Below are 69465 nucleotides of genomic sequence, written 5' to 3'. Positions count from 1 at the left end.
TCGCGATGTATAAGTCACGCTGATCATTCGCCGCGATGTATAAGTCACATGCTGATTGTTCGTCGTGACGTATAAGTCACACTGATAATTTAATCGAGATGTATAAGTCACGCTGATCATTCGCCTCGATGTATAAATCACGCTGATCATTCGCCGCGATGTATAAGTCACATGCTGATCGTTCGTCGCGACGTATAAGTCACGCTGATCGTTCATTGCGATGTATAAGTCCAGTTCCTTTGCACGTCCCATCGGGCCAAGCCTTTCCAAGCTCTTATTATATACTTTTATTTTATTTTTTTTAAAATCCAGAGTGCAGAATTCTGTGTAATTAATGATTCACACCGTACACGACAATAAAACCTACGCGATGATTTCCCATCAACACACAAACAACACAAGAAGTGACTGGTTTTGGATATCTCAGCAAATTTATCTTAATTTACAAATCATCAGTCTTTTTTTTTTAATCGATTCTAGTTTTTCTGATATTTCATATGTTACTGTTATGTTCGATACACAAAAGAACCAAGTGGGGTGGTGGGGGGCTGGAGTTAAATATAGGACATTTTGGATGGAGGGGGGGGTGCAAAAATTAAGTGCAAAGAAAAACGAGACACAAAGAAAACCTGATGGTCCACCTCTCGCACTAGAAACAGTCGAGGGAATATGGCGGCGAGGGAGCGCTTGGTGTCCGGTTGCTGGACTATTAGGGTCGTGAGATGAGTTCCAGATTCTTACAGGCACCTTAAAACTGAACGGAACCCCCCCCCCCAAATAGCGTGTAAATACTTGATCGATTCATCCCAATAAGCTTTTGTTTTGTCCGCTGCAGGCACGCAGGACTTGTCGATACGGTTAATTCTGTTCTCCAGCCAATATAAAAACTGCTCATCGTTGTCCTTCCTTCCGGTGGCGGTTTGGATGGCTCAGAGTAATGACACCACGTATGCCGTGCCATCCTTCGTGTTCCTCTGAGGAGGGGTGGAGAAGATGTTTCCTCTGTAACATAAACGCGCTATTATGTATCCTTTCACTCGCAAGGCAGAAGAATGGGTGGCAAGAGTTGCAAATTGTCCTTATTTCTTGGAAAAACAGCCAAAGGCTTAGTGGGCTTCTCATCATTGCTCACATGGGACAAGAACGAAGAAGGTCTATTCTTATTATTTTCGAGCAAAGCAAGGATTGGCTGTTGGAGCTCTTCATTCCTCGGATGTTAGATGACATCTGGGAGTGAGGCAGCGCACGGCGGCTGCTCCGATCTCCGACACATTTTACAGGTTGCGGGAAAGGCAGGTCTGAGGTCCTCAGAAGGTCCATCGGTCGTGCATGTGGCTGTCGCCGCTGGACGATGGCTCAGATCCGGGGGCTTGTCGCGTCGAGTCCTCTCCGTTTAAACTCTTTCGGCACACGGGGCATGTATCGTGCTGCGGGAGGGAAAGAAACGCATTAAGCACCGTGGGGTACGGACAGCAGAGGTGCCTCAATGACGCTGTGTGAGCGCTCAGATGGTCACTCGGGGGTTATATTCTGAGCATAACCCAAAGAAGGTAAGAGAAGATATAGCTGCTAATTTAGCTACGGACTATCGCTCTAAATAATTCTAAGAATAAATAAATACCCGTGTCCAGGGCTGCAAAAAAGATTGTATTGTATTCCTATTAAGGGTAAATCACGTGGCAAAAAGGTGAATGAATAAGAAATTACGGGCTGGCTTAGAAAACAAATACAACTACCGACGGGTATCAATTGGGGCCATTTTTTGGCATCATATGGATTTGTATACATTACTGGGCGGCTGAAACGTGAGTAGGCCGACCGCCGTGCCCCACAGCGCACGTATCCACGCCAAGGCCGTATAAACACCAAGGCGATCTCACCAATTCCAGCCAAGGCACGATGCAGTCTCCGTGGAAGAAATGGTTGCAGGGTAACTGTCGGACGTGTTCCGTTACCGCGTAATCTTCTTTACACACCGGGCACTCCAGACCCATATCTACGTTTGAGGGGACAGCAAAGAAAAAAAACCCCATTAGCGAAGTGAGATTCCAGCAGTGAGTCAACATTTCCTGAAGCTCCGCGGAAGGAGAAGCTCCAGGAGAGCTGGAAGCATGCAGATCTATGTAAGGCTGCAAATGGCCTTGGGATGTTTGGTATAACATCATATTAACCCTTTCACATGCAGGGTTGTTTACAATACTTATAGGAGCGCGATCGCTTGGCGGCGTCCCGCCGGCACTCACCCACTTGCGCCTGAGTGACCGTTACTGTCGGGAGGGATGAGATCTTGTCTTTGTCGGCTGGAGGGGGGCCGGTGTTTTCCAGCTGGCCCAAAAGCTGCAGGAGGAAGAGGACAGATTCATGAGCTCCAAATCTCTCAACGCTTCGTAAACATTAAAAAGAGGCAGATGAAGAAGTCCGAGCGATTAATAACACCGATAACAAAAGGGGATTGGTGAATACAGGGCCAATAATGCCATCTCCGACCTCTGGTCCTCGAGGGCCAGATATAGCAAACGATGGAAGGTATATGAATGTTACCAGCTCTTATTGTGGCTTTATTATGGGTTTATATTAACGGTCTCTCACCTGCGTGACGATGGAGTCCAGGCCGCTCTGGCCCCAAGCGTAGTCTCCGGGATTCGAGTGCAACATTCCGCTGTTTAAATAACACGAAGCGTTATCGTAGCGAGACACGGCCACCGGCGTGCCGCACGCAAACTGTGGCACCGAGCTCCCACTCCTATCACCCCTTGTTTTAACAGGGTACTCACAGTGAGAACGGGTGCGGTGCGCCTGGCAAGGGTGGGTTGGCGAAGACACCGGCGAAGATCTGTTGGATGATCCTGTAAAAGACGCCAATAAACATGAACCACAAATCCACGATAACCCCGAGAGTAGAAGGAACAGCAATGACGAGTACGCACCCTTCTATGGCCGGGCTCCGGTCGGGACGCGAGCTGGCGCGGGATCTGTACCTCGTCATGGGCTGTCGGGGAGGCCGACGAGTCACCCTCAGGTCTGGGTGGGCCTGGTGGCCCCGTTCGTGGTCTCTGCCATCTTGGTCCAAAGAGCTGCTGTTCAGGAAGTTTCGGAAGTCGGGGAAAAACATTGTGTGGTCTAAATGGTCCAAAAGCTGCCGAGGACAGACATGGTTAGCAGGCAGAAGATTGCCCTCCAGCGGGGGCAGATGCTAAAAAGACCGTGTGCCGCGTGACAAATAAAACGTAGCCGTGGAAATGGAGCTGGCGTGAGAGCCGGTAAAACGGGGCGTAACGGCATCAGGGAAAGCGAATGCTTCGTTTTAGGACTATGGCGGACGGGGAAGGTCCATCTGCTCTGTGGTTAATAATCTAAGAGTTTTATACCGCACCCCAAACGCTATCATGTTTACGCGCTCAGGTGCCGGGCGAAGGTGCGTCCGCCATACCTTTATACACCGGCAGCGCTTTCGTGCGATATACCGCATATTGACACCGACGACCGCATAAAACGCTCCAGGAGATCCCCCGCGTCTCGCTCTGCTCGTAGAACGCGTTATCTACGCCCCGGGATCTGGGAATATTACCCTGCGTGCGAGCAGCAGGTGTCTGTCACCCTATCTGTAGGTAAAACGAGACCGCCTCATCCCGGCTGCCGCTCAACCGGTTATCAGTGAACACGGGGGGTCCGAGAAACCACTGATGGGGCAGATCGGGGGTAACTGAGACATCTCCAGAACAGCCGGCGCTTATCGGGAGATCTCGTTACCCAGCATGCGTTGGGACCTGCGATGCACTCGCCATATAAAAGACAAAGCCCCCCTGTTTGTTTGCTACTTTAACCATTTCCTGTAACAATGTTACCGTTATCTAATCTCTCTTCGAAGTCTTATCAGACTGCACCGAGGATACAAACACTTTCTCGGCTGGTAAACACGCAGCACGTTGAGCTTACGATCCCGGGACAAGTAGGAAGTGGCACCTAATACCCCTGATGACCTACCCCCCGGGGGGGCTTCCCCTTTTAATATTTATAATAGAGCAAGCTGCTGTCTTTTCATAAACACCCGGAACCTGCACAACGGGTTTGACTACACGTGATTGTCAGCGGCCCCGCAGAGCAGCCCCATCCTCGTGACGCCGAGATCAGAACCTCGACACCTTAACATAAAAGTCACAAAAAATATACTGCCCCCCCGAGCCAGGACGGGGCTTCATGGTGGAGAGGGGGAAGAGAATGGGCATTACGTGCGGAGAGAGACCGTAGCCCTAGGTGTGGGGGCAAGAAGTAAACTGCCGGTGCACGGGGGGGGGGGTTTACCGGGAGCTTTAACAGCAGGGCTGGGTATCACGAGAGGTGTAGGGGTCCGCCCGGGATAAGCGCACTCACCTCTGCGAAGTGCGTCGATGCGTTGTCTTCCGTCGGACTTCCTCCAGAATCAAGGAAACTGCAGGAAAAAAAATAAGAGCGTTACGGAGAGTTTGCTCCGCCCAGGGCAAAGGTCACCAAACTTTATTATGGGAACACCTGATTTCAAGAAGTTTACCCGGAACAACGTTTATCGCCACTTGCGACGCTCAATAGCAAAAAAAAAAAAAAAAAGAGGATAATTGTAACAAAGAGATCGGTGGAAAGAAGGGAAGAAAGTCGGGTTTTGTGGTCTGGCTAAACAGACAAGCTTAGAGAGATTGTGTTATACAGCGCTAGGGCGCAGGGATGCCCTGTGCCCGGTGGGATCGTTCTCCCAGTGATTACTGTTACAGAACAGAGGGAAGTGGAGACGCGGCTCCTCTCGCCGCCGGGGAGTGAAAACACTCAATAAAGGCTAAACATAAAACATTTACTTAAACGCAGCAACAATCGGCAAAACCGCGTATAAAGATCAGGGGTCGGGGTAACTTACCTGGAGTCCGCCGTCACTTCTTCAATAAAACCGGAGTCGCATCGGGGGCAAATGTATTCCTGCAACACAAAGCGGGGCTCGTTAACAGGGGGCCGGGGCTTGTTAACAGGGGGCCGGGGCTCGTTAACAGGGGGCAGACGCGGAACCCGTCCACAGGGTGACATTATTTCTTCCGACACCCCTAACCCCGGGGTGCGGAGGGTTAACCGGCAAGGGTCAAGGTTCATGGGGGGCCAGACGCGCCCACACGCAACCCCCCCCCCCCGAACACATAGAGCTCTGCCCGACACGGGGGGGCAAACCGGGATCATTGTGTACCAGGCACTGCGCCTTTAAATGATTGTAACGTCGCCACGGAATCTGCCGGCGCTATATAAATAGATGTAACGTACCCCCTGCGGCTTGTGTGAGGGGAGCGAGGAAACCCCCCGGGGGCAGAATCTGTGTGTCAATCCATTAAGCAAGCGGCATACAGACAGACATCCTGCCTGTGTGCAGCGACGGTGCTGCCGGCAGGCAGGTAACCAGCAGCTGGCGAGCGACACAAGCAGCACCTGCCTCCGGAGCGCCTTCTGGGATACCCGACACCCGTCCTCAGCCGCCTGGCACGGGGTATTAAAGCACCGGGGGGGGGGCAAAGCCCAATCCTACAAGGGAGTCCGCCTACTGTTATCAGAGCTGGCGTTTAACGGCTCTGCCGGGTGGCTACTCCACACAGCTACAGCCAACGGAGGGCAATGACCGCCCATCTATGCCCAGAGGGAAATGTATAGTTCATTTAAATCTCTGTATTGCTCGTTCGCTTTGGTACCCGTAGGGTTAAATGCTTCAGTTTGAGGTTAATTAGGAATAAAGCTTCGGAGTTAACATCTGAAGACGGGTTAAGGCTGCTGCTGCCGAAACTCCCTTAATCTTCTCCACAGTCCCTCCTCACACGTAACGTTCGGATTAAACCCAATTCAGCCAAAAATATTCATTAAAATAAGGAAGCGAAGGCGGGCGGCGTGGGGTCTTCACACAGAGACGCTATTTATAGAGCCGGGGGGGGGCAGCGAGATTTATGAAAGTACCCCGCGTCACCGGGCAACAAAACACCCCGGGGGAGATCAATGATGGGCAGAGAGGTATAAATAAAAAAGGGCTGTTTCCAGAGCCGCATCATTAGCCCGGCTTCACGTCTGCACAGAAATAAGCCTTAAACGCGTGTGCGCATACGCATGTATCCACACTCACACACACGCCACCGTACGTATAAACACACACACGCCACCATACATATACACACACACGCCACCGTACGTATACACACACACACGCCACCGTACATATACACACACACACACACGCCACCGTACATATACACACACACACACACGCCACCGTACATATACACACACACACACACGCCACCGTACATATACACACACACACGCCACCGTACATATACACACACACACGCCACCGTACATATACACACACACACACACGCCACCGTACGTACACACACACACAACCGTACATATACACACACACACGTCACCGTACATATACACACACACACACACGCCACCGTACATATACACACACACGCCACCGTACATATACACACACACGCCACCGTACATATACACACACACGCACACGCCACCGTACGTACACACACACACGCCACCGTACGTATACACACACACACGCCACCGTACGTATACACACACGCCACCGTACGTATACACACACGCCACCGTACGTATACACACACACAAGCCACCGTACGTACACACACACACAAGCCACCGTACGTATACACACACACGCCACCGTACGTATACACACACACACACACGCCACCGTACGTACACACACACACGCCACCGTACGTACACACACACGCCACCGTACGTATACACACACACGCCACCGTACGTATACACACACACACGCCACCGTACGTATACACACACACGCCACCGTACATATACACACACACGCCACCGTACATATACACACACACACGCCACCGTACATATACACACGCCACCGTACGTACACACACACACACGCCACCGTACATATACACACACACGTCACCGTACATATACACACACACACACACCACCGTACATATACACACACACGCCACCGTACATATACACACACACGCCACCGTACATATACACACACACACGCCACCGTACATATACACACACACGCACACGCCACCGTACGTACACACACACACGCCACCGTACGTATACACACACACACACGCCACCGTACGTATACACACACACAGGCACCGTACGTATACACACACGCCACCGTACGTATACACACACGCCACCGTATGTATACACACACACAAGCCACCGTACGTACACACACACGCCACCGTACGTATACACACACACACACAAGCCACCGTACGTACACACACACACACGCCACCGTACGTATACACACACACGCCACCGTACGTACACACACACGCCACCGTACGTATACACACACACGCCACCGTACGTATACACACACACGCCACCGTACGTATACACACACACACACACACGCCACCGTACGTACACACACACGCCACCGAACGTATACACACACACACGCCACCATACGTATACACACACGCCACCATACGTATACACACACGCCACCGTACGTATACACACGCCACCGTACGTACACACACACACGCCACCGTACGTATACACACACACACACGCCACCGTACGTATACACACACACACACGCCACCGTACGTATACACACACACACGCCACCGTACGTACACACACACACGCCACCGTACGTACACACACACACGCCACCGTACGTTCACACACACGCTACCGTACGTTCACACACACGCCACCGTACGTTCACACACACGCCACCGTACGTATACACACACACACACGCCACCGTACGTATACACACACACACGCCACCGTACGTATACACACACACACGCCACCGTACGTATACACACACACACACGCCACCGTACGTACACACACACGCCACCGTACGTACACACACACACACACGCGCCACCGTACATACACACACACACCACCATATGTATACACACGCCACCGTACATATACACACACACACGCCACCGTACGTACACACACACGCCACCGTACGTACACACACACACGCCACCGTACATATACACACACACCTTTGAGTGCCTTTGGGCAGAGATGGTACAGTAGAAAAGTAAAAGAGCTAAGAAAGTGGGACTGGCAGCCACCTCTTACATTCCTTAGTGTCCTTGTCATGGGTTTGAATAATCAGCAGTCACCTAAATTTACAGTATGACATTTGTGAGGCGTCATCTCCAACGGAATTCAAATAGTCTGCAACGACCGAAACTCTCCTTAAGCCGCTGGCCAGCAGAGGAGGTACAACAACTCATTCTCTTAAGAGACTGCCAGCTCAGTGACCTCCATGATAAAGCTCTGCGGAAGCAACCCCATACAGTGACATCAGCCTCCCTTTTATAGATCAGTATAGCTGGTTCTGAGCTCCTCTTATGGAAGCTGAGATAAGTGGCAGCCCGTGGCAGAGTCAGCATTATCTGATCACGTTCACTGCTGTGCTGTGAAGAGCTGAGCCGGCCCTGTATAGTGTATAGTTAAATCATGCGAACAGAGTAACTTCCTGAACGCAGGGCCAGCCAACGCAATCCAGGAAACAGCTGATGTATAAGATTTCTGATGTCAGCATGGAACTAGACGGGAGGCTGCGACCTGCACCTTAACAACACGCATGTGCGATAAAGATACCCAACAGCCCCGATTGTTCTGCTTTTACCCTCCCTGTATCGGATAGAATGCTGCCTCTCGGCAGCGGATTCTACACCTTCACTGCCCTCGCTGTAAGCAATCCCTCCCTTTGCCGTCTATGAACTCCTCGCTCTTCCCGCTCGCTCTTTGTTAGTTAGTTGTTAGTTAAAGCTAACGTTTGGTTCATCGCTCGCCCGCCCGGGCAGCATCGTGGGAGTTAGGGAGAGAGCCGTGGAGGCATCAGCTGGACACCCCTATGCAAGGGGCAATAACCCAAAGGAGCAGTCAGGGGCTGGCAGGCAAGAACACCACTTCCTGGTATATTAAAGGGGCAACGAGGGTGTGAATCAAGGGCTGATGTTTCCCAGAACCCCCCGGGGCGTTGGAGAAGCCTGATGAGGCAGCTGGAATTCCCTTCTGGTGCTGGGAGTCTGTGACACCCCCCCCCCGGTGTAGATAACACACTGGAGAGCTTTCCTGATAAGTCACGCCGCATCCAACGGTCTCTTTTCATGAGTTATTTGAAGGGGGTCTCAATGCTGTGCCTGCGAAGCTGCGCATGCCTTAATCAACGGTCGCCGCGTTCAAACTCTCCTATCAGAAGGCGTCCGAGCTGCTCGGGCAGATCAGTTAAAAGAGTTTCTCGTGACGGCATTGACTACACGCGGGGATTTAAATACTCTATCTCTCCTTCCGATTGGCTACTCAGTGTGCGTGCTGGCGGCTGTGACTGACGTGTTCGTCACCCCAATGCAGTTCTTTTACCTGGTGTTCTTATCAATGAACGAAAAGGGTTAACACAGGGAATAAGGGAATCAGGCGTTTGTCTCGTCTTAGATTCAGGAGCCGTATGTCTATCCCATGCATGTTTACATTACCTCGCTGTATTAGCCTCTACCACTTCTACTGGGAGGCAGATCCACTCTCACCATACTACAAGACAGTGGATTGTGATGCCAGAGCTATATAAATTAACCTTTATAAGCCATTAGTTTAATTAAATCCATTAGTGACGTACCTGCGCACCATGGGGGGGTATAAAGGGTACAGAGCCCACATAGATGCCCCAGGGAAAGGACGGCAGCACCAGCGACCATCACACACGGAATATCTCCAACTGCGGCAATATTACGGCAATAACCACTAAATCGTGTTATAGAGAACCCTTAAGAGTCACCGGCCAGACCGGCCACCATAATGAAGCGGCTGCCGCGTATCACCATCAGGAAGCGTGCGACGTCCAAAGCCCGGCCGCACATCACCAACAAGAAAGGCCATGACAGCTGTCAGACTGCGGCAGCGGATGCCGTGCATCAGCAGCCACCGACAGAGATGGGGCGCCGTGTCACCAACGCCAGGTTACGATCAGCAGGAGCGGTGTCAAAACTGCCAGGCCCTCCGGGGGCCACATGCCATCAGTGCGATCGGTGACACCGGCGCCATGCTACAGCCAAGGAAGCCACATATTCTAAGCGGGAAGCGTGTGCGGCAACCGTCAACCCGCAGACGGCCCATCACCGACGGTGACATATCCCTTCAATCGCTTCACAGCCGCATTACCAGATAACGCAATCAGTCCCCCCGCCGGCCACTGGACCAATAACCCAAAATGGGGCCACAGTTCCCTTCCTGTCCCCAAACTGACATCTTGGGGCCACAGATCTCTCCATCTCTTTATCAAGATAACAGGGGCCTGGGGCCCAAAATACATCCCCCCCCCTTCACACCAGGAGCCTGGGGCCCAAAATGAACCCCCTTCACACCGAGAGCCTCCTAAACCAGGCCCATGGGGACACAGAGCTCCCCTTCAGGACCCCATATGTCCTATCTCCACACCAAGGGCCTGGGGGTGACACTTACCCTCTCCTTAAACCCTGGGGGGCCAGCAACCCCCTCAACACTGTGTTAATACGCCCACACCCCCATCTCCCAGGGAGAACCACTCCTATCATGCAGATTGACCCCTGAAGTGAACCCCTAACCGTTCACCCCACTCCCGGGATACTCACCGGCAGCTTGGGGCTCACTTCTCCCTTACAGTGATGACAGAAGAAGCGATGCTGAGACACAGCCGCCGCCTCCGCCATGTTTCCTGCCCGCTCTCCTGCTGCTGCCCAACGTCACGTCAGTCCTCCAGCACCAGTAAGACCGCAAGCCGAGTATCTCTGCCTGGGCGCCGCTCTATCCCTCCTCCACAAAGAGCGTCAACTAGCTTTATTGACAATGTACACAGTCAGTACGCGGTTTGGTTTGGGGAAACACATAGAAGCTGACGGGCTGTGAGGTGGTTTGTTACCAGAGGGTGAGTGCAGCTGTTAGAGACGGGGGACGGTGGGGAGCGGAGGTTAATTTAGGGTTAACATGTTTTTTAAGAATGTCAGGTAACAGGAATTGGGGGCCTTGTGAGTGGAGTTGACAAACTGAGAGTGAGTGCTTGGCCTGTGAGTGTGCCCTGGAAAATGAGGTGATTTTTCAAATATAAAGGCGCCATGTCCTGTAATATGGAGATATCTGTACTGTGAGGATAAATCCTGTAATATGGAGATATCTGTACTGTGAGGATATATATAGGGGTAATGACAAATGAGAAGGATTTGGGAATTGTTATAGACAACAAACTAGGCAATAATGTGCAGTGTCAGTCTGCGGTTGCTAAGGCCAGTAAGGTATTGTCGTGTATAAAAAGGGGCATCAAGTCGCGTAATAAAGATATAATTTTGCCTCTGTATAAATCAATGGTAAGGCTACACCTTGAGTATGCTGTGCAATTTTGGGCACTTTTCTAAAGAAGGATATCATAGCACTGGAAAGGGTGCAGAGGCGGGCTACAAAATTAATAAAAGGAATGGAGCACTATAATTATGAAGAAAGGTTAACTAATTTAAAAATGTTTAGTTTAGAAAAACGTCGCCTCAGAGGGGATATGATAACGTTATATAAATATATTTGGGGCCAATACAAACCATTGTGTGGAAATCTGTTCATAAACAGGACTATGCACAGGACACATGGTCATGCATTTAGACTGGAAGAAAGGAGATTTAGACTAAAGCAGAGGAAAGGGTTTTTTACAGTAAGGGCAGTAAGGATGTGGAATTCTCTGCCTGCAGAGGTAGTTTTATCAGAGTCTGTACAGACGTTTAAACTGCAACTGGATGGATACCTGGAAAAACATAATATTCGGGGATATAATCGGGGATATAATCTTATAATCTTATAATCTAATTATGGGGAAACAGCTTATTGATCCAAGGAGAAATCTGACTGCCATTTTGGGGTCAAGAAGGAATTTTTTCCCTGGTTAGTGCAAAATTGGAAAGAGCGAAGCCGGGGTTTTTTGCCTTCTTTTGGATCAAACAGCAACAAATTAACAGATATAGGAAAGGCTGAACTTGATGGACGCATGTCTTTTTTCAGCCTATGTAACTATGTAACTATGTAATATATATGCTGTAATATGGAGATGGCTGTACTTTGAGGATATATCCTGTAATATGGAGATATCTGTACTGTTAGGATATATATATATGCTGTAATATGGAGATATCTGTACTGTGAGGATATATATATATATGCTGTAATATGGAGATGGCTGTACTGTGAGGATATATCCTGTAATATGGGGATATCTGTACTGTGAGGATATATGCTGTAATATGGAGATATCTGTACTGTGAGGATATATATATGCTGTAATATGGAGATATCTGTACTGTTAGGATATATATATGCTGTAATATGGAGATATCTGTACTGTGAGGATATATATATGCTGTAATATGGAGATATCTGTACTGTGAGGATATATATATGCTGTAATATGGAGATATCTGTACTGTGAGGATATATATATGCTGTAATATGGAGATATCTGTACTGTGAGTATATATATATATATATGCTGTAATATGGAGATATCTGTACTGTGAGGATGTATATATGCTGTAATATGGAGATATCTGTACTGTGAGGATAAATCCTGTAATATGGAGATATCTGTACTGTGAGGATATATATATATGCTGTAATATGGAGATATCTGTACTGTGAGGATATATATATGCTGTAATATGGAGATATCTGTACTGTGAGGATATATATATGCTGTAATATGGAGATATCTGTACTGTTAGGATATATATATATATGCTGTAATATGGAGATATCTGTACTGTGAGGATATATATATATATGCTGTAATATGGAGATATCTGTACTGTGAGTATATATATATATATATATGCTGTACTATGGAGATATCTGTACTGTGAGGATGTATATATGCTGTAATATGGAGATATCTGTACTGTTAGGATATATATATATATGCTGTAATATGGAGATATCTGTACTGTGAGGATATATATATATATGCTGTAATATGGAGATATCTGTACTGTGAGTATATATATATATATATATGCTGTACTATGGAGATATCTGTACTGTGAGGATGTATATATGCTGTAATATGGAGATATCTGTACTGTTAGGATATATATATATATGCTGTAATATGGAGATATCTGTACTGTGAGGATATATATATATATGCTGTAATATGGAGATATCTGTACTGTGAGTATATATATATATATATATGCTGTACTATGGAGATATCTGTACTGTGAGGATGTATATATGCTGTAATATGGAGATATCTGTACTGTGAGGATAAATCCTGTAATATGGAGATATCTGTACTGTGAGGATATATATATGCTGTAATATGGAGATTTCTGTACTGTGAGGATATACCCTGTAATATGGAGATATCTGTGCTGTGAGGATATATATATATATATGCTGTAATATGGAGATTTCTGTACTGTGAGGATATACCCTGTAATATGGAGGTATCTGTGCTGTGAGGATATATATATGCTGTAATATGGAGGTATCTGTGCTGTGAGGATATATGCTGTAATATGGAGATTTCTGTACTGTGAGGATATACCCTGTAATATGGAGGTATCTGTGCTGTGAGGATATATGCTGTAATATGGAGATATCCGTACTGTGAGGATATAATATATATGTATACATGTTCCCGTACAGGCGGGTGAGGATGACTCAGGCCGAGGCTACGCTCTGCTCCTTGCTGCTGAGAGAGCATTACGGAGAGATCGTGGACAGGGTGGGAACGTATTTGATCCGGACCGGCAAGCAGCCTCTACGAGTAATCGCTAAGGACACCGGCACCTCCCTGGATCAGGTAAATCTTGTGGTTTTCATGTGAATTGGTTGCCGGATTAACCCCTGCTCCTGGAAACCTTTGTGTTTTCTTGAGGCAGATCTCAAGCATGTAATGGGTTAACAGGAAGGTCATTAACCCACGAGGTGAGGCCACGAGGTGAGGCCAGGTGTAAAGGACTGTTAAGAATAATTGCAGCGGTAACTGTTAAAAACAGATACATTGATTCATTTCGTTCTGGTAACTAACGATATATTGGATGTTTCTTTCCTTCCAGGTGAAAAAAGCTCTGTGTGTTCTAATCCAACACAACCTGGTGTCGTACCAGTTACACAAACGCGGCTTCGTGGAGTACTGTGCGCACTACGACCGCTGCCTGCGGATCCTCCGGTACCCGCGCTACATCTACACCACAAAGACCCTGTACGGTGACACCGGAGAGCTGATCGTGGAGGAATTGCTGCTCAACGGGAAGATGACCCTGAGCGCCGTGGTGAAAAAAGTGGCCGACAGACTGACGGAGTCCATGGAAGGTAAGCATTGGCTTGTATAACTTACACGGTGCAGTTAAATCTGTGTTAAAGATGTCATGTAATGCAGTGCCTCTGTCTGTACAGAAGGGAAGAGCATGGATTACGCCGAGGTGTCTGCAATGTTCACGCGTCTGGCAGACACACACTTTGTACAGAGATGTCCGGGTCTCACCGAAGCGGACATGATGCAAGGAGCGGAAGGCAAGCCTCCGGTAGCTCCGTCCCTGGTCACCAACGAGAAGGAGATGTTCACGGTCCCCAGAGTCACCCTGCTGGGTAGGTGAAAAGCAATTAAGCACGAGAAACGTTCAGAAAGTTTCCGCACCAGAGAAATGGGCGCTAAATGGGTTAACCGGTCCAGCTGTATTTGTATGGAACGGGTGCCGTTAGAGTTTGTTAAACTTTATTGGGCTATGCGTCCCTTTCTAGGGCGAGGCAAGAGGCGGAGGTCATCGGATGAAGATGAAGGCAGCAGTCAAGCGAAGCGGACGAAGAAAGATACCGGTGCAGAGGTGAATGTATCATCCATCACAACATATCCTTATCTGTCCATTCCAAAGAATACCCGACTATTAATCACGTCTTTCGCCCGCAGTCCGAGCAGGATGAAGGAATATACTGGCAGGTCAACATGGATCGCTTTCACCAGCACTTCCGTGACCAAGCGATCATCAGCGCCGTGTCCAACAAAATGGACCAGGTACGAGAATATGCCTCCCCCTTCTGCATTAGATGTGTGGATTAACCCCTTAATGACAATTGACGGTCAGGGCACGTCACCCGGAAACGAAGGGTTAACGACAATTGACGTGCCAGGACCGTCATGATTTTAAACAGGTGCATAAAGCGATCTACACTCGCTTTCTGCACCCAAACTGTGTTGCTGTAATGCCTCGACATAGAGGCATTCAGGAACACCGTGATCAGCATCAGGGGCCGTGTCTGGCCCCTCCCCGGGGCGTCAACATCCGCCAGACACTGTATGGCGGCGGACGCCCGTTTTGAAAGAGTGTCAACTTCAATGGTGTCGCTGGAATGCCTCAATCAGGAGGCAATCAGCAACACCAAACACTCACCCCAGGACGGGCTGTGACTGCCACAACCGCCACTGCAAGTGATTTCGCCAACCGCAAGATGGCGGCCGCCCTGTTAAAAAAAAAACCAATCAATTTGGAAAAGTTAGGCAGAGAGTCTCCAGACCCTCTAGAGAACTCTGGCTCCACTTGCAGGTTGAATACAGGTACTGCATTCAACCATGCAAGTCAATGGAGCCCTGCTTTCTAATCACAGTGTGATTAGTAAAAAAAAAAAAAAAAAAAATAATAATAATAAGCAAAAAAAAAGTTAAAATAAAAAAAAAAACAGTAATGTAAAAATAATTTCCCACTGATGTCACCAACAGGGGAACCTTCAAGTTCCAAAAAATGTAAAAAAAAAATAAAACAAATAAAAAATAATATATATATTAGCTTCAAACAATTCTCGCATGGAAAGAGTTAAAATACTGGCATATTAAGTGCCCATGGGGTGTCTACTTTCAAAAAATATATGGTTTGATGGGATAAAATGAAGTGATGAAGTGGCCGGGTTCAACAATGTCCCAATTAACACGGAGGGAAGGATGGCCCCACATCTAATTTACAAATGTACACGTCCCATATGGGGCCTTTTAGTTCCCAAAAAACCCGGCATACCCATGCATGTGGGGTATCACTGTACTCAGAAGATGTTGCTGAACACATATTGGGGTGTCGTGTGACAGCGACAAATACCAGGAGCTGTAAATTCATACATAAAGTAGGTGTGTGGGGAAAAATACACACAATAAATACTACTGCAAACTTTGAGAAATGCCGGTGATAAAATGTGTGCATGCAAAGAGTTAAAATACCAGCATTTGAAATACCCTGGGGTGTCTAGTTTTCAAAAATATATGGTTTTATAGGGCACACTGAAATGGCGCCGCTCAAAGATGTACCAAATAGGGCCTGGGCAGTGGATCATCAAATATCAAAGTTCAACATTGACAAATGTGCATACCCCAAATGTGGCCCCGAAATGTCTAAAATTGTTCCCGTCGGCTTCGCCCTCTGTGTTTCAGACCAGCAGTGAGATTGTCCGGACCATGCTGAGAATGAGTGAGGTGACCACGTCTTCCAGCGCTGCGTACACCCATCCACTGTCCTCCAACGAGGTTGGTATTCTCTTAAAAGGACCCCAAGAAAGATGGGGTCTGATAGGTCTGTGCCTTCGACGTGCTCCCCGTAAGCCACGTAACGCTGTAACATGTCCTTTTGGCTTCGCAGATTTTCAAATCTTTGCCAGCCGGATACAATATCTCCAAACAAGTGCTGGACCAGTACCTGACTCTGCTGGCAGACGACCCGGTACCCATTGCTATTTAATGTTTATAATTATTTATAACACATCAGAATAATAATATATCAGAATGCCAACATGTATCCCAGTGCTGTTGAGTGAGCAGATCCCCTACAGATCTGCCAACATTTCAGCCTGTGCCATGCCTTACACTCCATCGGTGTAACCACGTGGGCATAATCCACAGTCTGTCTTCATTATTTACCCAATTACCCCGCTGGGTTGTAATCCGTGTCTCCTCGTTTTTGTGTTGCAGTTGGAGTTTGTCGGACGGTCCGGAGACAGCGGTGGAGGAATGTTCGTCATCAGTATCCTTTTCTTTCCCTAACTAGATGGACTGTTGTGTGAATTGTGAATTCTATTCCATAAAGCTGGAAGATGTTGATTCTGTTGATAACCTGTTATTGTTGGTTACTTAACTTTACCCCAATAGATCTCCATAAGGCAATTGCTACATTGGCCACTTCAAATTTGGAATCGGTTGTACAGGAGAGGTAAGATAATTGATTTATATTATATGTAATTGGCTCAGGGCAGACTTTCCCGGCGTCTGTCCTAACAGCACGGATCCAGGATCCATCGTACAGCCTGAGGCTATTCTCTTTGTAGTTCTGTACAGTTAAGCCTCCCCGGGTACATAAGAAATATATTGTGATTAGCATCCAGTGGTGGTATGTCGGACGGCCAGTTTAAGTGGGTACAGGGATGACTCCTGTCAGGCAAAGGCTATGTGGCACGACAGGCTACGTGGGAAGGTATAGGTAGTGGACCAGGAAATCAGGGAGAGGAAATTACCCCCACTAACACAAACTTGCCACTGGTGGTTCTGCGCAGGTTCGGCTCCAGGTGCGCCAGGATTTTCCGCCTCCTCCTTCGCAAGAGGCACTTGGAACAGAAACAAGTGGAGGATTTTGCTATGATCCCTGCCAAAGAAGCCAAAGACATGCTGTATCGGATGCTGTCTGTAAACCTGGTCTCTTTGCAGGTAAGTGCCCCTGAAAGCCAGAGCCCACAGATAACCGGACATCCTCAGTGACCGGCTATCACTGAAATAGGTGAAATAGTGATTGTGTGGCCTCTGCCGTCTCATAGAAACGGATCCAGCTTCTAGGTCACGGCGCGATGTGAATGGATCGGCCGTGACTCGCTTTCACTTCAATTCTCTGACTTACAGGAAATCCCCAAAACCCCCGATCACGCGCCGTCACGCACTTTCTACCTGTATGCAGTGAATACCCTGCCCACGGCTCGCATGCTGATGCAGAAATGTTACAAGGTACTTATGTTTCGTATGCAGGCGTCTGTGAAATTACCAGGGGGCCAAATGCTGCAGCTAAATATCATTTGAGATCAAGGAATCACTTTCTAACAGCTCTATTATATGCACGCAATGAATAGTATCTTTATTAATGTCCCTAATTCTCCCTGTATAATTTAAGCTAATGCAGTGGCAAAGGAAGAAACAAATATTCCATTAGACAAGAAGAAAAATGGCGGGTTTACAGACGGATGGAAGAAGAGGGTGGGCTTAGGGGCACAAGTGTTATATATAATATATAATTCCTCCATTTCTCAGACTGTGTCCAACCTGATAGAGAGAAGACAGTTTGAGACCAAAGAAAACAAGTGAGTAATCTCCTCGAGCAGCGCCTGCGTCAGGTCTGTCCGTCTACGCTTCCCCAGGCAGCCTCCTGGGCCACATTAGTCCGTTGCAGGGCATCACAGGATTCAAGGACCCCCAGAGTTAGCAGGAGAGATGCAGTTTCATCTCCCTAACGTCACCCTGCAGTAGTGGCTGAGCTGGCTCTGCCTGCGATATCTTGAATATCACCTCCCTCTGTACTATACATTATACAGGGCCAGCTTTCACGAGAGAAACCTGCCAGCGCTGACCTTTTATAACCCAGGGTGAGATTAATGAGCTGGAAGGCTAACTCCCTCTTTTAGTTTAATACTAAAAAACGAATACCATATTAAACAAGTGTTTATTTTTTTGGCAACTTCTCACTTCAACTTGGTAGACTTGCCTGTTGTGCTGTGTGAGTACAGGTCAGAATTAAGCGTTCCCTGGGGGGGGGAGTAAAAAGAGGGAAATCTGACGTGAGCGTGAATCAGGGAATTGCTGCATTTCCTCCTGCAAAGCGCAGAAAGAGATACGGTTCCTTGCTTGTCCTTGAAGCTCTTCTGGCTTCACCCTCATGGTTCTTCGCTGTCCTCTCCAGGCGCCTGTTGGAGAAATCCCAGAGGATCGAGGCCATCATAGCGTCTATGCAAGCCACGGGGGCAGAGGGCACCCAGCTGCAGGAGATAGAAGAAATGATCACCCCTCTGGAACGCCAGCAGATTGACAACCTGAGACGCAATGTTAACAGGTAACGTGCGCGGGCTTCAGCGAATACTAAAGAAGGAAGAGCGTAGCTGTTACATTAACTTTCCATTGGGCATTCATGAAAACGTTGAGCGCTTTGATTTTATACCCAGATAAAGGACCCCTCTTTCTCTCTCCCCAGGTTGGATGCCAGTGAGATCAATGTCGATGACACCATCTTTATTTTAGAATCTTACATCAACAGCACAAAGATCAAAAGCTGACCGACACCAAAAGAAATCCGCTGTGTCGCTGCTAAAAACAAAACTTTACCTTCTGTCTGACTCTGTTATTCCACATTGGAAAGAAATAAAGCAAGTTATACCACGTTGCTCGTTTCCTGCACAGCTAGGAAGAAAACACCAAGAGTATATCCATAGAATAGCTCCCCAGCGGAGGCGATAGAGGCCAGTGCAGTGATGATCTCTCAGAAATATGATTCTGAATCAAGATGACAGGAGAAAGCTAGGGGGCAGACAATGACTTCGTACCAGGTAGGGGCACGTCAGGATTTCTTATGATCTGGAAAGTTAGGTCCATAAGAAAACTGTGAGCCTTGATGTATTATTGTAAGTTGAGGTAGATGATGGGGAGAATTATCTGTTGAGATAGCACTCCAAGCCTATGTATAGAGCAAGAGGGGAAAAAAGCTTTGTTATGTAGGTCCTCCTTGTGCTATGGCCATGCGGCTGCTAATGCAGACGAGCTTTGTTTTAATTTACATACGTGGCTGCATGCTGATGTCACAAGCGACAGAACAGTATAAATACACCTCTCTTTTCTCTATATCTATACATCTGCTAGTGTGACATTTAGGTGATGTTTCGTTATATAAAGGTCCGGTTCCTAAGGAGCTTTTGCAGGATGGGTTGAGCCGGCCCTGTGTAATGGGTAGTTTAATTTAGGGCTCTAATATAGTCAAATAAAGCTATTGTACGTCTAAGAGGAGACCAAGGACTAACGTTTAATAGGGCTAATCTAAATTGAAATTCTGTTTCTGTCTCATTGATTTCTCCATAATATAGGGGTAATATAGCCTCATAGGGCCAGCTCAGTCCGTCCTGCAGGAGACCCTCCCCTGGCTCAGCCCCCCATAATGTGATAGGGGGGAGATGAAACGTTCAATGCTCCTGCAAACTCCCTGTTCAGGGAATAAAACCCATTTTGTCTCTGTAGCCACCAAAACTGTTAAGGTTTCAGTTCTGTATAACGCTGAACCGCAGGAGGCGTTATTGGTTTGAAAAAACATTTTCTGTTACGTCCCCTACATTACAAGTGGGTTATATTCACTCTCCGGAATCCTTACAGAGAACAGAGTGAGGGATTCGGTAATGTGAGCTGGGTCGCAGCTCCTCGGCAGGAGTCCTTAGCGAGTCAAGCCCCGCAGAGTTCAATGTTATTATGAACGAGAACTTCCAGGGCTTGGCTGTCTTCGTTAGAAACTTGGTCTGGAGGAGTTCACGACAAATACCCCCCTGAAGATAACGGGAACTGGAGCGTCACCGTGCAGCTTGGCAATGATTAATTTGTCAAGGATTATGTCGTCGGGGTCTGGCCGATGTTACATACCTGAACTCAGGAGGACCAATAAATCTAACGCAAAAGCATTCTGAAATAACTGCAACGGGTTACCCATTGTGACCAGGGGAAGAAGCAGCCACCCTGCTGCTGGGGGACACCTGGAGGCCGCCGGGTAGTAAATCTGCAAGGCGTAACACATAATGTTATTAGAAAATAGAGGACCTAACATTACGTACACTGGGTAATATACCGTATTTGCTCGATTATAAGACGAGGTTTTTTTCAGAGCAAATGCTCTGAAAAATACCCCTCGTCTTGTAATCGGGGTCGTCTTCTAATCAGACCTCAAACAGAGGTCTGACTATGAGACTAAGATCCAGATTCCCTGCAGCGCTGCAGGGAATCTGGATCCTCCGGTCTGGTAACCTCAGCTGCTACCGGGTGTCTATCAGCGAGCGCCGTGAAAGCGCGGGCAGCAGCGTACCTTTCCCTGCATAGCGTGCTCTCAGCATGGGGAACGCCTCCTCCGCGTCGCGATAGCCCGCCCACTGCCGGGGAGCAGAGCCGGTTGAGAGAAATCATTGATCTTGGCACGGCACTCCAGAAGCAAGACCCCGTGGGACCCGGGGGGCACTGTGCCGTCCCAAAGTCAAAGGCGGATCCGGTAGATTTACCGCTTTAATTTTTTTGAGGAGGCGGGGCCTAGCCGGGTCACAGCGTGTCATGCTGTAATGCCGTGGGAGCCGCAGTATACTAAGCGCCTGCTGAGCCGTCGCGGTGAGTGCTTGAGTCTTGGTTTGGAAGTGTGTCTGAGTGGGTATATCAGTGTCTGGGTATGTGTGTCACAGTGGGTATGTAAGTGTCTTGGTATGTAAGTGGGTAGATTAGTGTCTGGGTGTCTAAGTGTCCTCCTATATGCCACTCTGCCTCTAGAAATGCCTTATACCCCCTATATTCCACTCTGTCTCATGATATGCCTTTTAACCCCCCAGAGTGGCATATAGGGGGTTAAAAGGCATATCATGGGCAGAGTGGCATATAGGAGCGTAAAAAGCATATCAGGGAGGCAGAGTGGCATATAGGGGGTATAAGGCATTTCTGGGGGCAGATGTGCATAACTGGGGGGCAGATGTGCATAACTGGGGGGGCAGGTTGGCAAATTAAAGGACATGAAACAAAAAATATTTTACTCAATCATAGCTTTTATTCAATATGAAAAAATAGTTTACATGAATTAATATTTACTGGTAAAACTTTTTTTCCTATAGGGTCGTCTTATAATCAGGCTTTTTCTTTTTTTCCAAAATTAATATTCAGATTTTGGGGGGTCGTCTTATAATCAGGGTCGTCTTATAATCGAGCAAATACGGTAATAACACGATGCCCATTATTCAGTATATATATATATATATATATATATATAAATAAATAAAATATAAACATCGGTCCATTGGTTTCCTTGGTGACTGCACAACATTTAGCATTTACACTGTTGTGCTGTCAGTGGGTACCCGTAGCGTGATAACAGATCCTTATGTCATGTACCAGCTCCCCATTAGTTGCAGGGTTTGCCGTGGTGGTCTGACATCCGCTGGGGTTACAAGTCCTCGCAGAAACGTCTCCTGAAAAAGCAACGTGCGTATTTGCTTTAAATGCCATTAAAGGTCGATCCACCAGTCAATGACGTTCTAAAAATCCCCATTGGCCAATTTACCAAGTCATTTCCTTAAAAATATCATCAGCGATGCTTGATTGTAGTTTTGTTTCAATAAAACGAGTGTATTTCCGACAACGTTTCCTTTATTACGGATACATTTGTTTTTTATTTGACCTGATACATTGTATTCCTCCTTCTCTATTAGCTGGAACTCGTTGGGAATCACATAAGTCCAGCAATAAATAAATACCCCTAAATTAAAAAAATTGGGTATATACGGTGATCGTTGGGGCACCTGGCGTTCAATCACCATGGTAACCAACACAATTTTAGTGATTGCTCTATTTATTTTGCACAGAATTGTAAAAATGAGCCCTACCCAATAACAAAATAGGTGCGTTTTGTGCTGTTGACGGCTCTGTATTCAGCATTTCACTCGTTAAAATCCACTTCCACGCTTTTTGAGTAAATCAGAGCGTATTGGACAAAAACAGAAAACCCATATTGGATACACCGTGCTACTTGGACACCAGGGGGCACCCTTCTCTTTACCAAACACAGAGGATTCTGGGATAGCAAGCGGCACTTCCTGAAATGAACATAATCATGAAGGCGGAAGGGTAGTGGGTTCATGGTTCATGTTCCCGGCTGAGAAGCCACATGTTACAGATATCACGGTGTGAGTGCACACAGTAAGAAGAAGACGTGAAGGAGTTTGCTTCCTTGGTCGATGAGCGAAATATTATCAAAAATAGCTTATACCGGGGTCCCAAGGACGTATTGGGCGTTTAATTACTGCCTTAGCCTTTGGGCCATCAATATACTGGACCCACTGGTACCACCAGTACAATGTACTGGAAACCTAGAAGAAGCCGCGCCAGCGGTGCATTCAAATCTATACTGTTTTGCCGTATATAGGGGTTACTCATGTATATTCCTTCAGAAAGATATATATATATATATATGCAATATATTATGAACTGCCTTTCGTCTTAGGTTATGCCGGTGAGGCGATCTGATTTGCCCGCACAAAATGGAGCCAGCGAAGCGCGTTCTTGTTTATCTGAGCAAGGAGAATTCTGTGCTGCGAGGCGCTGGGTTTTTGCAGGTAAGCAGTTAATCGTTCAGCGTCTTCTGTGGGCACCTGGATACGGGAGAAGCTCTAGTGCTATGGAATCTATAACACAGAATAATAATAATGTTTCGGGCATGCAGGAGCCTCGTTAATGGTGCCCAGAGAAGGCTTTGGATTGCTCGAGAGTCTCTTTTGGGTTAAAATGCAAAGCAGTCCCACAGCATCAGCTCCTTGACTATAAAGCCATGACAGGAGTCGCCAGACTTGGGGTACTTGGGGAGTTTGGATACGATGAGTTTGAGCTGCCGCTGCATTAAGGGGTTCTGTTTTTCAGAGTATAACCGGCTTCTTCTCCGGGAGTCAGGAGAACACGGTGATCGTAAACTGCGGGCTGGATCAGAACCGATTCGTTATATCAGACCAGAGCTTCAGTAATTCCAGCTGTGTGCCGCTCCAGGTAGGCAGGTCACAGGAGAGGGGTGTATAACTTACAGCCGGAGCGCCGCAGGCTGCCGGCATCTGCCTCCCGCTCTGACCGTGCCGCCCTATCTCCTGCTCCACAGAGACCGGCTTTCTGCCCCATCAGCAACATCACCCCGTCCCAGGTCGCCTCACTCCCCGAAGAGGTCCAGAGCCGCGGAGTGGATGTCGGGGTGGCCGTGCTTGTACAGTCCGTAAACCGAAAGGTTCTGCTAACCAGGAGGTCCAAGAGCCTCAGTATCTTCCCTAACGTCTGGGTGCCACCAGGTACAGTTCTTCACCGTATCAGTGTCTCTCTGCATTTAATGTTATGGAGCTGATAGCGTTAGTCTTGTACACGTAATCTGGAAGTGTGATCCGGAGTGTTAGTGTTTGAGAGGAAGACATTTCACTAAAAAAGCAGATTTAGGGATGTGGATTTTCTCCTGGCGCTCATCTCTCTCTCTCTCTCTCTCTCTCTCCCTCTCCAGGAGGTCACATTGAGTCAGGAGAGCAGGTAGGAGGACATAGCATCACAAACCGTTTTCTTGTTACCCCGTGTCGTCTTCTTGTCATGATAAATCTTAGGCTTTCCTTGTAAGTGGCCATGGGAATGATTGACCGAGACGCTCTGATTAGCATTTTGACGAAGAGCCCAATGTTTTAGGTTTCGGGGATACCGCGTCTGGGCCCCGACGGCTGTAATGTATATCGTTTAACGTAATGACCCTGAATTGTCTCATGCGCGTCCGACGCCATCGCCTCTGACCGTGCCGTGCGTATACTCGCTGTTTTGCTCAGCTGTTGGAAGCGGGACTGCGGGAGCTGCAGGAGGAGACTGGACTGAAGCTACATCATGGAAGCGTTACCTGGAGCATGCTGGGACTTTGGGAGGTAAGAGAAACAATCCTCTTCTCCTAGGATTCAGTGACCCAGGATGCTGGGACTTGTAGTTGGACATTCTTTATCACTGCCCCAGACTACAGCATGAATCTCTTTATATCCCCTTAAAGGGGGCTTTTTATTTAGTACCTACGATAATAATTCCAAACCTCCAACAGTTGGTGTCTGCAAGCAAAGCAAGATGGCTGCTCCCATTTTTCTAATGTATTAGATGCCATTCACATTTATTTCAATTTATATATAACTGCCCAGAGAATAATGACCTAAAATGCTAAATAATGGATTTTCATCACGGTTTCCAGGCCTTGCGTGAGACTTTCTTCAGCTCTCCGTTAGTCGACGAACTACAAGTCCCATGATCCTTTGCCTCTTAATTCCTTCTCTCCGCAGTCTGCATTCCCTCCGTTACTGAGCCGAGGTCTGCCACGTCGCCACCACATTGTCGCTTACCTTCTCGTTCTGACCAACGACACGCATCAGCAGCTGCAGGTAACACGGAGGGGCTTCTCGGTATCTAAGACTCACATTGGGACCCCCAGCATGTGGCATCTCTGCGCCAGACCCCAGGGCCACGTTACTCCTGATCTACACCTCTCTCTAGTAACCTCAACTGTAATGACTACTCCCCGCACACATTCCCGTGGTCGCTTTATGGATACTTAGCCTTCCCCAACGCATTATAGAGGTCCATATATTTCCATCGCAGCGCAGATGTACGCTATACACGATTCCCTCTCTCAGGGAACCTTCCATGGAAAGGTCTGGAACTATAAATCCTTTTAAATGCCATACAGGACAGACTGTGCCCAGATGAGCGGGAGGTGAGCGCTTGCGCATGGACGGACACACATCTAGCAGAACGTATAGTGTCAGCGGAGGACGGAGCAGAGGATTGTGGGAAGGATCTGTCTGACCTCCCAGCCACAGTCGGGTAAGTTATAGCCATCATAAGATAGTGACAAGGGGATAATCATTTTATCTGCGGTCTCCAGCTGTGCTTCCGGTAACCATAAAGCTATGGAGTGAGGTGCGGGGCACAAGTACCGGCACGTAATTGGGAATCAATGGAGAGAGAGGGGACGGGGTAGAGACATTTATCTACATAAAGGGATTTAACAATGGACAAAGCTGGAAAAATGTTACAACAAGCGCCTGTCATCTAACCAGGGTAATGGAGAGAAGTTTTACTTTACTGTGAGGGCGGTAGACAAGTGGAACAGCCTTCCAGCAGAAGCGGTAGAGGGAATTTAAACATGCATACGGCTCCTGAATGTAAGATGAGACTGGATAAGGTTACTTTAGGTGTCATGAGCCATTTACTAGCATCCTTATTGCACCAATGGTTTAAATCCTGCTAGTTGGAGTCAGAGAAGCCCCCAGATTTCCCCTAATAGCGTTTAGATCTTTACGACAGCCGTGATCTGACGCGGTCGTTCTTGTTACAGCATCACAGAGGTGAACGCCGGCGCCCTGACGCACCTCAATTGCAACGCGGCCACGTTCCTGAACACAGCGCCTACGGACGGGGAGGACGTGGAACGCGTCAGCACCGGCACGAAGTACGCGCTGAGGCTGTGGCTGGACACGCTGCCCAGGCAGGGTTGGTAGAGTAGATTCCAACTAAAAGAAACTGTGATTAACCCATGATAAGCCTATATATCCCATCAGTCCTGGCTCTCGCCGTGGAGTCCCGCGGACGGCCGCACGCACGCACACACCACACCGGGGAAACCTTGAATAAATAAAATGTTTTATTTCCGTTAACGCTTTTTCTGTTTGTCCGTGGAAGAGTCTCACAGAAACGGCCTGTATCAAAGCTCCTACGTCTACTAAAAAGTAAAAAAAAAAAGCGGCAACACGCGAACAGAAAACACTGTATACTTAAATACGGTTAAATGGCAGTGCCGTTATCCTACAGAGATTAACCCCTTCACCCCCACTGGGAACAGGAATCGGTGTGAAGTTCGGAACTGAAAGGGGGGGGGGACCTTCATTTAACTTAACACGTACAAGAGGGAAATCTTTGGAAGTATTTTTATGTATGCACGTAAAAAAAAAAACGCAACCGAAAATATATAGCTGTATCAATCTCTGTACAATTCGTTGTGTAAATACAAAGTATCGGGAACACGAAATAATTAAGAAAAAAACAAAAGGGTAATATACATCGGAACCATATATTAAATACAAAACGACATGAACCGGTGGAATGCAAGGGACCCATTTCGGATCTGATTGGCAATAAGTTGTTTAATCACAGCACAACTTTCTCTTTTACTATCACAGTATAAACTGAAGGCATCCTCAGAAACTAGGTGTAGCCCCGCTCAAGACCACTAGATGTTAAAAGGAAGATGTTTCCAATGGCACCCATTCTGCAAGATGGGACTGGAAGCAGCGTAACCATAACCTACGGTATGAGTAGGATAAGGGAGCAGACGGGTGATCAGAATTAGGATCCCGTTTAAGCTTTCTGGAGCTGTGACACGTCACGGTTCGGGATTTCAGGAGACATATTGTCAGCGAACAAGAACATGGGAATCCTGGCTCGATTTAACTGCCGACACGCTCAGAGGTGGGCTTATCGAGACAGGGGTGCCCATATTGGAGGGTCCTACTTATTAGGCAATAACACCAAACATGAACGCAGGCGGCGTCGCCTGCAGCGTAACGTCCCTCTGTGGTCCTCAGTGCCGACGCGCTTTTCGCTGCCCCGTAAGGCGCCAAGATGGTTGCATTTAATGCACACCACGTTCCGGTGGCCTCGGGCTGACATACTCATAACACTCAGCCGGCCTTTGTGTGTCACAGTCCGTGGCTGACGCGTCCGATTCAAGCAGCTGACCCCCCGATCAAAACATTGCAGCGTTTTGTGAGGGTTGCTGCATAAACCAGCAAAATATTCCAGGACCCTAAAAAAACGGGACCATTTTCTTCCAGTAACTTAAATAAACAATGCGGATGTAACAAAGCCCTTCTATCACACCCTGATTTTCAGCCCAATATATTCTACTAGCAACTGCTTCAAAAATACGCAAAACCAGGATTTGATATAAAAATAGGAACGGGGTGGTCCCCAGGCTCACGAACGCATTAACGTGGCAGATGGCGACGGCCATAGGGGCATTTAGCCTGCAGAAACTGCTGCGTCTATCAGCAGAGATGTACCCGTTCTGTACATTCTGGGGTTAGCTTATAACCACAACCCCCGCTCTGTAATGCAATGCGAGACGGCTTAGAGAGGGGTTCCGGGAAACAAAACTTGATATGAAACATAAAGAACAATCTTTTGAGCACTATAACGTACTAAAGTGTATCCGTTCCATCGCGGCGGCCGCACACTGTTGCAGCGGCACGACTTGCTGGCGACATGGAAGGCTTGGATTGGCGACACAGTCTGGAGCGTTCCTCTTCTTCAAAACAAGAGTCTCCTCCGCTTGGCTTTGCTTCTTTTTCTACTGCCCATTCTCAGCGCGGTCAGTCCAAAGATATGATGTCCGGCCGGCACCCTGGCATCGAGGATGTGGCGTTCTGCGACCCGTTATGGCTTTCTCGCATGGTGTTGGTGGACACGATGCTGCTGATGCGACTGGCGGTGTTGGGCACAACGTGAGAGCTGGTGATCGCTTGGGTTAGCGGACTCATAAAACGCGGCGGTCCAGCTCGGTACTGGAAGAAGTGACTCAACGCGTCTTGTTCATCCAATGAAGTGATGACAGAGGGACTGTAATGCTGAGAGGAGAGACAAATACCACCAGTGACCAAGACGTCCACGAGCATCTCAAACAAATAGCTGCTGCGCTACGTGATGAGCCTTTATTTCACTATCCCGACCTCCACAACCCAAAAAACAAGCAGACTGACTGCTTCTGTTGTCTCTCCCTCTGCGGTACTATCTAGGCTATTGGCTGGTTCTACTAACCAATCAGCAATCGCCTTTCTTACAAGTCCATCCCCTGAGGACACATGGAAGAACCTGGTTCTGAGGAGATGTGCGCAAGGCAAGCTGTATTCATTATTAAGAATTGAGGTATGGTAGCGGTTAGTACGTCCGTTACATACATCAGTGGCTATTTCATTAGTCTATAACCTGTTCATATAGCCACGGCCACAATTAGATATTCGGTTGCTGGGGTTTTGCGCCTACGTGGTGACCGTATTGGAAATAAAAGCACGCACCTGATTTTCAGTCGTCTGGAGGAATGAAAATAAATCCAACCCAGCTAAAAGGGTGAAAAAAAAAGAGAGAACGTCACGATCTATTAAAACAAAGAAAAAAAAAAACCTAAAGTACACCAAAGCTGCATCTCTGGTAGCCTCAGACTGCACGTGGCTATGAGATACCTGGAGATCCTCTGCCAACTACCGGTCAAAGGAAACAGAGCCTGAAATTCCTGCAATACTCCGGAATAATAATAATAATAATACACAGAGATGGCACCACTGGTTGACATTGTGGATGATCCTGGACCCTTTACCTTGGATATCAGTAGGTACTGCATAGGAACGATGGTAATCTGGAATGGGGAGACCCGTCAAATAATCACTGCCCATCGTTGCCATGGGAGGACTCCTCAGGACAGATGACGGCTGGTGGTCCACACTGATCACCCTGCACAGAACATCCAAAGGCTTAAATGTTGCCACCACCCAAAAGCACAGAAAATCACCGCACTTTACACTTTAAAGGCTCCATCTATAACCTGCACGTAGATAAACCAGATGTGGCCCATCTAGTCTGACCATTCCTTCTCAAACGCTCTACTCAATGAGCTTCTGCCAGAAGCGGTGGAAGGCCACTCCGCTAATTGGCCGCCCAAGCTATTATCATTACACAAGAGTATATCCCTCACCCTTTGGGTCCATCAGGCGAGGGGATTAAAACCGACGTCACAGGGCACTGCTTTTTGGACGGCGGTTCCTCTTCATCCGACGAACTGTCCAAAGTCAAATCAATGACCTCCACTTTCTTCTTGGTCTCTGTGGGCAGTTTAATGTCCAAGCCCATGCTGTAGTTTGTACTCGCTGAAATAGAGAAAATAACCGGTTCGCGGCATAAAAAAAAAAAGAATGGATTAACATTGGACCTTCAGAAGGATCTTGTGAAACGTACAGGAGGCATCTTCCCTGGAGGAACATCCTCGTGGAGATCCAGCTTACCTTCAACGCTGCTGCACAGGTCCTGCTTCTCTTTTTTTTGTTTCATGGGACACCAGGACCCGTCCTCCATGAACTGGATCTCATCACAGTCTGTGCAGGAGTTAAGGATGTCCATGAAGAGACTGCAGGAGGAACGTTATCAGACATTATCATTGAGAGAAGAAGGTTGATGGCACAATAGTTCAATCAATTAACGAAGTGCGGGTGATGTGACTGTAGGCTGTACCCATAGTTTGATGTCTGCAGGAACCCCGTTACCAGTGACATCCCAATAAAGAGCTTTACGAGAGAGCTCCACTCACCCATCGATGATCAGCAGGTCGTACGGAGCCTTCTTGTCGCACACGGGACACGTCCACGTCGGTTTCTTCTCATTCATTTGAAGGTAGAGCGCAGCGTCAAAGCATTGGAGGTGAGTGCAAGTGACAGCTCGACATGGCACGGTCAGGCGCATTTTACCAAGCTGTCCGGGGAAAGAGAGGTCCGTGTGTCATTCCCCCCCGAGACACAGAAACACTCATAAAGCCACGAGCGAGACATTAAACGCACGCTATCGAACCCATGAGAGCGGGACGGGAGAATAGAGCTCCATTGTTACTCACTGGGCACATCAGAGAAACGCGTAGGCTGGTGGTCGCAATCTCGCTGTCGGGATCCGCCGTCAGCTTTTCTTTTACTGAATTAAAAGGAAAATAAAAAAAGTCATTAGTTAAACGGGAAAAAAGGAAGACGGATAAAACATCCCGCCGAAAACACCGGGCGCTACTCACTCAGAGCTCTGGAATGGTCCGGGTTACGGATCCCCTTGGCTCGGAGTTTCTGCAGTAACGTTACGGACGTCAGCTGCTTCACCAGGTACAGGGACAGAGAGTAATTCTGTAAGGGACGGGAGGAGAGCAAAATGAAACGGAGGAGGAGAGCCCGGGGCTTTTCTGAAATAATACCCTTCCCTCCTCTCCATTTTCTACAGATTTCAACGTTGGCCAGCAGTGAGAGGACACCGTTTTCGTCATTGACCCCCACCCCCCCGCACGGAAATGGGGACACGGTGCATACCCTGCCAAATTCAGAGGACCAATTCACCACGATGGCATTGGGCGCAGTGGACGTGAGTCGGATGAGCGGAGAGATGTTGATCGGTCTGCTGGGACGCTTCGGCTCGGCTCCGTTCTTCGTGGGTGGTAAGTAACCCTGGAGGCAGAAGGGGTAATAACGAGATGGGCAGTGAGTGAACTCGACTGTATAGATCCTTGGTGAGATCTCCCCCAGAGTACTGTGATCAGTTCTATAGAGCAGATCTCCAGGACACAGAGATCTAGTGATCCCACTTTATGGATCCCTGATGAGATCCCCCCCAGAGAATTGTGATCAGTTCTATAGAGGGGATCTCCAGGAGGACACAGAGATCTAGTGAACCTCTACGTCATTTTAAATGGACTCACAATACTGTCCCAGATACATAGTTACGAGCAGCATAAAGGTAAATGAAGAAGTAGCGGGGAGGAATAACACACGAGTCAACCTGAGCTGCACCGGAATTGAACGGATCGTAAGGCGCGTTAATATCACTTACAGGCAAAGGGCAGAGCTTTCCATTCACTTTCACAAACAGGTTGGGGGGGAAATAGTCTTCCTGCGGACAGCTGGTCTCGCACAGGCAGAACCTGCAAGGAATCAGATAAACCCCCGTAACGCGTCAGCTCCTGCGCAGGTCAGCTCCCCGATAAACCCCCCCCCCCCCCGGCAACAGAAGTGAGCGGTAAATTACACCCAAAACAGGAACTTTTCACGTCATCATTTTACGCGATATTTCTTTGAACGTGATATTTATTTCTTCTGTTACCTGAGTTGAACTTGGACCGTGTAATCGCACTTGGCTCCCGGCAAGATATCTCTGCGAAAGAGACAAGAACTTAAAATCCCCCCCGAGTTCTTTTCTGGGCCCGTTTATAGACAAAAAAGTTACATCGACAAATTGAAAAAAAATACATACATAGAAAACGGGCTTATTTATAAAAAAAAAAAGAAAAAAAAATCCCGGGCAAACTTAAGACGCATAAAGACCGTCTATCTTTCATCACGGAGGGTCAGAGGCTGAGACGGTATGTTAGGAAGCTTTACTTTACTGAGAGGGTGGCAGATAAATGGAACAGCCTCCCAGCAGAAGTGGTAGAGGGTAATACAGTGAGGGTATTAAACATGCATAGGATAGACATACGGCTCCTGAATCTAAGACGAGACCAACGACCGATGAAGGTTTGAGTTTTTACAGCAGGAGAAACGGGCAGACTAGACGGGGGCCGATCGGGGCCGGCTTATTTCTATGCATGGATCTCGGCGTTGTTACCTGGAGGTGAGGATCTGGTGGACTTGCTGCGGGGTCAGCGCAAAGCTGAAGTGCGCCTCTTCGAAGCGCTGGGTGTTTGTGGAGGCTGCAAAAAGGAAACGAGACGAGCGCTTTTAGCACGAGCGATGCTTTTCCTATCGCTGCCCAGACAGACCCCCTCCTGACCAGAAACCCACCCAACGTGGTGGGCTTGATAAGCTCATCGTAGACGTCGTAAAAGGGCAGCCGCTTCATCTTGACGTCCGGGTGCAGCGGGTGGGCCGCCGGGGAGACGTGCTGGATTTCAGCCTCGTGCTTCGGGCCCAGCACGGGAAGCGGAGGCAGCATGGCGGCGGGCACGGTGGTTGAGGTTGGGCTGGTGTCGTAGGGCAGGTGGCACACCGTTCCTTGCGCCAGCGAGTTGGCGGTGGTCAGCGCACCTCCCTGTACATGTAACATCGGCAAGCCGGCGGTGTTGAGGATCTTGCGCGGATACCTCCTCCGATACAGTTCTTTGATCTTCATCTGGACGGCCGGATCGCAGCCCGACTTAGCGAGTGGGAGAGCCCCGGCGACGATCTCCTGCCTCCTTCCAGTCTTATTCCGGCCGGCAAAACCCAACAGAACCGGCAGCTCCGGTACTCTAAGGCTCATAACCATGCGCTGGAAAAGAGGGTCACGAAACGGGTCAGAACCCAACACAAATTCCATAACGGCTATGGCGGGCGGACAAAGCGGTATGACCAAAACGTTCAAAATCAGTGAAATTAACCTAAAATACACGTTCTAAAAAAATGCCCAATTACGACCGCGTTACTCAGATGTTGTCATGGGATTGATGGCCGCGTAGCTCCAGGTACCTACTTTTGGAGGATCCTTCTTTGGGCCCCAAATCCATGCGCCCCTTTTTGCTCTTCAATGTCTCTGATGGCTATTGGTGTAACTGCGTGGGGCATTTAGAAGAATGGGGTTTTATTTACCCCGTTTAATTTACAGCCCCATCTCATGCTGTTCCTATACACATTATTGCGTAGGAGCAGACGGGGAGCAGTCTGGGGCAGGTGCGGCTGGGAGGGCATTATTCAGCCATGTCTGTGGCCCGTTACCGTGGTACAGATACTGCACACCCCGTTACCATGCGGTACAGATGTTGCGTGCCCAGTTACCGCGTGGCGTTTATCGTTATGTGTAAATAAGACATTAAGTACTAAATGCCACGACCCGCCATTGCGGTTTTTGGAATTCCCTTCTGCAGCCCCCGTTAGGTCACAGACCGATCCCCGGTGCTCTCCTGCCCGCCTTGCCGCCTCAGCCGACCCCTGCATGCCACCACTGGCTCCGGTGCCCCGGTACCTTCAGCTCCGCCATCTTGAGACATGGCTCGGAGACAGGACAGCCAGGGACCGGGGGAAAGAGCCAGCCTGCCGGGGAGAGGAAGACCGGTCCCGGAGAGGAGGGGAGACAACCGGGGACAGGACCTAGACCGACGGAGGGACAACCGCAAGCAGATGCCAGACCAGAGGGAAAGAAATGACGGCCCCAAGACTCGTAGGCAGACAGCCAAGAGACTCCCGAGGGGGGACAGCCAAGAGACAGGACAGAGACCCCCGAGAGGGGGACAGCCAGGGACAGGACAGAGACTCCCAAGAGGGGGACAGGACAGAGACTCCCGAGAGGGGGACAGGACAGAGACTCCGAGGGGGGGACAGCCAGGGACAGAGACTCCCGAGAGGGGGACAGCCAGGGACAGGACAGAGACTCCCGAGAGGGGGACAGGACAGAGACTCCCGAGAGGGGGACAGGACAGAGACTCCGAGGGGGGGGACAGCCAGGGACAGGACAGAGACTCCCGAGGGGGCACAGCCATGAGACTCCCGACGGGGCACAGCCAAGAGACTCCCGACAGGGCACAGCCAAGAGACTCCCGACGGGGCACAGCCAAGAGACTCCCGACGGGGCACAGCCAAGAGACTCCCGACGGGGCACAGCCAAGAGACTCCCGACGGGGCACAGCCAGGGACAGGACAGAGAATCCGAGGGGGCACAGCCAGGGACAGGACAGCTACTGAAGAGGCAGCCGGGGACAGCGGGTGACACAAGGGTCCATGTCCCGCGTTTAGTCATTATAGACGTTGCCGGGCATTCCCGGTGACACAGGGGGTTATATCGCCATCACCGGAGCCCATGTCCCTGCTCCAACACCTGGCGAACAGGTGCATAGCTGCCAACACACCCGCTCATTTTCCTTACAGCCCTGCGCACTGTATGGGCACAGCATCCTACAAATTAATAATAATATAAATATTTTACTAAATATTTCCTGCTAAACGCGGAGAATTCCACGTGACATCACGTTTATGCACATCCATAGACTTATTTTTTCCCCAACAAAATATTAGGGTTGTATATCATGTGTCCGACACCCCGATGAGAAGGTGAAATGACACGAAATTCCGAAATGTATATTTCAACCAAATTGAAAATAATAAAATCAAAATGTTTTTGTTTTTTTTGTGCTGATTGCACAGCCCACCTTAAAGCACTAGGGCTGCGAGGGGGTTAATGCGGCATGATCCAGGCAGCACAGGGTTAACGCAAGCCCCGGGAGGTGTCTTTGTTGGAATCATGCAGTCCGCCTAAAATTTAAAGATCCAGGGCAAATCCGGGGGTAAAAGCAGGACTTACCCCAGTGCAGCAGGGAAGTTGATGCCCCGGGGGGGTGGTAGGTGGCAGCTGGATTAGGAGAAGTAACAGATCAGGGGGTAAAAGAAGACTTTAAATGTATTGTACTCACCCAGAGCCGGGGGCTTCATGAGTCCTTGCTGGAAATGCCACTGATAGCAGAAAGTACAATCCTGCTGGGGTATCAGATGAACAGCTAACTCCAAGGGTGCCGGCTGGTACAGAATCGGGCGAAAGGGGCTTCTCAGAAGGGGTAATATTGCCAAAAATGCCCCAATCCTGCCCCACTTTCACTTTGTCGGAGCGAGTCTGAATCAGGAAATACACGGCGCTGAGTTGGCTGTTAGCGCCCCTGGCGGCCGTCATCGGAAGTGGCGGTGACTGGGGGGACTTGGTGAAATATCTGTCACTTTCATAGTCTAGTGAACAATGAATACTATACCCCAGGAGCTAACAGTCAAATGTTATCCCCTATAGGTGGCATCATTCAGACCCTGTCCCAAGTTGATTACAGTCTAGCGGTATAATGGCAGACCCTGTCCCAAAGAGCTTACAGTCTAGCGGTATAATGACAGAGCCTGTCCCAAGGAGCTTACAGTCTAGCGGTATAATGGGAGACCCTGTCCAAAGGAGCTTACAGTCTAGCGGTATAATGGGAGACCCTGTCCAAAGGAGCTTACAGTCTAGCGGTATAATGGCAGACCCTGTCCCAAGGAGCTTACAGTCTAGCGGTATAATGGGAGACCCTGTCCAAAGGAGCTTACAGTCTAGCGGTATAATGGCAGACCCTGTGCCAAGGAGCTTACACTCTAGTGGGATGATGGAATACTCTGACAATGTGTGGGTAAAGAAAGTATTGAATTGTTATATTATGCGCTAAAGCTGCTGCCGGGGGCTGGATGCAGGTTCTCAGTGCATCTTTACGGTTGGCTGTAGGGGGCGCTGTGTTGAAACCTGACCCTGTGGGTAGATTTTCTCTATGACCTCCAAGGGTTAATTTATTGTCTATTAGTAGCCGCACCCAGTTTGCTGGGGAGGCTGGCACTGAGCGGGTGTTTAACCCTTTCACTGCCTTTGCTGTAACAGAACCCAAATCAAGAGACAACCACCGTATCCTCTATAACGTCACCCCGTGGCACCGTATGCAAATTATTCTCTCACTGAAGTAGTTCATTTGCATGCGGTTCCTCGTGTGATGTCACACAATCCCATTTATTATTGAGCTATACAATTGCTTGCAGTTCCGTTAGCACAATGTATGGGTCACCTTATATACCCCGTATCTTGTCACACATACAGAACCATTCCTATTACACAACTATCTATTTAACCCTTTCTTTACATGTTTTTGGTGACAGATGGACCTTTTCAGCCCCCCCTAATAAAGTGCAAGATGGTCGGCCTTCACACCTGAGCCTAGGAGGGGCAGATTGATTAAGGCACCTGGCCTGATGAAATTACCTGCCAGGAGATCCTGAAACCTCCACTGCGCGAGGTAGGCCATAGACGCACTAATAACCCCCTATATTATGTTCGTTATTAGGGCATCTGACGTCAGACCTCCGTCATTAATGACTGTATGATGTAATAAGTGATAAGGGGGTGGGGGCAAACAATGAAACTCACGGTAATTGTGAAGAAGCTTCTTGTTCTATTGTGTATTATATATGCGTAATATCACAATATATAGAGAATTCAAAACAAAATAGAGACCCCCTCCCTCCCCGGTGAATGTTAATCAGAGTTTACAGAATCACTCTTAAAACGTAGTGCGTGCCTTGCGCTAATAACCTTTCGCGTGCCGGTAAAGGAAAGAGTTAATGCATGGCGGCGGTACGTAACTTGCTCTTATGGGAAACGTAATGTCTGTCTTCTGTAAAAGCAGTTTTAATGCGTTAGTGATGCCTCTCGGTGATCTCTGAAAGACCCCAGAGCCGGGCCCTCTTTCGGTCACTTAGACATTATTATTATTATCGCACGGACGTCGGATATCGACACGCGGTTAAAGAAAGCTGGAAGCCCCTGGTATATACAAAAGGTATAAATAGCGAGTATGGATATATGTCAGCACCCAACTACCTATAATCCCATATAATATCATATTAGATATAATACGTATATTTCCTTTCTTTCTAGTCCCTCTGCTGGGAGGCTATTCCATGCGTCTAACACGCTTTCAGTACAAAGTATAACATCTCTATTGTGTTTGCCAGTCCAAACGATCCATTATCCCTGCAGTATCTGGACGCTGTTAGTACTTTATACACGGATGCATGTAACCTGGGGGTTTAATGCAGGGTTGAAATTGCCCCCCACCCCTGGCACTGTATGCCCTACAATTGCTCAACGTTTTCGTGCGGAGTCTGCTATTTGCAAACACTCCCTGACATCAGAAGTCAGGACTCAGGCTCCTCCCCACTGTCTCCGTGGAAACAGTTGCCTGGGGTGGGGGGATTGGCAGCAAAGCATTGTGGGAGTTTGCCAGCACTGTGCCTGGGAGGAGGGAGGACAGTGATTGGCATGTGGCCTTACCCGCTTCATTCCATAGGGTTGGGGTCCCAAATTATATACATGTGTGTGTGTATGTATATATATATAATATAAATAATACCTACAAACTGTCCCGCATCTCACTCACCCATTGAGTAAGCTAACCAGTTTCTTTTTTTTAATTGGATCCGGGGACTTTTTTAATGCTTTATTCCTATGATTCCAAGGAATCCAAGTCCAAGGAAGGGTACAATGTATCAGGTGGGACCAAACGTACCCGCCGTAAAGCAAACAAACAAGCAAACAAACAAACAACAGACACTTTTATCACTGATGTCGTTTTTAAGGATAATATTTAATAAAATGAATGGTTCCTGCGGAAAAAAAAGCTGCCTTTTAGACTTAAAGGGGCATCTCATGCGGCCCCACCACTGAAGCATGCGCATTGTTGTGCTTTATAAGTAAGATAATAATAATAATAATAAAAACACTCGTACCTTCGCTGCCCGATGCTGTCAATCACCAGCAGGAAAGTGTTCCCGTAGCATGTGGCCGCGCGTATCCAGCTGGCCCCTGGGCCGGCGCTCGTCTCATACATTTAAGTGCATATGTTGGTTGTCTCTTTAAGAGGATTTCAGGGACATTATGGCTGATGGAAGCCTGGGACAGAAGTATGTGTCAGAGGACTGACCCCTGAAACAAGGGCACCCTGCGCCGGTTATACCGGGATCTTGTGATTTGCCCCGTGTTTGCGCTGTGAAGGTGTTATTGTGTCTGTATTGTAAATCCTGTTTGTTCTGGCAATGTAAATAGAATTAACCGCCCGCAGACAACAATTCATCTGATACTCAAATGGGGGAAGGGGTAACCCGGGGTTCCCACCACTCCTAGACCATGCAGAGTGGCCTGTGTGAGGAGCACTGTAAGCACCAAGGGGCAAGGACTCCTTTCATGCCACTAGACTGTAAGCTCCTTGGGACAGAGTCTGCCATTACACCGCTAGACTGTAAGCTCCTTGGGACAGAGTCTGCCATTACACCGCTAGACTGTAAGCTCCTTGGGGCAGGGTCTGCCATTATACCGTTAGACTGTAAGCTCCTTGGGACAGGGTCTGCCATTATACCGCTAGACTGTAAGCTCCTTGGGACAGGGTCTCCCATTATACCGCTAGACTGTAAGCTCCTGGGGACAGGGTCTGCCATTATACCGCTAGACTGTAAGCACCTTGGGACAGGGTCTGCCATTATACCACTAGACTGTAAGCTCCTGGGACAGGGTCTGCTATTATACCGCAAGACTGTAAGCTCCTTGGCACAGGGTCTGCCATTATACCGCTAGACTGTAAGCTCCTTGGGACAGGGTCTGCCATTATACCGCTAGACTGTAAGCTCCTTGGCACAGGGTCTGCCATTATACCGCTAGACTGTAAGCTCCTTGGGACAGGGTCTGCCATTATACCGCTAGACTGTAAGCTCCTTGGGACAGGGTCTGCCATTATACCGCTAGACTGTAAGCTCCTTGGGACAGGGTCTGCCATTATACCGCTAGACTGTAAGCTCCTTGGGACAGGGTCTGCCATTATACCGCTAGACTGTAAGCTCCTTGGCAAACCTTATTGGGATGTCCCAGTATTTTTTTGGGGGGGGTTATCTGCACCTCCTATAGTATAACTAGAACGTGATCGCACATAGTCAATAAAGCATTGAGTGGTTTGAATAACAATATTCACTTTATTGCATGATAATGTATGCCAACCACGTTGGTACAACAGTTCCAAATTAAGGCCCTTTTTATGAAAATAGATTATATTCCGCGCGTCTCTCCGGACTTTTTCACATCCGCTGGGGGTTTACGGGGGCGAGGAGTAACACTCCGTGCTAATATCTAGGCACTTGTTCTGTACAGTACATAGTTATTTGTCATGATACACGTTTGACACTTTTGTATATTAAAGGAATATTTTTTAATGTAACCCCAATGGTGCATAGAAAACAGAACGCGGAGTCCTTACAGGATAATGCCTCGCTGGGATTTTTACCGATTTACGGACTTAAAGAACACAGGTTCCCGTCAGCGGCTTCACAGGCGCAAGTACCTGGGATTCATGGCTTTTCAAGTCCCTTCTTTATAACATGAGGCCATGGCTGCGATGTATTATCTTTTGGCCTTAAGTTTGACAAACAGTACTGCGTTATTTTCTCTAGCAGAATGTAGTGGTTTTGCGTTAAGGAACGAATCTTGTGTATGTGCAGCCTTATTAACGATGGTGAGAAATTGACCTTCGGAATTCTGACACCCTCTCCCTTGCTGTAATAGTTATTCTGGACTTTACGTCGCTGGTAACAGGTTAGTGAGTTGAATTGGGGGGGAAAAGCTTCAGGTACGCGCATGGTAATCAGGAAATGGGGAAATGACTCGTTATCCTGAGTGTTTACTCTGTAAACGGTCTGTGAATAAAATATCTTTTTTTGGGTATAAACTGTAATGTCTTATAAATGCATATAAAAAAATAAATTATATACCCGTTTTAAATGTCTGTTGTTGCTATCGGGTGTGACATCACAGCGACCTACTCTCCAGAGTGATGACATCACAAACTGGGGAGTTGTAGGAGGGGCTGCTTAGCAAGATCATTCAGAACCTTTGAGACACAAACCCCTGTTTTAACAAAGTCTATTTCTGGGAGCGGCACCGGCATTCTTTGTACATTAAACTATTCTGTCACGTATTTTGTGTTCGCCGTTCGAGTCACGCCTTAAACTCCTGACATTTTATTTGGTGAGTAGGTGCATGTCTGCTCCGTAAAGCTTCAGCATGCGCGTGTAAACACTAAAGCGCATCTACATTCCAATTAGTAAAGGGGCAGTCCAGTTAGTGGAGGGTCAGTGTCGGGCGTCCTTTCTCCGGCTCTTGGTGGGGTAGTTTGGGGGGCGCAGGGTGTATTTCATGTCGCCGGCGGCTCTTAGGTTGGGGTTTGGTGCTTCGTTCGTGTTTCTCAGTGCAAAATCAGGGGCAAAACAATTGGCACGAAGCAAAGAACGCCGTTAATGTCCGGCGGGTGTTGTAGTTTCCATCCCGCTTGGTCCATCAGACTCAGTAAATGTCGTTTTGCATCTTCAGAATCCAGTGCAGCGTAAGATGGACATCCTTATCCATGAAGCCCTGATGGACAAGAACACAGAATTAATTCCTTCTAGATCTAATGGCAGGGATCTATAAAGCGGGACCACTAGATCTCTGTGTCCTCCTAGAGATCTGCTTTATAGAACCGATCACAATACTCTAGGGGGAGATATCGCCAGGGATCTATAAAGCGGGACCACTAGATCTCTGTGTCCTCCTGGAGACCCGCTCTATAGAACTGATCACAATACTCTAGGGGGAGATCTCACCAGGGATCTATAAAGTGGGATCACTGGATCTCTGTGTCCTCCTGGAGACCCGCTCTATAGAACTGATCACAATACTAGATCTATATAATGGGATTACTACTTCTGACGTTAGTCTTTTCAGATAAACACAGATTTTCCTGATTCAGTATAAAAACTCGGTGTATTTTTTTTTTTATAGAATGTGTGTGACTCACGCCGTAATCATTTTCTGTATTATAACAACACTGTTTTCCTGTTCTGCAGGTCCCACTCCTGGCAGAAGAGATTATTTGTATTCATTAAAGTTCTGAATCACCCATAGAGGCGTTCTGTTCCACGTCCTTACCTGAGCTGCGTGGAGCAGGTGGGTTCTGTAAATAGAAATGATTTCCTGGTGCCGTTTGTTTGTGTCCTAAGAGAAATGATTGTTATTTATACCGCACATTATAGTAACATATACCAGCAGTAGCCATTTTTCTTGCTTTATAAACTTAAAAAGAAGCCTCAAACTCTTAAGCGCAAAGCAGAGGAGCCGAGCGAACGATTATCTGGAGAAAAGAGAGAATTGTATCGAAGGGTCAACGTTTCAGGCTACAGCAACACCCTCGTCACAGGCAGGGTGAAATGCCCGCCGTTCACAGGTTTACTTTAATAAGTTATTTCCTTTTTTTTTACGATTCAAACGTTTTTATCACCTCTGTAAGTGCATACCTCAAGCTGGGCCATCAGGTCCTCACACTTCATCTGCTGCTCTACAGTCTCCTTGGTCATGGAATCTAGTTCCTTCAGCAACTCTTCAATCTTACAACAACAAAAATATCTGGTCAAACACTTGGGCGGATGAAATCCTCACCATACATGTTACCGCCGCCTGCTAGTTTGTATATTTCTATCCCGTTGGAGAGACCAGACATGGTTTTAATTATTACGCATTTACCTTCTCCTGTTTCTCCTGAGAACCTCGGCAATGCTCATCACACTTTTCATTCAGACGACTATTTTCCTCTTCATGTTTACGTGTCTCTATCCTCAGAGCGTCTCTCTCTGTCTCTAGCTCTTTCCTCCTCTCCCCTAGATGTGTTGACCTTTCCTTCTCGGATGTCAGCTCATCTCTTAAGTGCATGGATTCTTTGGAAGCATCCATAAGTTTGCCCGACAGTATTTGGACATCCTCACTCAAAGCTGTGATTCGGACCTCTAGTGTCTTCATGTGCCTCTCGTACTCCTGTATCCTCTCGGCTTCCCTGGATCTCAGTATCTGCTCCTCCACAGCTTTTTGTTCCAGTTGCTTTTTAAGCATAGTAACCTCCTCACCCTTCTTCTCCAAGTTTACTTTGTATGCGTCATTTTCCTCTTTTAAAGATTCTACTGTCCTCTGGACGTCAGCCATCTTGTTATCGTGTTCCACTCTAGACAATGAGCTTGATGCTTGACTTGTGAGCTGATCCCTCAACTCAACGATGCTCCCCATGGCTTGGAAGAGCCTCTGCTTCAGCATCTCTGTTTCCTTAACCTGGGTGTCCAATTTGTTGGTTACTTCGTTCAATATATTGTTGTGATCTGTAATCGATATGTTCTGGGCTTGATTTTCCAGAAGCTTATGATTTTCCTTTTGCAAAGCTGCTTTCAGCTGCAATGCTTCGTTATATTTCATAACCAGAGTGCCTACGTTCCAGTAAAGCTCCTCCAAGGTGTCGCTTTGGAACAGTTCTCCACGTTTATTGGTTCCTTCTCGTAATATTTCTGGTGGGAAGCTGTCCTTCAGCATCAGCATTTCATTCTCCTGGGACTCCAGCCTCGAGGTCAATTTCTGGAGTTTGCCCTGCTCGGCCAGCAGCTCGTCCGACAGGAGAAGAACTTGCTGCTTGTAATCCTTACACAGATTGTCCATTTCTTGCCTCAGAGCATACTCTGCCTGTAGACGTTCTTGCAAGGCAAGGAGCCCTTCCTCTAAATTATGCTTCTCTTGGCTGGCGTGGTTCATTTGGGTGAGAAGATTGCTATGGGTCGCTTTGAGTGACGACAACTCAAACTGAAGCTCTGAAACGTTTTGTCTCAGTGAGTGGATGGTGTCAGCACCAGCCTGCTCACTTCCCTGCGTAGAGGGGGAACTCAAAGTCTTAGAGATTCCCGGTGCCGTCGATTCATTTCCCACCGTACGGTTATCAGAAGGTTGTATTAACTCACTTTGTAGACATGGCACACTGGTTTCCACCTTTTTCTGGTGGTTGAGTCCCTCCATATTGTTCTCCGTCTTGTGCTCACCTACAGACCCATTCATAACAAGTCCGGAGTCACGCCTTTCTGATGTACTTAAAACCAGGTTCTGTTGAGCCCTCTCGATGTTGTCAAGGTATTTCTCTATTGTTCTTATGATCTTTTCCCAGTTCCCTTCGTTTTTTTCTAAGGCGTCCAAAGACACCAACCCGGAGCCGTTCTTAAATGCTTCGCTCCCCCCCAGCGCATCTGCTGTTTTCGTGTGCCTGTTAGTAGAGTCACTCTGCAACGTCTGGACTAATTCCTTCAATGCTTTGATGTTATTTTGCATTACGACCTGGTCGTTATTACGCGTGTCCGTCCTGGTGTCAATCAGAACATCTTCCTGACCCTGGAGTTTTTGTAATAAAACCAGAAGTTCCTCTTTCTCCTGAGTGATCTCTGAGATCTCTTCCTCTAGGTCCTCAACCACCGTGCTCTGTATTCTCTTCCGCTTCTCAAACTGAGACAGGACTTCTCTCATGTTCTCCAGATGACCTTCTAACTCGGCCACTCTCTGACGTGCGCTTTCCTCGTTCTCTTTGGCAGCGGTCGTGGCTACTTGCAGGTTCTTCACTTCTTCCTGATGATGTGTTTGCTGCTGTTCCACCTCTGTTATCCTCTCCCTAAGCATCTTCACCGCGTCCTCGTGTCGTCTTCTCTCTTTTTGTTGATGCTCATTGGCGTTTTTTACTTGCTCTAGCACCCGATTTAGAAGCCCACATGGGTCAGGCGGGTAAGATTCCTGTCCAGTGGCTCCTTGCCTTTCTGCTTGGCCATCAAGAAGACCACTCAACTCTTCCACCAGTTTCTTGAGTCTAGTCTTCTCTAGCTGGCTCTCCTCCATAATGCTTTCCAGCTCTTGAGTCTTCATCATCAGGTCTCCCTGTAACCATAGGCCCCTCTTCTGTTCTTCTTCATATCTCCTCTTCCACATGTTCAGCAGTTCCTGCTCTCGAAGGTTAGTTTGAGGAGGTACCTGAAAGGATGTACATATTGAGTCATCTTTCTATTATATGACCTCAAACTTATGAATTATAAAACAGGTATATGCGGCCTATAATCAGACCTCTAGCAATGCATTCTTCTGTAAGTTGAAGAACGTATCTCCTTGTGTCTGGCTGAAAGAGGAGTCTTTCCCGGGTGGGATTACCTTTCCAGGAGCAAGTTATGAGGTTCAGCTTCGCTTATCCCAGACATTATTTATCAACATTCTGATTGGTGATCTTTAACATATATTGCTTTACCTTGCAAGCAGATGCACTTTCCTCTTGTGATCCTTCTCCTGCTGGGGGTGGGGGAGAGAAACCGTATTAACATTTAGTTTTTAACCTAATTCTAGCATTTCAATCCAAACCATCATACAAGGAATTGTCACTGAACATGACGTTTGAAGCTTACAAGAACTCGGTTACGTGTCTGTACAATGAAACCCGGCAGCTCTAGGCTTCGCTGGTATGGCCGCCACAAACTCACCACTTTTCCTTCTGTCCAGCGCAGCTTGGACCAGTTTCTTGAGGGACTCATCTCTGGCCTGACTGGCATAAGCCAAAGCATCGCAGCCCCTGTTATCTTTTGGCCGGGGGTCCGCTCCTTTAGATACGAGGGTCTCTGCCGCCTGGAGATTGCCCTTCTCGCATGCCAGGATCAGCGCTGTCCTGATGATGGTGAACATTTTTATTTTTTATTTATTTTTTTACTAAAGTAGACAATTAGACACTATGTTTCATTGCTTTCTCATAGTACCTCACCCTAATTTGGGGTAATAATACAGCATTTAAACGTGGAAGAGACAGACATGGATATAATCAAAATACTGCCTATTCCTCTAGAATGTTTCCTTCCCAAAGCTCATTCTAGAGATAAATGGCCCTGAGACACTGATTGTCGTGCGCTGAAAGGGTGAAGACCCTGATACCTGCCATGGTTCTGGGGCCTGGAGATGACAGATGGAACTACAACGTTCCTTTTATTTTTAATCACCAGTTTGCTAGCAGCGCGGTGATAATTTGTAAATCACGGACTCCATAGATATCGGCAAAACCAGGCGAAGGCGGACAGGATAAATTAGCAGGAAGGGGAAAATTAGACCTGGTTATACAATCCGAATACACAGCTTAGGTAAATACTGCGTGTACCATTGATGCGGGGTGTCAGATCTTAGGGATTTTAGGAACCCCCGGAGTTGCTTACTTTTTCTCTCGTTCGGTGAGGTCGATCTGAGCGCCTCGGTCCAGCAGTAAGGAGCAGACCATCGGATGGTTCCTCTGAGCAGCGATCATGAGCGGCGTCCGTCCATCCTGAAAGAGTGTGAAATAAACCCCTTTAGGATCTATTTTTATGAACAAAAAAAAACATTCTTACTTGGAAACAAAAATACAGGAAATACTAAAAAAAAAATAAACAGGGAGGATGAGGAGCGCATGACTTTTACAACAAGTTATCATTAGATATTATCTTGTTTAATCAGCCCCCCACACACATTCCACCCCCTCCCCTGTAGCTAAATAACAGGAAGTGATGTCATTTGATAAGATTTCTGGGCAATACTCTGACTTCCTGTATAACCTGTGGTTAGATACCTGGGGCTAACATTGGGAGGGGAGATAAGAATCTGGAATGTTAAGTTTCATTAACGTATCTAAGCCCGGTGGTTCAGGCAGAGCCTTTCCTATAACTGCTCCTCGAGGCCTCTATTTCTCTGAAATCCTCCCTTTTTTGTATTTTTTTTTTTTGGCATTCTCCCTCCCTTTCTTGCTCCTCAAGCTGGAAGCAATCATTTCAAACCATACTTTGGATATTTTGAATAAGTCGCCAGCAGCCAGTGGAATTTCCTGCGTTTTAGTAGAGAGGGAACCCAACTGTTCTTCAGTGAACAGACATTGTCTCGTAAAGTTCTATGTGACAATCGTGAACGCTTAGAGATTCTGCTAGGGTCACGGTGGGAGTCGAAAGCCGTAGGTAACCTATCCCTCACCCATTAAATAGTAACTCGTTAATGGAAGGATGATTATGTAACCTCCTCTGTGATAAACCTACATCATCAGCGGCGTCCAGGATAGTGTCTTCTGCGTCGCATAGTAACGACGTGCTGGAAACGCAACCAGAAGAGGCTACAAGAAACACGACAACAATTATACATTATACGTGAAAACAGCCGTAATCCACAATCTGACTAGTACAGCGTGACCATCGTTAAAGACATTGAGGAATAATAATTGATGAACAAATGTCTAGGTTTAACATGTTCTAACGCATCTCTATCCTAGTCCATCTATAATGTAGAGCTGCTGTCCTTGAAGATGAATAAATGAATTATATTTGTTACATATAAGGTTTTGAAAGCTCCTATTTTCTGTAATTAATAAAAAAAAATAAAAAAAATAAAAAATGAGCCCAACTACCTCCGTAACGTACCTGCACAGTGCAGAGGCGTCTGACTGCGGAAGTCGATGGAATCCTCGTGGGCGCCACGCTGAAATCGACAAACAAGACAATCAGTTTGGCAGCCAACCTTGGCCCCCGGAGGAGAAGAACAGGCCACCCTCAACATGGACTTATGAAACTTTGGGATGTTGGAGATCGACCGTCAGCCATATGTCTTGGATTTACCTTCAGCAGTCAGAAGGAGGCTGAGACTCACCTGGAGGAGAATCTTGACGCAGTCTGGATGGCAGTTGTTGGCAGCCAGGTGTAACGCGGTGTAGCCTGCGGATAAATATGTCATTATTATACACGTGTGTATGGTGACTATGAACCCGTGTACTTGTCCCTCGAGTTCTCTGCCATCAGTATGGAGCAGTGAAGGCAACACGGCCCCGCAATAATCTCCACACCATCCTCTCATTGAGTCAACGTTGGTGGCCTGTGAACATGCAGAACATGGAATGGAAACCATCTGAAGAGTAACAAAACCCATCTTTCTGTCATGGTGATGGGTGACATGTCTTGGCGCTCGTAATCATGGTCTTGAGGGAACACCAGCCATATGCCCTCTCACCCCATGTGGCAACGGCCATGCGTCATGATTCCCATATTACATATTTTTGGCTGAGACCAATTCCGCGTTAGAGGTTAGTAGGGCTGCGTTGGGGAAACCCAACCGGACCAACATGGAAGAAACCTGATAGCGGCCAGCGGTTAATAAACATTAATATTACCATCATCAGTCTTGGCGTTGATCTCCACCTTGTGAGATAGGATGACATTTAGACAATCTGTGAGACCTTTGGCTGCGGCGAGATGGAACCTATAAGAATAAGTACGAGAAGGTGCGTGTTCTTCAGTTACAGCGCAAGACCCCTCAAACACTGACATTCTCTAATGAAGACTAACGCAATGTGTATTCGGGAAACAAAGTGAATATTATTCCTGTGAAGTGATGCAAAATAATATATACTTTACTATATTTTTAATACATATATATATAATGAATATAATTTTGTCCATTATATTTAAAAAATAATACAAATAATCCTAAAATTGTGTTTAGTGAAATCCCCGCTTGGGAGGAGGCGGATCGTGGACCTATTTTATGCTACTGGTGCGATATTGGATGTAATTTTAGTAAATATCTGCACCCTGTTTTTTTTTCAGATACACACAATATGATGAAAAATACCCTTCCGAGACATTAAAATGTATAGAAGCCCCACGTACGCAGACAGTCCTTTGGGGCTGGCCTTGGTGGCTCTGATGAGCTTCTTTGATAGAAGAGAAGAGACCTTCTTGGCATCTCCTTTCTCCACCGCTTCAAAGAGCTTCTGGTCATGCCTCATCCACTTGTCCACCTGCAGAAGAAAAGACCCCAGGTAAGTCTCTCAGCAACCAAGACATTAATGGTTAAAAAATGGACCGGCGCCACAATGGGACCATCCAGAAGCTGCCCGGTAAGTCCCAAATTTGACAGCATTTTGTGCCATTGACGCCTGAGTATTTTGTTTAAGATGTCTAATAACGCCATTATTGCCTGTAAACCACAATTCCATTCAACGTCGCCAGATAAGAACGTGCCTGTCCAAGATTTCTGGGGTTATTTTGTTGAGTTTGGTTTTTTTTTGGATAAATAATGTTGTTTCCATATCTCTGTTGGTACCGCATGAAACAAGAAACTTTCCGAATCTTACCTCCCACTAACACGCAGAGTACACAAAAGCAGAGGGTGCGACCATTGTGTCCGTCCGGCCCCCAGCCGCTGTAACCGCCACAATCCGTTGAGAAGATAAGGCCCCATAGGCCTGACATCTGTTACATAGCTGGCTCCCGGCCGGACGGGGCAATAAACGGCCGGTAATCTCACGGCACTCGTAGCAAGGAATAGATCGCGGGGTATAAAGCGGTAACGAGGCACTGCCCGTGTGTCACAATGTCGATTGCCCAAAGAGCTTGCAATCCTTTTTTATCGAGGATCAAATCGTGTTTTGTAATTACCTTCAGCTGTTGGCCGTTCACCCAACGTCTTTAATAAAAACCACTATGAGAATAAAAACCTAAAACGTTATCATTTCGCGAATCCGCTTAGTGACCCGGGACGCGTTTTTCAACCCGCCAGACAAATTTCACAGAGACGCTAAAGGAAATGCCGTTGATATCGCCGCGGTAACGATATTTCTGGGAAAACTGCCGTTTTGTGCGTTTCGGGGTCATTGGCACTTAAAGACAAACACAGAGACCGGGATCCAAGGTCCGCCCGGACGCGTAAACACAACAAGGGAAAGTTAAGACCCTTTCATTTAAAGCCAATCTCTTGTTTGTTTTGTTTTTTAAAAAGCCTGCCAAAAAAATAGACGTTTGGCCAAAGACATAATTTCCTAATTTTAATACAGCGTGCAAAGCGACAGAATGTTTTCTCATCGCCAGCCGAGCGTGGAAGAAGTGCATGCGCGGGCGTCTGACCCAGATGTGGAAAGAGGTCCTGGGCAGCGCAGGAACATTAAAGCAGAGATCCGAAGGAAGGAAGCCGCAGAACATTTCACTTCTTCTAACATTCCAATTATTTCAATGGAATGCTGCTGCGATGGTACCATTCTGTCGGTTGCCATGGCGTCCGCGCCGCCTTTTATGTTTCCAGCCCTGGAGCACAGGGCTGGGGACACCCTTGGCAAACCAGTCCAATGTTCATTCCGTGAGAGTGACGGTAAGACGCGTTTCACGCTGTCTCAGCCGACAACCTCTCTGTCCGCCGGGGCCACGGATAGCATTACAGCCGAACGCCGGTGAGATGGAGGGAAGCAGCTACATCGTTTGATGCAGTAATCGGCGAGACCCCATCGGGGCTGCTGATGGAGACGCTAAAGTAGAACTTTAAGAAGTCCGGGAAGTTTATTCCTTGGAAGGTAGTACACGGCGCTGTCATGGCGGCAGCCGCTGGGCTACGAAACTGAAAGGGTTCCAAATACTTGATTAGAACATCCAACGCTCGCTACATGCAAATACATGGTTATGCAAGGCTGAGAGACGAGATAGTTGGTATGTACTAAGGTGTGCGCAGGTCTCACTCAGTATAATGTGCTTTTTGCTCCTTGTGCGGAAGGCAGAAATCCTGCCCCAAGTATAATAGATTGTTACAGGGGTGGAAAAAGTATAAGTGGGGAGGGGGGCATTGCTTTTATGTGCCCGCACAGTCAGGGATTTGAGGTGTTGAGTTACCTTGAAACCCGATCCGGTGGAGAATGCGTCGGCCGGGGGGGGGGTTGTATACCGGGATTTAAACACCGATGGTGTCGGGATCTGATTGGTTAATATGAGCGGTTTGTGACGGGGGTCACCGGCCGCCCGCCGCGTCCCAGGACCAAGAACACCGGCACAAATTTATAGCGTGCAACAACTCGACAAACCGGTCTCCGTATCACACGTCTGCAGAACCAGAGGCATTTTAACCTAACGCGTATAATAAATATTTACCGAATGCCCTGTCCCAGCGACCGCCCCCCCGTCACTGTGTACAACACCGCGTCCCCGTCACTGTATACAACACTGCGTCCCCGTCACTGTGTACAACACCGTGCCCCCCTCACTGTATAAAACAACACATCCCCGTCACTGTATACAACACAGCGTCCCCGTCACTGTGTACAACACCGCGTCCCCCTCACTGTATACAACACCGCGTCCCGGTCACTGTGTACAACAACGCGTCCCGGTCACTGTGTACAACAACGCGTCCCGGTCACTGTGTACAACACCGCGTCCCGGTCACTGTGTACAACACCGCGTCCCCCTCACTATGTACAACACCGCGTCCCGTCACTGTGTACAACACCACGTCCCCCTCACTGTATACAACACCACGTCCCCGTCACTGTATACAACACCGCGTCCCCGTCGCTGTGTACAACACCGCGTCCCCGTCGCTGTGTACAACGCCGCGTCCCCGTCACTGTGTACAACACCGCGTCCCCGTCACTGTGTACAACACCGCGTCCCCGTCACTGTGTACAACACCGCGTCCCCCTCACTGTGTACAACACCGCGTCCCCCTCACTGTATAAAACAACACATCCCCGTCACTGTGTACAACACCGCGTCCCCGTCACTGTGTACAACACCGCGTCCCCCTCACTGTATAAAACAACACATCCCCGTCACTGTGTACAACACCGCGTCCCTGTCACTGTGTACAACACCGCGTCCCCGTCACTGTAACAAAGAGCCATTACCGCGTCCCCTTCTACCCCCACTGACCGCTACTTGGGGCGCCAGCTGCCGGCTTTTCCACTAAAAACACATCTTGGGGTAACCGTAACCCCCGGTGGGGCAGTTTCTGGAGGGATCAGGGTGCATTATGTCTATGGGGGGCATGTTAAGAAGCTGTGTTCCTAAAGGGGCTGTTTAGAAAGGCTTTGCAAGCATTACTCTAACACCTCTGCTGGATAGCTGCTCCATGGATCCACTCATCCTACAGAACAGCCTGAACCTTATCCATCCCTCTAACTTACTAATATGGCCCCTGGTTCAAGATGCCCCCCGTTACTTTCCCCCGGGGACAGAGGGGGTTAAACCAGCAGGGACAGCAGTGGCCCTTGGCACCGAACCCACGCGCCAAGCCGGCAGCCGCGTTATAAATACCCACGGGGACTTGCGAAGTCGAACAGGAAAATATTTTCTTCATCCTTCTCTGCTCCTGCCTTCTTCCTGAGGGTCTTCTGACCGCGGCCGGCTAGCGGCTCATCTTGTTAGAACGCCAGGGATGGGACGGGGTGCCGCGGGGAGATTGGCACGGGTAGCGTGACAGAGACAGCCGCAGCAAACACGGCACACAACGAGTGAGAGGGAGAGTGGAGCGGGGAGAGTGGAGCCAGTAGATGCACTCCCACATGCACTCACATGTCTGTGTGTTGCAATGGGACAACATGTTTAACACTTTGTGCGCTGGCTCTCCCTGCAGTACGTGTGTGTGTGTTGGTCACAGTGCCGGGAGCTGTAGGGTTAATCCTTTCACCCAAGAGGGGAAGAAGTTTGTGACACCTTTTGGTGGTCCTTCCTTCAAATACCCCCCCACCCCCTAAAAGGGTTGAAACGCATTGCTTTAAGGCTTGTTGGAGGTAATCGTCTCGGCTGTTAAAGAGTTAATAGCACATTAAATGTTCTTAACGCCATGTAGGCTGTAGGTAATGGTGCTGTTCGGGGTATCTGAGCTCTTGGTAGTTTAGAGTTAACCCTTTGGGGAGACAGTACTGGGGTCACCGCCTGTAGTGGGGGGAGAGCGCAGCCGGATAGACCCCTTCCGAGGGTCTTCTCTGCCCCCGGTATGTGACGTTCTCACCGCACCCTGAATATTAGAGGGCAGAGCGAAGAGTTAAGAAGGTGTTTTCCCTGTCCCAGGCATCTAGATTTGCCCCCGGGTCCCACCGCAGACATGAAACCGAGAGCCCCGGGGCAGTGCAATTTGATAGGGGGAGCCTTTGATATACGGCGCTGGGAACAGAATAGGTGTCGGGGTAATTTGGAATCTCGGTAGCTTCATTGAAGGTAACACAGAGAGACGGCTGAGTACGGTGTACGTTATATTGTTCCAGAATGCGACGTCCTTTACTGGGGGTCTCTATAGCCCCCCAAACCAAGGCAGTCTGTGGTTGAGACAGGACTCGGGGCTGTCGCCCAGGTGATCCTCTTTATTTCCGTGATAAATAAGATCCCTCCCTTCCCTGGGTGTCAGAGCGAAACTCGAGTCAGGTCGGGACACGCAGAGCGAGGCAGATCCCGAGCGTGGGGCTCTCGGTGAATGTGCAGCGTGCGTGTCCATGCCCAACAAGCATAGCAGGACTGAGTATCGCCCCGTGGGCTAGCTCTAGAACGTGTCCGGGGGCTGTTGGTAGCGCAGGCGACGGGTTTAATGCCACATAAAACATAGAATCGATCTGTATAATTAAGTAACAAGTTGTTGTGTGAAACGATGTAACTTTCTGCACCTCCTGTAGAGGCCGATTCTATTTCTTAGCTTCTCGGTGGATTCCACGCAGAACGTTACCAAACTTTTTACACGTTTATACGGAGTAAGAACGGCCGCAGAGTTAGGGAGCTCGAGGCTGACCAGTGGGGGCTTTCCGACATTACCGTAAAGCGTACTCCCCAAACAAACCCCCCCCCCAGCAAACGATGGTCTCAGAACCGCTCCGACGTAGCCTCAGTTCGGTAGGGAAAGCTCAACTAGCCTGCTACAATGGAGATCTCTACCCAGGTGACCCGTTAAGGAGGCCACAGTGCAACCATAGTCCTTAAGACGGTGGCCATGGAGGGAATGGTTGACCCGCTTCCTTGGGTCAGGCCTATGGGAATGTTGGAGGTAAGTATGTCACCGGCTCCATGGTTGACTACGAAGACGGCCTCGGAATGCACAACAAACAATACAAGGTTACTTCTTTAAATTCTTAGTGTGGTTCTGGAGCTTTGCGCGTGTCGGTGATCCGGCCCGATTGGCATCTACACCAAAAAAGTGATTTGGAAGCAAGTCCACAAACAAGACGGACGCGTATCCTGCCCTGCTTTGCATACGCAAAAACATCCGCTCACGCTGGTCAAAATACCCTGCCGGCTGTTTGCTTACCCCCTTCCGTTCCACCAGACAACGGCCTCGGTTGGACCTTTCCCAGCCACTTGTGTGACAGGAGAGACTGTTTTACCCTCCGTAACATCTTAACATAAAGGAAACAGAAGGGTGAGGGTTTCTCATCTAAACTCGTATTCCTCGTTGTGGATCTAGTCTCCGGCTCCAATCATCAGGTCTACTCAACGTGAATGTTTTCTGGCCAGGAGGCGAAGCCAGCTCCTTACAACATGATGGTGCCAGAGATAAGGGCTTCTCGCCTTAAGTCCTCCAGCCGGTGGTTTCCACTGGATTCTCCTATGAAGAATAAGCGCAGTTAGGTCCAGAACTGGTGGAGGACGTCGGCGGCCGGCTGCAGCTGATGAGGTCCTCTGGAGGAAGACTCTAAAGTTGAACGTTTATGAGTTTTCAGCCTATGTCTGACAATCGCTTCTTTTATCCGGCTTCTTGCATGGTGGACTGGAAACAATTGCCCCAAACACTAGATTAACATGACGTTTGTACTTTAAAGACTCGGCCCTTGATCCGTTTGATGTCCGCAACGAGCGTAATCTCTCGATTTGCCGGGAGAGGACACTTCTGTACTCGGTATGGCCGTGATCTTCGTCCATCCAGTGACATGCAAGTTTTCTCTACTCTTGGCTAAAACTAATTCAAATTCCCTGTCCTTTATACTTTTTCAACTTGCCATTGGCTTCTGTCATTGCTTGTTGGCCACAAACATGCTCCATATCGCCATCCTAGACCAGTGCCCTGTTTTCTGACACCCGCAATGACTTGGTCATAAGCAATCCTTTTTCATGCTGCTCATGGGCAAAAGTAACCTGGCAAACCTCCTATATACCCTACCCTGCCTTAACGGTCTTCCTTCCCTAGTCGTCATCCCCCCCGTAACCAAATGGTTCTAATAAAGGTCTTTATGGAAACCATGACTGGTCAGGAGGCAAAGGGATTCTAGATGAAGTCACCTGTATTCAAGCAGGGATTTCAGCTGTGATATAGCAGAGAGGAACACACCAGTCGTTTAGCTCGAATTTTAGGAAAAACTCCCTTGCTGCCCCTTGCAGAAAAGACTCCACGACTGTGCCTTTAAAAGGACCTTCTCACCTAAACAGGTGCTACAGTGCCAAGGTTAATACTGCAAACAAAAAGTCAAGAATGCCCTGGGGGGGCGAGTGTTAATCTCCGACCAATTATTGGCTTCAGGATTTATTACCCCCCCTGTAAAATCATTACATGTCTGCGTATGTAGCCGAGGCCCTGTCCTCACCTGCCTGTCAACCACGGGATGAGCCGGGTAATGTCTGCTTAATGGGACAACTCCCCATAACCCAACCGATCGCCAAATACTTTTATATTATATTATTATATTATACTATTTATATTATACTATTATTATATTATTTATTATACTATTTATATTATACTATTATTATATCATTTATTATATTGTTATATTATACTATTTATTTATATTATACTATTATATTATACTTTTTATATTATTCTATTCTATTATACTTTTATATTATACTATTATATTATTATATTATACTATTATAGTATTAATGCTCTAGGAGGGCGAGTGTGCCAAGGCTTCGAGTTCCAGAGACCCCCCCAAAGACCTCCAACCTGCGTTTCCCCCTTTGACCATGTATTTTTTTGGTGTTCCAGCCCCTTTAATGACTCTTGGCGCGTGAGGAATCCTGCCCGTTCCCAGGGTATTTACAGTACAAGCAAGTCATGATTATTCACTAAACACTTCAATGTCATCGCAGCAGCAGGTGCCACCACGGCGCCTCCTCTCTGTCTCTCGCCCCGGAACCCTGTAATTACGTTACCGATATTCCGAGCGGCTAGAAGCTAAGCACCGTCATTATTACCCGCGCTCTCCGCAGGGCCCCGTTACCTTATTTCACTCCGCGGCTTGGCAAAGGAATAATACTCCGTGTTCTGTGTCATTGTTCTGGAAATGTTTCATCTTTGTCTTAAAGGGATATGAACACAAACGAAAACGCATGGCGCAGCTTAGTGCGGAATACGGCTTTTATATACCATAGAGGTATGAACTCTATTAAGGGTCTCCATTAAGATCCTAAGTAGCCTCAAAAGCTTGCAATCTAATGTAATTCAATCAGCCAATAGAGGTGTCGGCTGTACCAAACCTACTCGTTTCATGTAATATAGACCTATTTGTTTTTACCCTATGCGGCAAACTAACCATGTGACCTGCGTCAGATGACCATGAGCCAGGTGGTCTCATTTGCACGTGGCCTTTTATTTTTGGAGCAAAGCAGTCACTTGAGATTAGATTAAGTCCAATAATTACTGGTTCTAGTGATATTTATTCCTTCTAGATGACTCCCGATGCACATCAGATGCCGCGTAGCCATCTTTTATCTAACGAGCAGCGATGAAAGGAGCCTTAACAGTATTTAGTAAGAGGTGCCAGCTTGGCGTGTGATACCATCTGCCAGGATTTAGTAATATACCCCCCCGCGGGCGCGTGCTCCCGGCAGCCTCTCTAAAGACCGGACCTATTATGGGGATTTAGAGTAGAGCGATGGCAACTACTGGGAGGTGGATATCCTTAAAAGGTGGGGTTCTGGGGTAAGACATCTTTCGGGTAGAAGAGTCTCGACGACTACGATTGCGTATGCCATGTAATACCAAAATGTCTCCCTTTCTCCTGCAACACAAAGAATAGTCCCTTATTGCCAGGCTTATGGCAGTGTATGGCGCATCCTGAGCACAGGGTGCCCAAGGCTAGGGCAGGGCACAAGTAGAGTGGTAATGAGTCCCTGTCCTCTGCTGGGAAGTCGAATGGGGGCTGATCTGCCGGTAAATTTTCATGGGCAAATGAAAAGTACAAGGATACTCCACCAGGGGGCGCTAGTGCTCAGAAAAGCCCCCCCTCCCAGTTCCCCAAAACAATTATAGCAAGGGGGAGTCAGATGGGGTAGAGGCGTTACCTGGCTGGTACCCTGGTCACCCAGAAAAGCTTGCATCCCCCCAGGCCCCCATATGTACCAAGCCCCCTCTAGCTTTGGGCTGTTGGCTTCAAGTCAGCCTCTCCCCCTGCTCTCCACCCCCAGAAACCCACATCGTGTTCATAAAAATGCCACCACAACACCTTCCTGGGGCTTTCCAGTAACACACATTCACACACTAACACACACACACACACTAACACACACACACACTAGCACACACTAGCACACACTCGCTCCTTTATTCCAGAGCTGCTGGGTGGGCAGGAAGGCAGGCCTCGGTACGAGTTGTTGAGTGCGAGTGACACGGAGTCTGGGCTGTGTGTACACAGGTGCTCTGTGAATAAGGAGCCCTTTCCGGTGTAAACATCGCAACCTGGAAGCTTACAGACAATGGGTGTAAGAAAGCCCAAAGAGTCCTTTTGTGTCTGGCGGCCCAGTCTAACGTCATTATTCAGACGGCTCACACAAACCCAGAGCGCCCATGAGACATCGGCCCCCGCCGGCTCCCTGCCACCTCTACAGGTGTAACCATTTAGTGACAGAGGACCCTTCAGGAGCTTTTAGAGTTAATACAGAGCTCCAGAAAGTAACCCAAATTACGGAAAAACGTAAAACCTATAGCCAAAATTAATTATGTTGCTGATGTCGTTATGTGGCCCCGTCTAAATGCCCCACTTGGTTACACAAATAGCCAGAAATAGGGCAAGAAGGTATATAAAGTGTTTGAGTAAAGCCCTGCCTCCAGCCACAACTCTAACCACACCCCTAAACTAAAAGTGCCCCTGTGTGGCAGGTGCGACTGGGGCGGATTAATCCATGTACCTTACAGTGATCATGCCCCCCCTCACTGCATGCTGCCACCCGATAGTATTTACACTGCATGCTGCCACCTTACAGTGAGTGATCGCACTGCCATTCGCTGCACGCTGCCACTTTACACGGTGACCATTCCTGCCATAATATCTATTGCCCCCCATCACTGAAGCGCTCCATGAATTCCGTGGCATCAGAGAGCGTTCGCTGCAGCTTCCCTCGCGTACTTACCGCCGATGGTTTGTACGTCTGTTTCACAAACAAGGACTGCCACCTCTTCATGGCGCTCTGTTCTCCAACCATTCAGCGTCAGGGGCAGAGAGGCACTGCAAATCCACAGGGTCAGGTCTCTGGGCCACAGGGACCCCCGTAATCCACAGGCTGAGCGTCCTGAGGGCAGAGAGACACACACAATCCACAGGGTCAGAAGTCTGGGGGCATAGTGACACCCCAAATCCACCGGCTCAGAACCCCCGGAGCACCCGAACTGCCCTAATCGGCAGGGACCCCCCCTAGTCCACAGTCACAGAGTCCTAGGGGTACAGATACTCCCTTAATCCACAGGTCACTAGTGTTACAGGGACTCCCCTAATCCACAGTCCTAGAGGTACATGTATTCCCCAAACCCGCAGGCACAGGGACATGCTCCCAGTATAGACCAGTACTGCGTTAACCATTTCCTCCCCGGAGTAGGAGGAGGCAGGCTATATGGACACCTGCGGTTGCTGCATTGTCCTGTCCGGCTCAGGCTGGGTTCACATTACAATGGCTCCTTAACTTTATTCACTCTATGCAAATGTGACCCCTCCCCGCCAGGTCTTAACCCTTCATTCGCCGAGCAGTGTTTTGCATTGAAAGGGTTAACACAGACACGCCGTCTGCAATCTTACAAACTAAACTGCTCTGTCTCTTTAATCACCAAAAAACTTAAGCTGAACATCGCACCGTCCGCCACCGATGAGCCAATATGGGGGGCCTATGAGGATGTCCCTGTGCGTTTCACTTCTCTCTGGCACTCACAGGGTTAAGGCAGTCTCTACACCCCCGTTTAATAGACGCTTTAAGTCATTGGGATTTTTGCGTAAACCGTAAATTCCTCCAATTATATTTTTACTGTAGCGGGGAAGCTTGCTGTCGTACCTGACGCCCAACTCGTTTACCTGGACCTCCCGAGGACGGCCCCGAGGGCCAGCCCAATGCGCACTAATCCCAGCGTCGCTTTTACGAAACGCGTCGGCTGGTGTTCAGCGCGTATTCCGGGTTCCTGCGATGTGATCGTGTCGGGGAACCCCACCCACACTGACACACCGTCTCTTATCGCATGTCAGGAACACATCCGGAGCCGGCTGCGTGTTACACGCGTGTTGGATCCGCATGCCTTTTTCTTGTACGGTAGTGTTTCCTTTGGAGTGGCCGCTGAGCAGTACCCTCTGTCACCTTAATGTAGACTCTTAAATGCCCCCTGATACATGAAACAACCCCATGCCGTGGCATTGTAGTCGTTTAAATACCCCACTGTGACGGGGCTATTATAATGCAAAGAAAAGCAGAGACCCCTTAACACACAGTGACTGACAGCCAGAACCCCCGCACCTTTCCAGTAACTTAGTCACCTCCCAAGTGTCCCTGTGTAGTGTGACCAGTCCTTCTACTAAATCTATGCCCCTTTCTCCTCCACTATGCCCCTCTTTTCTAGGAGGTCAGAATGTTTGCTGGGTATGAGGGGATCGCAGGGTTCTACAGCCCTAAAAGCCCCGATAATGTGTATAGAAACAGCAGAAAATGGCTTTATAAATTAAACGGGGTAAAAAAAAACCCATTATTCTTCTAAATGCCCCACTCGGTTACGCAAATACCCAGCAAAGGGGCACAAAGTCACCAGGGGTGGAAGGCTGATCACTTTCATAGAAGGAAGTCTTGGAATCGGTTCATTTTGACGTGTTTGGGCAGATTTATGCTCTGATGTCATATGTAACATGTTTGTGTAACTGTAAATAACCCCGGCCGGGGTACTCGGGCAAATAAATCAGGTCTGTTTCCCGGAGTGTTCCAAGGGCTCCATCTAGTGGCTACATGAGGCCAGGCGCAAGTGTGTCAGAGGATGGTGGCGAACAGCCCAGCAGCTACTGCCCCCTCCAGGGCTGATGGGGAACTGCAGGACTCATCTGTTGCACTCAGTAAAAACCCCATTAAAATATAAAACCGCCCGTCGTTTTTTAATCATGCCACATTGTGACGTACGATCAGGAGCCCCGTTCCTAATTCTGTACTCCCAGATTAAAACTCCATGAAGCTCTGGGCACCCGGTTGTGGACCCCCCACCACCTGCACCCTTACGCTGGGTATGCATGGGTTAACACGTACCCATTATACGCCGGTAAGCGCAGGCTCTTGGGGCGCGAGAATCTGCCTCTGGAGAGAGAGAGAGATCACAGGGCTGTCTGGTCAAAGATTTTAATTAAGATACCAGCGAGCAACGAATGTCACAAAACGCTTTGGCAAACATCCGTGCCGGTCTTTCCTAGCGGGTCATAAAGGAAGGAGGGGCTGGCATGGCCAGGCTGCGGAGGCCCCCACTTAATCTCATGTCAATATTGATCCATGTGGATCGTGGTGGACAAAGAACTGGCTGTGGAAAGAAGGATGAACTCTTTTTAATTACCTCGCCATAAACAAGTAATTAAATTCCGCGTACGCGGGGGGGGCATTTACCTGGAAAAAAAACAACGCACCCATATGGGCAGATCGCGCCCGATGTCATCTGGTGATAGGAGTGCATTGAGTTCTTGTGAATGGGAGAGCATACCTGCCCAGTGTTATTGTTTACTCTGCCCCTCTTTCCTCCCCTATTGCCCCTCTTTCCTCCCCTGATGCCCCTCTTTTCTCCCCTGATGCCCCTCTTTTCTAGGAGTTCAGAATGTTTGCTGGGTATGAGGGTATCACAGGGTTTTACAGCCCTAAAAGCCCAGATAATGTGTATAGAAACAGCAGGAAACGGCTTTATAAATCAAACGTGGTAAATAAACCCCATTATTATTTTTCGAAATGCCCTGGCCACGCCTCTAACCACGCCCTCTGAAATAAAAGTGCCCCGATTGGCCATTTGAGACGTCGAAAGGTGTGTTAAAGGGACATGTTTCTTGCCTACTCCTGCCTTGTGCTCCACATGTGTTCTAATGTGCCCGCGGCGCTCCAATCGCCGCCCTCCTTCCTTGTTCCCGAGCAGCGCTCTCGATCCTTCTGCTGCTGCCGGTTTGTGTGACTGCTGGCGGGAGGCGAGCGAGCCGTTGCCTCTGATTCCCTGTGATTTCAGTAGCACAAGTGCCTGCCGCTCCGCAGATAAGATGTCATAAATGATTGCTCCATCTCATAAAAGAATAAAACCTGTGATTTGTGAGCCGTGTGTGCAAACAGGGAACCTGCCCTGGAATCTCGTAAAGTACATAGCGAGGGAGAACATGCGCTGAACAGTTCTCAGCCGAGAGAGAGAGCATTTAATGCGTCTGTATAAAGGGGAACGGTTCTCCGCCTCAACCTTCATCTGAATTTGTTTATTACGCCGTCTACAGCTTGAGCTTTTAGTTTGTCAGTGAAGTCCTAACCAGGGAAGGGTTGGCATCTTCTGGCCGGAGGGGGCGATGCATTTGGCCCATGTGCCACCCAGCCCCACTAAACACTCCCTAAAACAGCCTCACTCAGTCATCACACCTGTCTCCCATCACACCTATCACGCAGATCTCCCACAACACCTCATTCCTATCATACATATCACGTTACTCTGTCCCGTCTATCATATATCACACATCGTTCCCATCACACGTGACAACTCAGTCCCATAACACTTATCAATAACACATCAAACCCACTCTCATCACACCTGTCAGTCATACATCACGCCCACCTTACCCTGAACCCTTGTTTGGAACCACAAGAGCCCTCCTGCCCCCTGGGCCAGTCCACCTCTGATACTCACATGCTCACACTCACATACAGTAACGTACTTACACACAATAACATACTTATTTCACACACTCACTTTTCATTACGTCATATCCTGGCGCTCAGACTCACCGTGCCGGGACCGAGGGAGGGCTACTGATGGACACCCGCGGTTATGGAGCCTGAAGATCACAGAAGCCCCACATTTTGCGTGAGTGAGTAGCGCCCCTGATCTCACAATACGGAGTCTGGTGGAACTCGTTCGTTAGTGCCCTTCGTTTGCATTACTGGGGCGTCTGAGTTAGTACGCGAATACATCTGTGTGTCTTGAAATAATTATTAAAGTGTCTTTGGATGCTAAGGGTTAAAATTAACCCTTTTTTTGTGAGTGCGTAAACCCTTCTTCAAACAAAACATTATTTACAAAATACAAATGGCCTTTTCCAATATATAGAAGCCGAAGAAGCCGTTCCTGAGTGTTTAAACAGCCGGCAGCGCTCTCAAGGAAGTAAGAAGTATAGAAAAATAATTCCCCGGCTCCTCCTTATCTCATCTGTACATAGAAAAGAGCTCTCCACGGGAGAAGGGTGGCGCATGCACCGTCACCCCTGCAGCCATCGCATGTCCCCTCCGGCCATTAGAGCGTGCCGCCGGCCGCCGCGACCTTTAACTTTATGAAACGCTTCGGCGGCTTTCACCCTGTTTTTAGCGCTCGTTTGCATTTCTGATACCCACCTCGTGCTCGCGGTTTAAAAACGCCCCACCGCGCACCTGACTCCTTCTCCCTTATTGCCCCGTTGGTCCGGCTGCGCTTCATTCTCGGAAGACTTGAGTCATCGCCTTTTATCCGGGACCCCTTGCTCTCCCGTCTGTACTTTGTGCCATTTTCTTGTTACGTTGTATCTGGTAGCACTAGGTCAGGGGGGTTATTGAAGCAAAGGAATGCCGCTCTCTGTCTTGTACGGGCCTCTGGTTCTCACTTCGCTAATGTCTCATCTGCTCTCTATGTGGGACATGTTCTGATGAGGAGCCGGGTCACAGAGAAAGTCACCGATGTCCTTCAACCATAGACATGACTCTACAAAGAATGGAAATGGGCGCACGGGGTAGCAGGACGCCGAGTATGCGCAATGTAAGGGGAAGAGCTATAAGGAGCAGCCGGAAGGTGTCTTTTGATTGCCAATTCTTGTTCTGCGATACTGTATCAGCGATGTGGCCACGGGGTATTTCCAGAGCTGGCTCGTTTCAGGATGGGGGAGTATATATCACTAGAGAGTCGCTGCAGTGGCCGTCGCACCAGGAGACGGAGAGCAGGACATGGAGCTCCTGGATCCGGCACGTTGAGAAGGCGAAACGCGTCGGGGCATTAGGAGAGATTTCCCAGCGAATGGGGATTATAGGGTGCAGGTTGTGGGAGGAGCTACATAGAACCAGATTAAGAGCTATGGGAGGAATCGGGTGGAGTTACATGGGGCATGTTGTGAGACGCCATTGGTTGTGGGTGGGGTTATCTAACGGCGTTATTTAGTCCGCGTTGTAAGCGGAGTTATTAATGAGGTTATTTAACAAACCCTCTCTTTAGCTGTGATGTCACAGATGTCGCTGGCTGCCGGGTTAGGGTTATGACGCCCGTCTCGGTGTCATCTCATTCTTTTTCCAAGGTTACGGAACGAGCCACCAGGAATCTAATTAACGCGTCGTCCTCCCACGTCGGATTGTGTGTCAACTACGCCGCCCCCCCCCCCCGGGGCATTAATCCTGCCGTGCTTGCTGGGATTAAATGGGATCCAAGCCATGCACATTAAAGAGGCAGGACAGCGGCGCCAAAGCCTCGTATTCCCAGTGCTACAGAAAATCCGTCATTACTGCGAAAATCCCATCTGCCCGAGACACCACTCGGCCCCCCTCCAAGATAACCCAATCACGGGGAGGAAATATGGCCGTCTACCTGCCATGTATATGGTGACATGTAGGGTGAGCGGAGAACCTGCGCAGATGGCAGAGGGACAGCAATTTAAATTCTTTTTATTGTAACCAGTTTAGAACCAGCATGGAACGGCTCCCCCCCCCCATATTGTTTTAGGTTAAAAGAAGCATAAATCTGTCACTGAGATCCTCTGGCCGTGTGCAGCTGGATAAAACTAACACGTCCTCGCCTATTCTCACTCAAGCGAGTGACAGGAGACGCCTCTGGCCCTCCAGGGCCGAACCTGCCCGTTTCGCTTATCACTGAATGAATATGTGTGGAAGTAAACTATTGGGCTGGGGGGTTGTTTTTCCTTTTATTACGATGGGGGGAGTCGTTTTATTTTGAGTGAGACATCCCGATCCGTGCAACATGATGGTGGCTGAGGTTCAGAGCTGGGTTTTGATACCTATGGGCCCTAAACAAGGTACCAAACAAGGGCCCAACTACTGGAGGGGCCACAGCCAAACCTTTTAATAGTTGCCGTGGCCTCTGCCAGGGTCCCCATATGGCCAGCAGCGCTGGGCGGTAGACCCGGGTGTTTTGGGGATAACCGCTGCACACGCCGCAACAAGCATCGCTACGCGTCCCTGTATGTAAATAAATCACTGCAGCTAATTTGCATACGGTGCCGCATCACTCTCTGCATTTAAACTTTAAATAAAGCGGCAGCTTTTCGTGTGAAATGTCATGTGATCCGCGCGGCCGGCGGGCGGAGAGCCGCTTTGTAGGGGTTAAATACGCAGTGTTTTTGCTGTAGGAGGCAGCCCTGTGCGTTTTAGCCCATAGGGAGCCTGTGGCTGAAATGCAATTTCTCACTTGGGAATTGGATAAGTGCCTGCGCAGGGATGCGTGTGACGGGCAGAATGTCTCCCATTGTCATGGGTACCCAGCCGATCAGCGAGTCTCTGTAAGGTGCATAACACGTTCCAGACCTCGATAATTAAACCCAGACAAACAACCCCCCCGGAGGGGGGGTGGAGGGGCCACTATCAGACCCTACAGGAATTAAAGGGACCTCCGCCACATCCACGACAGGAGAGTATATGTGATAGAAAAACCTCATTTACACTTTATTATTCTTTACCTTTCAAAGATGGAATTAATATATATTCCTTTATTCCTACAACTCCCATGAGTCTCAGGCAGCCCGTCTTGGAGCGGTGTTTGTCGGAGTAGTGTTGGACTACGAATACGTCCGATCGGGATGTTTGATGGAAGCTGTGGTCCTGTGACAGGTGGATGAGCATGGCTCGGGCTGATTGAGGCTGATGGGAGTTGTATTCCTGAGAATGCTGGAGGGGGCAAACAGGGATCTGGGGACCAGCGGCAGAGGTTGTGGACACACCGGCGACGTACCATTTAGCTGTTAATCCCTAATGTAACAATATAAATGAATATATCGTTTTCTTCTCTTTCTCTGGATCTCCGGTAAACGGGTAACACCGATAACACCGATAACGCCATGTTAAATGAAATGAAGTTGTCACATATGTAACATGGTGGGTAATTTGCAGGCGCGTCTCGCTTGTTTACAATACAGAATTTTACGACCCCGATCATAAAAGTATTTTTTTTTTGAGGGATGCGGTTTATGGTGGCCGTGTCCTCGCAGTAGCCGCACATTGCGCCGTGTTTGTTGATTGTAAACTAAAAAGGTACAATGTTTATATCGTGGTAAATCGGAGTGGAGAGACCTGCCCACGTCCAGGCACGGCCCCCACCTTCCAGTAAGTATACAGAGGAGCGCACAGGAGCCGCCGGCAGAATACCCCGCGCTCCAGCCGGGAAGCATTAGGGTGAGGCCAGCTCCTTTCTGCAACTCCGTATAAAGGCAAGTGACCTTTCGAAGCCCCGATTCCCAGCCCGACAGAGCTCGCAAGCTAAGAATTAACCACGGATTCTAGAGCTGGAAGCACTGCTTAAACCAGAGCTCCTGACTTCAAGAGGACAACTTTCCCACCGCGTCTCACGGAGAGCACCTTCTACGAGAGAGAGCGTTGGAAGGATCTCCTGGGGTCTCTATTCTGCGCGTCCAGGGTTTATTCCCGGATAATCGGCATCCGTACGTTTACCGTAGAACAGTTCCTGAAGATGCATGGAAACTACTCCTCAGCTACGACGGGGAACGCAACAGAAGAGACCGACGGCATCAGCCTGGACGATGATGCCACCATACCTACCTACGGTCTGGGGGGCTTCCGCATCCTTATATCCACCGTCTACTCTTTGGTGTGTGCGGTGGGGCTACTGGGTAACTTTTTTGTAATGTACCTCATCAGGGCGAAGAAAGCCACTGGGCTGACCGCCATTGACGTCTTTGTTTTCTGCTTGGCCTTGACCGACTTCCAGTTTGCTCTCACCCTGCCGTTTTGGGCTGCGGACGCAGTCATGGACTTCAGCTGGCCCTTTGGGCATCCCATGTGCAAAATTGTCCTCACCATGACCGTCCTCAATGTCTACAATAACGTCTTTCTGTTGACTGCCATGGCAATGACCCGGTATTGGGCTGTTGCTTCTGCGTTAAGCCTCCGAGGTCGCGTGTCCTCCACCTCCGCCAAGTGGATCAGCTTGGCTCTGTGGTTTTTGGCTGTTATCGTCACGATCCCCACCATCATTTTCTCTGCTACAAGCAAAGTCTTGGGGGAAGAGCTTTGTCTCCTGAAGTTTCCCAGTAACAAGTGGTTGGCCACCTACCATCTCCAGAGAGTGGTCATCGCTTTTGTCATACCGCTGGTGGTGATATCGTCGTCTTACATCATGCTCTTGAATTTCCTACGGCAGCACAAAGTTAACGCCAACAACCAACACAGACAGAGCAAAATCACGAGCTCCATACAGTTGGTCATCATCGTCTTTTTCATATGCTGGTTCCCCAACCACGCAGCCATCTTCTGGGGGATTCTTCAGAAGTACGAGGTCATTCAGTGGAGCGAAGCGTACTATTATTTCCACACGTTCGTCTTCCCCATCACCCTGTGCTTCGCGCACAGTAATAGCTGCCTGAACCCCGTCATCTACTGCCTAATGAGGAAGGAGTTCCGGAAAGCGTTGAAGGCTACGTTTTGGCAAATATCTGCCGTGGTCGCCTCCTTCTTGCCGTCCGGTCCCGGGAAGCAGGCGACTTCTGACCGAGAGACCGCGCTGCCGCTTTGCAGAGAGGCCAGCTTCCCGCAGAACTTCAGCAACGACTGCGCCGTTGGATCCCTCACCACCATAACCACCATTCCAGAACTGGCCACCAAGGAGCAGCGGCCACGGGCTACCGAGCAGACGGGACAGGAAACCTGTATAGATTAACCCCCGTCGAGCGGATACGGAACAGGCTGAGGCTATAAGCTGCCGGTCAGACACGGAGTGTGGCCAGTGTTATGGTTACGCGGAGTATGTACAGATGGTTGTTTTTGTGGATGTCTGGTTCGGGGAGGAACGCTCGTGGCGTTCGGGATCCAGGGCATTAATACGTAAATACATCAACACAGGACATTTATCTAATGATGCAGAACAGCTCCGCGCTCGCCCTCAACTGCGCTTTATTGAGCGTCTCTTAATGTCTAATCGAGTGAGTGGCTTAGGTCATTGCCAAGGCTCGTATATACAGTATATATATAATATAATATTCTGACGGCTTCTGCGTGGCGGCCCTCGGCTTATCCACGTGTGAATGGGCTTCTTAACGAACCGCCATGTGAGAAGATCATCGATTCTTAATCTAGTGCAACCGATTCAACCGAGTGGAAATCAATGCCGGCTGAAGGGACTGGGATGGGTGGTTTCAGGGATCGTTAGCCCGGGAAGGGTCACCGCGTCGCACAGTGTAACGTATAGAGCCAGATAGGTACGTGTACGTTAAAGGGCAACCTGCCTGCCGGCTACTGCAACTCCTATGATGCTTGGGCAGCCAGCACCGGCCTGGCCACCTGCGGTTGGCTGCAACTCCTTCAATGCTTGGCGACTGCAGCTGGCCAGCATTACAGCTAAAGATGGCCGCCCGTGGTTGGCCAAGCATTGTGGGAGTTAGACTTTACAGCAGCTGGGCAGCCAGACCTTGCTTGGCCAAGCATTGTGGGAGTTAGACTCCCTAATACCTATAGCTCTAGACGACTTTATCTATATCTGAAAACCTTATCTGTTAAACACTTCTGGATTCTATTTTTGTAATTAAAGGTGAAAAATGTGTTTTCCGTTAAAACAAAGGTCAAAGTTCTTACTTTACGGTACGTTTTCAGCTTCCCAAATATTTACCCTCTTACTCTTAACATTAAATAATGCCGCGGGCTAAACGGGGGAAATGTGTGTGTATATGTATGTATGTATGTACGCCGGGGGCATTTGTCCGTGAATTCGGTATGTGTTGCCCTTCAACCCCTTTGTTTGAATTCATTTTAACAGGAAACCTGCATTTTCTCGTGTTTTGGTGTAATAAACGTTGTGTAAATAACATAATCTGTGTTTCCTAAGCAATCCCCCTCTGGCATGTGAATGGTTAATGAGGGAAATCCAGGCTCAGGGCGATATTAGATGGTTGACCGTCAAACGGCTCTTATGATGGCAGTGGCCCCGGTTCACTAAACAGCGCTCACTTTAGAAAGTTATTGATTAGCGGAGCCCCTGCACCCACCATCACTGCTTTATTCCAAAACGGAAGATCGGGGGTAATGTTATGGTAACTTAGTGTTACCTCCCAAGTGCCCCGGTTTAGTGCAACCAGTCCCTCTACTAAATGGCTTTATAAATGAAACCCATTATTCTTGTAAATGCCCCACCAGTTACACAAATACCCTGCAACCGGCCACAAAGTCACATGAGGTCCCACCTCCTCGATGAGATGCGTGAGACCCTCTCTGGTGTAACAGAAACGCAGCAAGTGACCCCCACGCATTTCGCCGCCTGTCCCACTTTGTAGGGATTGTCTCCGCGATGACTTCGCCCTCGGCAGACTTGTTTTTCCTGAATTCATGCTTTCTTAACAGGGCTCAAGTTCACGGCATAACCCAGCGAGGTCCTTTAAAAGCCCTAACTGGTGCGGGACTCCGGGGGGGGGGATACCCTGGTGTATATTATGTGATATAAACTCAGCAGACCCTGTGCTGCCCCCAATCTGTAATCTCCCCGGGCTGGCCGGGGGGCCACATTCCCACGCACCCACACTTGTGGATTGTGACACCAAGTCGAGAAAAGTAGCGGTCAAAAAAATTTGGCGTATCCTCCCAAAATCCCCGGCTCCCTCCTGTGCCCCTCGTGGACCCCATCGCGCCTGTGTGAATCCCCCCAGTGTTGACACACAGACCTACTCGTGTTGGGGGGGGCATCCAAATGTGACCACCAACTCGCTTTATCAATGTGTCTGAGCTCCTATCAACCTAATCCAGCTGTTGGCACTCCTTCATCCACTTGGCTCTGACTCACCTGTGTTCAAGCACAGATTGCGTTGTTCTTGGTCTTTAGTATTTTTAATGACCGGGCCACATCATTAACGGTTCCCCGTTAACTGTTTTATAGCCACATTCGCTCGATTTATTTAATCTCGTGTTACCCTCGACCGTGACATCCGTGATCTGATCGGGGTACGGATCGTTTTCATCCCATCCGATACTTTGTATCCTTCCTGCTCCTTTACGGGAAGATCCAGAATCTCGCTAAATGTCATTTTTGATAAGGGGAGGAGGCTGAATGTTAACCCCATGACCGCCAGAGTGAAGTGGCAACCCTACCATGAGGTCACATACCCTGTTTCTGGCAGCCAAAGGGGTTACGTTTACTAGCCCGGGCAAACGATGGGGTATTGGGTATCTGCTCCGGCCTGTCTTAGGAGTTGAAAAGTGTGAGAATGTGTGTAATCGCACGCTGGGATGTACCAACGGCACAGGCGATCACCGACCTGCATGCGCTTTATGCTCTTTAAAGAGCGGCGGTGGCGCCAACGCATTTCGCAAAGTGTGGAATTGTTGCGTTTCTAATTCAGTCTCGGTTGGTGTCTGGTCGCCGCACAGCTCAGGGGTGCCCCGGGGTGTTTTATGTATTTGAGGGGGTCCCTCACGGGCAGATGATGTCACCCATTGAATCAGTAACCGAGTTATGGTGTGAACAATGCCAGGAATGTCCCCGGGACTGTGCAGGCGCGAGGTGTGTTTGCACCTCTAGCAGATTTACGCACATCATCTGTTTATAACCAGGTGTTTTGTTTAATGGCGCAATAAAACGCTTTGTGCGTCGGGTGGGGATCCAAGGACGTGGCCCTTCCAAACTAACTCAAATTCTATTCCACTTCGCATGTATCAAACCTGCCGAGTGCCCCGGTTTAGTTCGACCAACCCCTCTTGGGGCACCAGGCTCCCGATGCCCCTCTCCTCCCGATGCCCCTCTCTTGTAGGGGCTCGGAGTGTTTGCTGGGGACGAGGGTATGGCAGGGTTCTAGCGCGTGCGCATGGATGTCTTCCTCGTGCCGGCGGATCATCTGTTGGATCGGAGAGCCCTGTGTCTTTGATTTAGTATTAATAATTACCGCCGTCCCTTTAATGTTCGGGTCAGGAGAAGGGTAATAGGCAGGGGGAGGCCTGAGTCTTCGTATAATTCAATTAAATGGCCTTTTCATTCTATTACGATCCTGCTAGCGAGACACAAAAAAGATTTTAGGGTCGTTTCCT

At 48.5% G+C, this 69465-nt stretch overlaps 6 protein-coding genes across 9 annotated transcripts; 3 read left to right on the top strand and 3 right to left on the bottom strand.

Annotated features, from left to right (window-relative positions):
* Window positions 1-272: 272 nt before the first annotated feature.
* Window positions 273-10839, bottom strand: RNF115 (ring finger protein 115). The gene is made up of 9 exons (XM_053475095.1): window positions 10698-10839; window positions 4886-4944; window positions 4372-4429; window positions 2928-3136; window positions 2775-2846; window positions 2590-2659; window positions 2244-2337; window positions 1881-1996; window positions 273-1427 (listed from the first exon to the last, which is right to left on the bottom strand). Exons 1-9 carry the CDS (start codon window positions 10773-10775, stop codon window positions 1308-1310), a joined length of 876 nt encoding a protein of 291 aa, XP_053331070.1. The 5' UTR covers window positions 10776-10839; the 3' UTR covers window positions 273-1307.
* A 2912-nt stretch (window positions 10840-13751) lies between these two features.
* On the top strand, window positions 13752-19489 carry POLR3C (RNA polymerase III subunit C). Its single transcript, XM_053475077.1, has 14 exons — window positions 13752-13903; window positions 14160-14415; window positions 14500-14691; window positions 14845-14927; window positions 15011-15115; window positions 16517-16609; window positions 16722-16802; window positions 17051-17102; window positions 17228-17288; window positions 17629-17779; window positions 17969-18070; window positions 18371-18420; window positions 19017-19166; window positions 19305-19489. Exons 1-14 carry the CDS (start codon window positions 13757-13759, stop codon window positions 19384-19386), a joined length of 1605 nt encoding a protein of 534 aa, XP_053331052.1. The 5' UTR covers window positions 13752-13756; the 3' UTR covers window positions 19387-19489.
* Window positions 19490-22914: 3425 nt separating this feature from the next.
* On the top strand, window positions 22915-26541 carry NUDT17 (nudix hydrolase 17). Its single transcript, XM_053475094.1, has 9 exons — window positions 22915-23019; window positions 23337-23448; window positions 23750-23872; window positions 23979-24162; window positions 24366-24391; window positions 24676-24768; window positions 25168-25266; window positions 25572-25708; window positions 26223-26541. The coding sequence occupies exons 2-9, from the start codon at window positions 23374-23376 to the stop codon at window positions 26383-26385; spliced, it is 900 nt and encodes a 299-aa protein (XP_053331069.1). The 5' UTR covers window positions 22915-23019; window positions 23337-23373; the 3' UTR covers window positions 26386-26541.
* Window positions 26542-28209: 1668 nt separating this feature from the next.
* On the bottom strand, window positions 28210-35269 carry PIAS3 (protein inhibitor of activated STAT 3). The gene is made up of 14 exons (XM_053475075.1): window positions 35058-35269; window positions 32461-32926; window positions 32285-32369; window positions 31781-31831; window positions 31511-31601; window positions 30994-31128; window positions 30708-30813; window positions 30540-30613; window positions 30240-30400; window positions 29938-30059; window positions 29631-29802; window positions 29256-29389; window positions 28957-29000; window positions 28210-28509 (listed from the first exon to the last, which is right to left on the bottom strand). Exons 2-14 carry the CDS (start codon window positions 32921-32923, stop codon window positions 28255-28257), a joined length of 1893 nt encoding a protein of 630 aa, XP_053331050.1. The 5' UTR covers window positions 32924-32926; window positions 35058-35269; the 3' UTR covers window positions 28210-28254.
* A 5183-nt stretch (window positions 35270-40452) lies between these two features.
* Window positions 40453-57362, bottom strand: ANKRD35 (ankyrin repeat domain 35). Of its 4 annotated transcripts, none has more exons than XM_053475066.1 (13): window positions 57145-57362; window positions 47722-47852; window positions 47223-47311; window positions 46706-46770; window positions 46480-46537; window positions 46102-46175; window positions 45256-45362; window positions 44539-44720; window positions 44310-44350; window positions 41744-44041; window positions 41518-41607; window positions 41153-41218; window positions 40453-40597 (listed from the first exon to the last, which is right to left on the bottom strand). In XM_053475066.1, exons 1-13 carry the CDS (start codon window positions 57214-57216, stop codon window positions 40529-40531), a joined length of 3342 nt encoding a protein of 1113 aa, XP_053331041.1. In that variant the 5' UTR covers window positions 57217-57362; the 3' UTR covers window positions 40453-40528. The 4 variants fall into 4 exon arrangements, with proteins under 4 accessions (XP_053331041.1, XP_053331042.1, XP_053331044.1 ...); XM_053475067.1 differs by having other exon boundaries at window positions 44310-44347; XM_053475069.1 differs by lacking the exon at window positions 57145-57362 and adding an exon at window positions 51130-51323.
* Window positions 57363-64799: 7437 nt separating this feature from the next.
* On the top strand, window positions 64800-67264 carry RXFP4 (relaxin family peptide/INSL5 receptor 4). The gene has a single exon (XM_053475218.1). It carries the CDS (start codon window positions 64913-64915, stop codon window positions 66116-66118), a length of 1206 nt encoding a protein of 401 aa, XP_053331193.1. The 5' UTR covers window positions 64800-64912; the 3' UTR covers window positions 66119-67264.
* The last annotated feature ends 2201 nt before the right edge of the window (window positions 67265-69465 follow it).

Source organism: Spea bombifrons, chromosome 9 (genome assembly GCF_027358695.1).
Source record: "Spea bombifrons isolate aSpeBom1 chromosome 9, aSpeBom1.2.pri, whole genome shotgun sequence".
NCBI classification, from domain to species: Eukaryota; Metazoa; Chordata; class Amphibia; order Anura; family Pelobatidae; genus Spea; species Spea bombifrons.
The sequence above is the reverse complement of the archived record's forward strand: the minus strand, read 5'-3'. Positions and strand labels throughout refer to the sequence as shown.

Coding starts and splice junctions, on each gene's coding strand:
- RNF115 (XM_053475095.1), bottom strand. CDS start 10,775: ATGGCGGAGGCGGCGGCTGTGTCTCAGCATCGCTTCTTCTGTCATCAC. Junction 4,430..4,885: donor GAAGTGACGGCGGACTCCAG/GTAAGTTACCCC, acceptor TTTTTCCTGCAG/TTTCCTTGATTCTGGAGGAA. Junction 2,847..2,927: donor CGGAGCCCGGCCATAGAAGG/GTGCGTACTCGT, acceptor CGTCTTTTACAG/GATCATCCAACAGATCTTCG.
- POLR3C (XM_053475077.1), top strand. CDS start 13,757: ATGACTCAGGCCGAGGCTACGCTCTGCTCCTTGCTGCTGAGAGAGCAT. Junction 13,904..14,159: donor CCGGCACCTCCCTGGATCAG/GTAAATCTTGTG, acceptor CTTTCCTTCCAG/GTGAAAAAAGCTCTGTGTGT. Junction 14,692..14,844: donor CCCCAGAGTCACCCTGCTGG/GTAGGTGAAAAG, acceptor GTCCCTTTCTAG/GGCGAGGCAAGAGGCGGAGG.
- NUDT17 (XM_053475094.1), top strand. CDS start 23,374: ATGGAGCCAGCGAAGCGCGTTCTTGTTTATCTGAGCAAGGAGAATTCT. Junction 24,163..24,365: donor TAACGTCTGGGTGCCACCAG/GTACAGTTCTTC, acceptor CTCCCTCTCCAG/GAGGTCACATTGAGTCAGGA. Junction 24,392..24,675: donor ACATTGAGTCAGGAGAGCAG/GTAGGAGGACAT, acceptor TGTTTTGCTCAG/CTGTTGGAAGCGGGACTGCG.
- PIAS3 (XM_053475075.1), bottom strand. CDS start 32,923: ATGGTTATGAGCCTTAGAGTACCGGAGCTGCCGGTTCTGTTGGGTTTT. Junction 31,602..31,780: donor ACGGTCCAAGTTCAACTCAG/GTAACAGAAGAA, acceptor GATTCCTTGCAG/GTTCTGCCTGTGCGAGACCA. Junction 29,803..29,937: donor CCTGTGCAGCAGCGTTGAAG/GTAAGCTGGATC, acceptor TCTCTATTTCAG/CGAGTACAAACTACAGCATG.
- ANKRD35 (XM_053475066.1), bottom strand. CDS start 57,216: ATGGTTGGAGAACAGAGCGCCATGAAGAGGTGGCAGTCCTTGTTTGTG. Junction 44,351..44,538: donor GCTGGACAGAAGGAAAAGTG/GTGAGTTTGTGG, acceptor CCCCACCCCCAG/CAGGAGAAGGATCACAAGAG. Junction 41,608..41,743: donor CTCAGGAGAAACAGGAGAAG/GTAAATGCGTAA, acceptor TGTTGTTGTAAG/ATTGAAGAGTTGCTGAAGGA.
- RXFP4 (XM_053475218.1), top strand. CDS start 64,913: ATGCATGGAAACTACTCCTCAGCTACGACGGGGAACGCAACAGAAGAG.